The following is a 72089-nucleotide window of genomic DNA, read 5'->3' as shown; positions in this document are numbered from 1 at the left end:
TGGAATCCTGTGTGAGAGACAAACACTCAGAACCCTGTAGCGGGGCTCTGGAATCCTACGTGAGGGACCAACCCTCAGAAACCAGCAGCCATGTTCTGGAAACCCAGGTGAGAGACAAACATTCAGACCCTGGTAGCAGTTTTCTGGAATCCTATGTGAGGGACAAACACTCAGAACGCAGTAGCAGTGTTCTGGAATCCTTTGTGAGGGACAAACACGCAGAATCCAGCAGCACTTTTATGGAATTCTATATGAGGGACAAACACTGAGAACCCAGCAGTAGTGTTCTGGAATCCTATGTGAGAGACAGACCCTCAGAACCCAGCCACTCTGTTCTGGAATCCTGCCTGAAGGGCACATATTCAGACATATGTAGAAGTGCTCTGGAATTCTATGTCAGGGACATACACTTAGGAATCAGCAGCTGTTCACTGGAATCCTTTTTGTGGAACAAACAAGCAGAACCCAGCAACAGTGTTCTGGAAAACTTTGTAAGGGACAAACATTTAGAAGCTCGTAGCAGCGTTCTGGAATCCTATGTGAGAGACAAACACTCTTAACCCAGCAGCAGTGTTCTGGAATGCCATGTGAGGGAGAAACTCTCAGAACTCAGCAGCCATGTTCTGGAATCCTATGTGAGTGTGTAACACTCAGAACCCAGCAACAGTGATCTAGAATACTTTGTGGGGTTACAAACTTTCAGAGACTCGAAGAAGTGTTGTGGAATCCTATGTGAGGGACAAACACTCAGAACCCAGCAGCAGTGTTCTGGAATCATTTGTGATGGATAAATATTCAGACCAGCGTAGCAGTGTTCTGGAATCCTATGTGAGGGACAAACTCTCAGAACCCAGTAGCAGCCTTCTGGCATCCTATGTGAGGGATAAACACCCAGAACCCAGCAACATTTTTCTGGAATCCTATGCGAGGGACAAACACTCAGATCCCAGCAACAGTGAACAGGAATTCTATGTGAGAGACAAACACTCAGAAACCAGCAGCGGTGTTCTGGAATCCTTTAGGAGGGAAAAACAGAACCCAGCAGAACTGTTCTGTAATCCTTTGTGAGGGAAAAACTTTCAGACACTCGTAGCAGTGTTGTGGAATCATATGTGAGAGACAAAGACTCAGAACCCAGCAGAATATTCTGGAATCCCATGTGAGGATCAAAGACTCAGAACACAGCAGCTGTGTTCTGGAATCCTTTGTGCCGGACATACCTTCCGACACTAGAAGCAGTGTTCTGGAATCGTATGTGAGGGACAACCATGGACAAACCAGTAGTTGTATTCTGTAATAATTTGTGAGGGACAAACAAATAGAACCCAGCAGCAATGTTCGTGACAAACACTCAGATTTGAAGGACAAACACTCAGATCCCAGAAGCAGCGTTGTGGAATCTTTTGTTTGGGACAAACATTCAATACCTCATAGCAGTGTTCTGGAAATCTATGTGAGGAACAAACATTCAGACTCTCGTAGCAGTGTTCTCGAATCCTGTGTGAGGGAAAAACACTCAGAACCCAGCAGCAGTGTTTTAGACTCCTTTGTGAGGGACAAAGCTTCAGACTCTCCAAGCTGTGTTCTGGAATCCTATGTGAGGGACAAACACTCAGAACCCAGCAGCAGTGCTCTGTTTTCCTTTATGAGGAACAAACAAACGGAACCCAGCAGCAGTGTTCTGAAATCCTCTGTGAAGGACAAACACTCAGAACCCAACAGTGGTGTTCTGGAGTCCTCTGTGAGGGACAAACATTCAGAACCTCATAGAATTGTTCAGGAATACTATGTGAGGGACAAACACTCTTAACCCAGCAGCAGTCTTCTAGAATCCCTTGTGTAAGACAAACAATCAGAACCCAGCAGCCATTTGCAGAATCCTACGTGAGTGAAAAACACTCAGAACCCAGAATCCTTTGTGAAGTACACATATTCAGACACTCGAAGCAGTGTTCTGGAGTCCTATGTGAGACAAAATTACTCAGAACCCAGAAGCAGTGTTCTAGAAACCTTTGTGAAGGACAAATATTCAGACACTCCTAGCAGTGTTCTAGAATCTTTTGTGAGGTACAAACACCCAGAAGCCAGCAGAAATGTTCTTGAATACCATTTGAGGGACAGACACTCAGAACCCAGCTGCCATGTTCTAGAATCCTTTGGGAGTGACAAACACTCAGAACCCAGCCAGTGTGTTATAGAAACCTTTGTGAGTGACAAATATTCACACACTCGCAGACCTGTTCTGGAATCCTATGTGAGGGACAAACACTCAAAAACCTGTAGCATTGTTCTGGTATCCCATATGAGGGATAAACACTCAGATCCCAGGAGCATTGTTCTGGAATCCTATCAGAGGGACATTCAGACACTCGTATATGTGTTCTGGGATCCTATGTGTGGGACAAACACTCAGAACACAGCAGCAGTGTTCTATAATTTTATGTGAGGGACAAACCTTCAGACACTCGAAGCATTGTTCTAGACTCCTATGTTTGGGACAAATACTCAGAACCCAGCAGCAGTGCTCTGTAATTCTTTGTGAGGGACAAACAGAACCAAGCAGCAGTGTTCTGGAATCCTTTGTGTGGGACAAACTTTCAGAACTTCATAGCAATGTTCTGGAATGCTATGTGAGGGACAAACATCCTTAACCCAGCAGCAGTGTTCTGGAATCCTATGTAAGGCACAAACACTCAGAACCAGTAGGAGTGCTCTGGAATCCTTTGTGCTTGACAAATATGCAGAACTCAGCAGCAGTGTTCTGGAATCCCATGTGAGGGACAAACTCTCAGAACCTAGCAGCCGTGATCTGGAATCCAATGTGTGCAACAAACACTCAGAACCCAGCAGCAGTGTTCTAGAATCCCTTCTAAGGTCAAACATTCAGACACTCGAAGCAATGTTCTGGAATCCTATGTGAGGGACCAGCACTCAGATCCCAGCAGTAGTGTTCTGGAAACCTATGTAAGGAACAAACATTCAGTCCCTCGTAGCAGTGTTCTGGAATCCTATGTGAGGGAAAAACACTCAGAACCCAGTATCAGTGTTCTAGAATCCTTTGTGAGGGACAAACCTTCAGACACTCAAAGCCGTGTTCTGGAATCCTATGTGAGGGACAAACACTCAGAACCCAGCAGCAGTGCTCTGTTTTCCTTTATGAAGGACAAAAATCAGAACCCAGTAGCAGTGTTCTGAAATCATTTGTGAAGGACAATCAGAATCCAGCAGTGGTGTTCTGGAATACTCCATGAGGGACAAACATTCAGAACCTCATAGAATTGTTCTGGAATCCTATGTGAGGGACACTCTTAACCCAGCAGCAGTGTTCTGTAATCCCTTGTATGGGACAAACATTCAGAACCTCATAGCAGTGTGCTGGAATCCTACGTGAGGGACAAACACACTTTACCCTGCAGCAGTGTTCTGGAATCCCATGTGAGGGATCAAACACTCATAACCCAGCAGCCATGTTGCAGAATCCTATGTGAGTGATAAACACTCAGAACCCAGAATCGTTTGTAAGGTACACACATTCAGACACTTGAAGAAGTGTTCTGGAGTCCTATGTAAGGCACAAAAACTCAGATCCCAGCAGCAGTGTTCTAGAAACCTTTGTGAGGGACAAATATTCTGACACTCCCTGCAGTGTTCTGGAATCTTCTGTGAGGGACAAAAACTCAGAAGTCAGCAGCAATGTTCTTTAATACCATTTGAGGGATAGACACTCAGAACCCAGCTGCCATGTTCTAGAATCCTTTGGGAGTGACAAACACTCAGAACCCAGCCACTGTGTTCTAGATACCTTTGTGAGGGACAAACATTCACATACTCGTAGACGTGTTCTGGAATCCTATGTGAGGGACAAACACCCAAAAACCTGTAGCATTGTTCTGGCATCCCATGTGAGGGATAAACACTCAGATCCCAGCAGCATTGTTCTGGAATCCTATAAGAGGGACAAACATTCAGACACTCGTAGATGTGTCCTGGAATCCTATGTGTGGGACAAACACTCAGAATCCAGCAGTAATGTTCTGTAATTTTTTGTGAGGGACAAACCTTCAGACACTCAAAGTATTGTTCTAGACTTCTATTTGTGGGACAAATACTCAGAACCCAGCAGCAGTGTTCTGTAATCCTTTGTGACGGACAAACAAAACCCAGCAGCAGTGTTCTGGAATCCTTTGTGTGGGACAAACTTTCAGAACTTCATAGCAGTGTTCTGGAATGCTATGTGAGGGACAAACACTCTTAACTTAGCAGCAGTGTTCTGGAATCCCACGTGAGGGACAAACACTCAGAAAGCAGCAGCCATGTTCTGGAACCCCATGTGAGTGACAAACCCTCAGAACCCAGCATCTGTGTTCTGGAATTGTTTGTGATGTACAAACACTCAGGCCCTCGTAGCCATGTTCTGGAATCCTATGTGAGGAACAAACACTCAGAACCCATTAGGAGTGTTCTGGAATCCTTTGTGAGTGACAAACACGCAGAACTCAGCAGCAGTGTTCTGGAATCCCGTGTGAAGGACAAACTCTCAGAACCCAGCAGCCATGATCTGGAATCCAATGTGTGTGACAAACACTTAGAACCCAGCAGCAGTGTTCTAGAATCCCTACTGAGGGTCAAACATTCAGACACTCAAAGTAATGTTCTGGAATCCTTTGTGAGGGACAAACACTCAGAATCCCGTAGCAGTGTTCTGGAGTCCTTTGTGAGGGACAAACACGCAGATCCTAGAAGCAGTGTTATGGGATTCTATGTGAGGGAAAAACACTGAGAACCTAGCAGCAGTGTTCTGGAATCCTATGTGAGGGGCAAACCTTCAGAACCCAGCAACTGTCTTCTGAAATCCTTCCTGAAGGACATTCAGACACTTGTAGATGTGTTCTGTAATTATATGTGACGGACTCACACTGAGAAACCAGCAGCTGTGCTCTGGAACTCTTTGTGTGGAACAAACACATAGAAAACAACTGAGCCTTTCTCACTGCCTTTAGTCTCTCTGGGTTGGACTATTCGGCACACCTAGGGAGGTGATCAGGCTCCTCTTCCATCCTTATGAGATGGGTCCTGCCTTATGTCTTAAATCTTTGCTGAAGTTCATGAAGTGCACTGTTTCTGGAATCATCCTATAGCCTTTCTTTAGGTTCTGTTGCACTGCTGGGTAGGGGCGCTGGGTTATGTGAAAGCCGATTTGCTCTCTGGGCTGAAGTTCTCCTGGTGGCACCTGGGGTCACGGGTCTTCTGAGGCCTGGGGCTCCAGCCCATAGAGGAAAAGGAGACAGTAAACTTGCTGTCTTCAGTCCCTTCATGGTTGCCAAAAATGTTGCGGGAAACTGAGGACTAGAGAGACTGATATGGAGAAGAGGAGGATTGTTTATTTAAGGTATACACAAGCTCAGCTTTTTTTTTTTTCGTTTTTGAGATGGAGTCTGGCTCTGTTGCCCAGGTTGGGGCACGGTGGTGCAGTCTCAGCTCACTGCAACCTCTGCTTCCTGGGTTCAAGCAATTCTTGTGCCTCAGCTTCCCAAGCATCTGGGTTTACAGGTGTGCACCATCACACCTGGCGAATTTTTGGGTTTTGGTAGAGATGAGTTCTCACCATGTTGGCCAGGCTGGTTTTGAACTCCTGACCTCAACTGATCCACCCACGTTGGCTTCCCAAAGTACTAGGATTACATTCATGTGCCACCATGCCTGGCCCACTCCTTCTTTTCAAATCTAGATGGCTTGCATTTATTTCTGTTGCCAAATTGTTCTGGTTAACACCTCCAGTACAACGATGAATGGATGTAGTGAGAGTGGATTTATCTATCTTGTTCCTGATCTTAGGATATAAGTATACAGGCTTTCAAAATTAAGTGTGCTATTGGCTGTGGTTTTTCATATGACCTTTATTAGTTTAAAGATGTTCTCTTCTTATGGAGGTTTTCAGAGGCTGCCTGGCTTTGGAGAGTTGCTTATTCCTGCTACAACTCTGATCTGTAAGGCAGTTCTTATTAGCTGTATGCAGATCGCTACCATTCGTAATTGGCCTTACACTTTCTTTCTTTGTGGAATATTTCATCATGAAAGGATGTTGGATTTTGTGTCTGCAACAATTGAGATGACTGTGGTCTTGCTTATTGTATTGGCATGGTGTATTACATTAAATAATTTTTGGCTGCTATCCAACCTTGTATACTTGGGATGAATCCAACTTGGTCATGAGGTATAATTATTTTTAGATGTTGCTGTATTCTGTTTGCTTGTATTTTATTTATTTATTTATTTTTGAGATGGAGTCTAACTCTCACCCAGGCTGGGATGCAGTGGTGCAATCTCGGCTCATGGCAGGCTCTGCCTCCCAGGTTCACACCATTCTCCCTCCTGCCTCAGCCTCCAGAGTAGCTGGGAATACAGACACCTGCCACCATTCCTGGCTAGTTTTTTATATTTTTTAGTAGAGACGGGTTTTCCCCATGTTAGACAGGATGGTCTCCATCTCCTGATCTTGTGATCCACCGACCACAGCCTCCCAAAGTGCTGGGATTACAGGTATGGGCCCCTGCATCCGGCCTCTCTGTTTGCTTGTATTTTATTGAAGAGTTTTGCATTTGTATTCATAAGATATATTGGTCTGAAGTTTTCTTTCCTCACGATGTCTTTGTATGGCTTTGCTATCATGGTAATACTGGCCTCATAGAATGAGTTAGGACATGTCTCTACCACTTCTATTTTTTGGAGAGTTTGGAAAGAATTGATCCTAAATCTTTTTCAAATATTGGACAAAATTCATTAGTGAACTTTCTGGGCTAGGGCATTTCTTGGTGTGGAGGCTTTCTTTATTAATAATTTAATCTATTTATTATGTCTAGTGAGAGCATTTTTTATCGCATCAGTGTCACTGGTTTATGTCTAGGAATTTTTCCATTGTAGCTAAGTTATCTAATATATTGGCATGTAATTGTTCATATTATTTTTCCTTAAGTGTTCTTTTCTTTTTTGCAATGCTGATAGTAATATATCCTCTTTCATTTCTGATTTTAGTTACTTGAATCTTCTCTCTATTTTTCTTAGTCATTCTAGAAAAACGTTAGGAAAACTCCCTGCAGGAACTGAGCTGTCCTACATAATGTGGAGGTAGCACTCAGACCAAAGAAAGAGATAGACCATTCCAGGCTGGTAGTCAAAGATTTTTTCAGGAGGTAATTACTGGGTTAGTCTTAGGCAGCAGGAAGATGACATAGATCCCACATTTGCAGTGCATGCCTGTCTAATCTTTTATATCATGAAAATAAAAAGGGAAAAAAGAAAAAAGCCATCCAAATTGCTTTCTTAATTTATTTACTGTTTACTTAAAAAAATTGTTTGGGTTTCCTACAATCTGGTCAACATTTTTAGGTGAGGGGATGCAAGGGGGTGTTCCTAGCAACAGCAGTTATCTTCGTCCTCCAGGTCCTGTGTCCCACAACTCACTACTTCTTGGTTGTATACCCAAAATATATCTTCATGACAATAAGGTTTGTCAATTATGTTAAGCTTGTTTGAATGTGCTTTTGGTTTCATTGTTTTTCCCTATTGCTTTTCTATTCTCTGTTTCATTGCTTTCTGCTATGATCTTTATTATTTCCTTCCTTCCTTCTGCTTACTTTAGCTTCTATTTGCTCTTCTTTTTCCAGTGTCCTTATGTCAAAAGTTATGTTATTGATTTGAAATTGTTCTTTTTTTTTTTTTTTTGAGATGGAGTCTCGCTCTGTCGCCCAGGCTGGAGTGCAGTGGCCCAATCTCGGCTCGCTGTAAGCTCCATCTCCCAGATTCACACTATTCTCCTGCCTCAGCCTCTCCAAGTAGCTGGGACTACAGGTGCCCACAACCACACCTGGCTAATTTTTTTTATTTTTAGTAGAGACGGGGTTTCACCACGGTCTTGATCTCCTGACCTCGTGATCCGCCTGCCTCAGCCTCCCAAAGTGCTGGGATTACAAGCGTGAGCCACCATGACCAGCCTGAAATAGTTCTTTATTATCTGATTTACAGCAACAAATTTCCCTGTAAGCATGTCTTTGTCTTTAAGTTTTGTATGTTGTGACTTCATTTTCATTCCTCTAAGTATATTTTCAAATTTCTGTTATGATTTCTTCTTTGATTAATGATTTGGATGTGTGTTGTTTAATTTCCACATATTTTAGTTTCCCTACTTTTTTGTTACTAATTTCTAGGTTTAATCTATTGTGATTGGAGTACATGCTGTTCAGTTCCTTTAATGGCCTAGTGTAGAGTCCATGATGGACAATGTTGATGAGCCCTTGAGAGGAATATAGCTTCTCTTGTTGTGTGGAAAGTTTTGCAAGTGTTTTTCAGGTCTAGTTGGACTATGAAGTTGTTTGAGTCTTCTATTTCCTTGTTACTCTTATGCATAGTTTTTCTATCCATTAGTCAAAGTGCAGTATTGAGGTCTCCAGTCATCATCAATTTTGACTGTCATTTTTATCAGTTTTTGTTTCATGTACTTTGGTGATGTTTAATTGGGTGCATATATGTTTATATTTGTACTTTCTTACTGATGGATTGGCCATTTTATTATTGTAAAGTGTCCCACATTATCTCTAAAAACAAATTTTTTTTAGACAGAGTTTCTCTCTTGTCACCTGGCTGGCATGCAATGGTGTGATCTCAGCTCACTGAGGAAATAACATAACTTTCACTCAACCTCCACCTCCTTGGTTCAAGCAATTCTCCTCTCTCAGCCTCTTGAATAGCTGGGTTTATAGGCACATGCCACTATGCCCAACCAATTTTTGTAATTTTAGTAGAGACAGCATTCTACTATCTTGTCCAGGCTGGTCTAGAATTCCTGACCTCAGGTGATCAGCCCACCTTGGCCTCTCAACGTCCTGGGATTACAGGTGTGAGCCACCGCACCTGGTCAATTTTTTTGCGTGTTAAAATTTATTGTGTCTGATATTAGTATAGCTACTTTAGAATAGGTTTCTCAGGGTTTCTTTATGCATAATATATGTATTTCCATCCTTTTACTCTATTTATATCTTTGAATCTAAAATGTTACTCTGGTAGATGGCATAGAGGATCTTATTTTTTATTGTCTGACAAGAATTAGCTTTTGATTACGTTGCTTAATCAAGTTTTATTTAATGCTATTATTGATATATTTTGATTCATATGACACATTTAATTTTTGTTTTTTATTCCTCAAAGGGCCTTTTAATTCTTCAGTTCCTGTTTTCTGCTTCCTTTTGCAAACAGTGAATATTTTCTTTTTCTTTTTGTTTTTTTTGAGGCAGAGTCTCACTCTGTTCCCAGGCTGGAGTGCAGTGGTGCAATCTCAGCTCACTGTAAACTCTGCCTCCCAGGATTGAGTGATTCTCCTGCCTCAGCCTCCTGAGAATCTGGGACTACAGGTGCCCACCACCACACCTGGATAATTTTTGTATTTTTAGTAGAGATGGGGTTTCACCATGTTGGCCAGGATGGTCTGAATCTCTTGACCTCATGATCCACCCATCTCGGCTTCTCAAAGTGCTGGGATTACAGGTGTGAGCCACCATGTCCGTCAACAGTGAATATTTTCTAAAATGAAAACTACAATTTTTAATGATTATAGTACCCTATTTTTGGATTATTATCCCAGTCAGTGTTCTTGGGCTTACATTATACATCTTAACCTATCAGAATCATCTTCAGATTCATGCTAATTGAGAATAGTTTCAGTTAGACACAAAAACATTACCCCTATCTTGCTCCACACCCTTCTGCACATAGGTTTGTACCCTGTGTAGTTCTTTTTTTTTTTGCCCGGCCTTTTATTTATTTATTTTTTTTGAGAGGGAGTCTCGCTCTGTCGCCCAGTGCAGTGGTGCGGTCTCAGCTCTCTGTAACCTCTGCCTCCCAGGTTCAAGTGATTCTCCTGTCTCAGCCTCCTGAGGAGCTAAGGTTAGAGGTGTAGGCCACCAGGCCCAGCTAATTTTTTTATTTTTATTTTTTTCTTTTTTTTTCTTTTTTTTTATTAATTTTTTTGCACACAAAAAACAATAAACATTTTCTAAAAATACATACAAACAAAAAGATGTGTATCAAACATATTAGGAAGGTTGCACATGGGAAGTCAGGGAATAGAAATGGGGGGTGGGAGTTAAAATAAATGAGAGAGGGACTTTATATGGATCAGTGATAATAACTCAATCCTCTATTTGACAAAGAAGAGGGAGAAAGAAGAGGAAGAAAAAGAAAGTGGGATAAAGGATCAGAAAGGGAGAAAAATAGAAAAAATTAGAGTATGACTCCAGGGTAGACCTGTTTTGCTGTCACTGAGTTGGTTGGTTAGTTTGTCTGTTGTATTTTTCATGTTTCGCCAAGTTGGCCAGACTGGTCTCGAACTCCTAGCCCGAAGTGATCAACCCGCCTCGTCCCCCAGAGTGCCAGGACCACAGGCGTGAGCCACCACATCCAGCCCCCACATTGCTTCTGGCCTCCGTGGTAGACCTCCCAGACAGAGCGGCCGGGCAGAGGTGCTCCTCACTTCTTCCCAGACAGGGGGTGGCCGGGCAGAGGCGCTCCTCACTTCCCAGATGGGGCGGCAAGGCAGAGATGCTCCTCACTTCTTCCCAGACGATGGGTGGCTGGGCAGAGGCGCTCCTCACTTCCCAGACGATGGGTGGCCGGGCAGAGGCGCTCCTCACTTCCCAGATGATGGGTGGCCGGGCAGAGGCGCTCCTCACTTCCCAGATGGGGCGGCCGGGCAGAGGCACTCCTCACTTCCCAGACGATGGGTGGCCAGGCAGAGGCGCTCCTCACCTCCCAGACGGGGCAGCCGGGCAGAGGCGCTCCTCACTTCCCAGACGATGGGTGGCCGGGCAGAGGCGCTCCTCACCTCCCAGAGGATGAGTGGCTGGGCAGAGACGCTCCCCACCTCCCAGACGGGGCGGCGGCTGGGCAGGGGCTGCAATCCCAGCACCCTGGTAGGCCAAGGCAGGTGGCTGGGAGGCGGAGGCTGCCGTGAGGCCAGACCATGCCACCGCACTCCAGCCCGGGCAACACCGACCTCCGTCTGCAGTCCCAGTACCTCGGGAGGCTGAGGCGGGCAGAGCACTCGGCGTCAGGAGCTGGCGACCAGCATCGCCAAGATGGCGAACGTGTGCCTGCAGCGAAAGGAGAAAAAGCAGGCAGCAGTGGCGTGCGCCGGTAGTCCCAGGCAGTCTGTGGCGCGGGCAGCAGCGAGCTAAGTAGATTGCCGCCCGGGCCTCAGAGGGAAAGAAAAAGAAAGAAAGAAAGGAAGGAAGGAAGGCTGTACCCTGTGTAGTTCTATACCCTTCTTATTGTACCTTTTTAAGGTATTATTCTTATTTATATTACATCTATAAATATTAAAAACAACAATACATTTTTAAAATTATTATATCATATAACCATGTCTTTTAAGAAGCTGAGAGAAAAAAGTAAATCACATAAATATTTAAAATTTTAAGTTACCATTCTTATTTATCATGTATGATTCTCTTCATTTGTTTTTATAGGCTTGAGTTGTCTGTAGTGTGATATAAGGAGTTGTTATCTTAACCGAATACAACTTTTTACCCAGTGCCCTCGGTTAGACTGTTATTGGCAAACATATTAAATTTTGTATGTCACAGGACAAACAATACATTGAATAGACAATTGTTTTATATACTGCTTTCTAAATCAAGAGAAAAAATAGAAAAATGTGCATTTATACTGCCTTTTATTATTTTCATAATATAAAATATATTCGTTTTAGAGTTTCATATTTACCTCTACTGGTGCATGTGTGTGTGTGTGTAAATTTGGATTATTGTCTTGGGTAATAATTTTCAGCCTGAATAACTTCTTTTAATATTTCTGGTAAGATAGGTCTGGTAGCAATGAATTATCTGAGTTTTGTTAATCTTGGTATGTCTTCGTTTCACCCTCATGTTTTAACCATAGCCATGGTGAATACAGGATATTTTCTTCAGACATTTTATACGTTATTCCTCTTCTTCCTGGCCTCTATTGTTTCTGGTGAGAAATCAGCTGTTAGTCTCCTTGGGATTCCTCTTATTTATAGCAGTTTTAGAGGATCTCTTTTAAGCTCAATTGTTCCTTCCTTTATCTCACTTTCTGCTTTCAACATTTCCTATGTGTCTTTAGCTTTTAGCATCATTACTATGATGTGTCTGTGGATCTCTTTACGTTTGTATAATTTGAAGTTCCTTGAGTTCCTGCATGTGAGTAAAACTTTATTTGCTGTATGCTCCTGGGACCATTTCCAGAGACTGTGAATGGTTATTTTTGTTTTGTATAGTTTTTGAAATTTTTGCTAATTTTCAGAAGAGAACTTATTTCTCACTCACCTTCCTATGCAGGTTGGTGAGGGGCATGTGGTACTCCATAGATGCAGGTCGGTGAGGGGCATGTGGTACTCCACAGACGCAGGTTGGTGAGGGGCATGTGGTACTCCACAGATGAAGGTCGGTGAGGGGTATGTGGTACTCCACTGGCCACCTCAAAGACTAGGCTGTTGCTAGCTCTGACATCTTATGGCTGCTTCATCTGGAGCACATTGCAGGTTTCACACCTGTAAGTGGACCATATACGGGTAAGTTTCCCCCTGCAGCTTGATCAGGAGCTAGGCAGACTTAGGGGTAAACTGATGCAACTGAGCTCAGTTCACATGCCAAGAGGTGATCCCTTTTCCAGCTCCCAGTGTATCTCCTGGGTCCACAGAGAATTTGCTTCTCCCTGCCTTCTTGCTGGTTTGGACATTGTTATTTAGCCTGGCTTAGTCCTGCCTTCCAAATAGCTTTCCTTAAAAGTTCCCATAATATTTCCCACAATCAGAGGCCAAAGCAGTAAATAACTGAAATTACTACCAACCTCGAAATAGATGAAGATGAGTTAGTTTCCACTGAGGCAAGGTTCCAGTGGGGTTCTTGGGGCCTGAGACTTGGTGGTAGTAGGGTGCCAATTTTGTGGAATTTGAAGCTAATCCATAAGTTGGGAAAAATTTTGGATTTGGGGGCCAGTCAGACTTCACCGGGATTTACACAGGCAGAGGCCATGCTTCAGTTGGTTGATGAGAACACTTGTGTCCAACAAAAATACTTGGTGGAACATGACACAGCTTTTGACCATCACTTTGCCCATGCTGGGGGCTTGTGTGTGGTGATGAACAAAACTGAAGGTTCCACGTATCTTTTCCCTCATTTTACTGCTGTGGATAACTTAATTTAAAAGGTGGCCAGTAATAGTTTCTCTAAGCACTTTCATTGAATACCTTAAGGGAATTTATCAGGGGAAACACATGATGTGTTTTTGGGAGCAGTATGTGGCTGATTTGTAGGCTTCCTGAGTGATGGGTGGCATCATTCCAAGGTTTTCTAATTTTTATGTTTCATTTAGTCCAGGTTACTATGACATATGTTACCTGACTGATATGCTTTGGATGTTTTTTCTCCTCCAAATCTCGCATTGAAATGTGACCTCCAATGTTGGAGGTGGGCCCACTGGGAGGTATTTTGGTATTTGGGTCATGGGGACAGGTCCCTCATGAATGCTTGGTGCTATCCTCATGGTCACGAGCAGGTTCTTATGCTGAGTTCACATAAGATCTTTTTTTTTTTTTTTGAGATGGAGTCTCTGTCACCCAGGCTGGAGTGCAGTGGCACAACCTCGGCTCACCACAAGCTCCACCTCCTGGGTTCATGCCATTCTCCTGCCTCAGTTGCCCTAGTAGCTGGGACTAAAGCTGCATGCCATCATGCCTGGCTAATTTTTTGTTTTTTAGTAGAGACGGGGTTTCACCATGTTAGCCAAGATGGTCTTGATCTCCTGACCTAGTGATCCGCCTGCCTCAGCCTCCCAAAGTGCTGGTACTAAAGACATGTGCCACAGCACCTGGCCAAGATCTTGTTATTTAAAGAGGCTGGCATCTCCCTAGTCTCTCTCTTGCTCACTCTCACCATGTCACGGCCAGCTCCCTCTTAGCCTTCTGCCATCATTGTAAGTTTCCTGAGGCTGCCTTAGAAGTAGATGCGAGCACCATGCTGTTTGTATAACCTGCAGAACTGTGAGCCAAATAAATCTCTTTTATTCTAAATTACCCAGCCTCAAGTATTTATTTATAACACTATAAATGGATTAAAACACAGAGCAACTGAAATCATGAGTACCTCTTTGAATCAGGCAGCTTCACTGTGAACTATGGCTCATAATCATCATCATACTCCAACAAAGACTATGACGAATAGGACATGAATACTGTAATACTCTCTTTATTGCCTGAATTTTGAATTGTTTGATTTTAATGTTTTCTTTGCTCAAATTCCTGTTAAGGAGTGCATTTCAGTTTCTTGGTGTTATCCTTCTGATAACCATCATGATGGCATCAGTAAAGTGTTGTACTCACTTAAAAGTCTTACATACTAGTATGCAGCCCATTCTTTGTACATCAACTAGTCCCATTATGACTGGAGTAACAAAAACTTGAAGAAAACATGAGAATCATGTAATTATTTTGGCATTGTGAATTGTGAATACCATACGGAGGTCAAACAAATTCATCGTGATGATGACAGAAGGTGGTGTCATTGGTCATGCCTTTTGTCAGTCTCAGAAAGCTCCCTCTCCAAAGTAGGTAATTGTTAAATCAAGTTGGACAAAAAGCTGCCTCTGTACATGTGAACTGTAACATGACTGAATGTAACACAAACTATAAGCCAAGAGTACACATTCTTGTGTCAAGGAGCCAAGTCTTGGCTAAAGGTTCCTGCAGCCAGTCTCAGGCTGAAAGCCATGAAAACGTGAACCAAATAAGGCAAATGCTGACTGCAGCCAACAAAGGCTCTCTGTATGTCATTTTTTTCTGGCTATAAATATAGCTTGCACCCTGATGTGGGGTGGAGGATTCTGAACCAATTTTGTCCTGAGTGCTACCCAGTTTATGAACATTTTTCTGCCCAACTAAACTCTGCTAAATTGAACTTGTCTAAGGCTTTAGTTTAACACCCAAATCCCTAACCCAGAACCAGACCTTAACCCTAACTTGAAGAGGGCCACTTCACTGTGAACTACCACTCTTAATCATCATCATATTGCAACAAAGAATATGACCAATAGGACTTGAATAATGTAGTATTGAGTGGCCATGGGAGGACAGACCATCTGAGAGAGAGCTGAGTGTGTCTGGATATTACCCAGGGTCTGTGAGGGAGCTGAGGATGGAATCGAACTGCCAAGGGTCTCAGTGAGTTTGGAGGAGCAGCACTGAGCTGTGGGCTTGAGGAGACCGAGAAGGAGCAACCTTGAGGACTGGAAATGACTGGGAGGACCACAGGTGGTGGTAGTGGAGGAGCACAAGCTGGCAGCCAGCAGGACAGGCCAGGGATCTCCTGGCGGCAGCAGGGCACCAGGTGCTATCACAGGAGGCACACCCTTTGTGCAGGTCCACGGGTTCCCAGTACCATTGTCTTTCACCAAGCATGTTAAAAATTCCATGGGGTGTTGGACTGGCTTCATGGTTCACACCTCTAATCCCAGCACTTTGGGAGGCCGAGTAGGGCAGATCACAAGGTCAAGAGACCAAGACCATCCTGGCCAACATGGTGAAACCCCATCTCTACTGAAATTACAAAAATTAGCTGGGAATGGTGGTGTGCACTTGTAGTCCAGCTACTCAAGAGGCTGAGGCAGGAGAATCGCTTGAACCCAGGAGGTGGAGTTTGCAGTGAGCTGAGATCACACCACTGTACTCCACTCTGATGACAGAGCAAGATTCCATCTCAAAAAAAATTCCATGGGGTGTTTTAAGGACCCCCAGGTCAGACCCACCCAGGACCCTTAGTCAGGACTCACACGTGTGCCCAGTCAAGAGGTGCATGGCCTTGGACCCTTGCAAGTGTTGGCACCTTGGTCACCAACAGGTCTGGGAGCACAGCTTTGGCCAGAAGAGATTGGCAATTTCAGCCCTGGGACATTTCAGGTGGCATCTGCAGCTGTGGCCACCCCAGTGAACTGAACCAGGCTTGCTGGGCCCTTCACACAGATACCCAATTACTGAGATGAGGGGCTTTGCAGTAAAGATTTATTCACTAAGATAAAATCCACTGTTTGCATCCAATTGTTTTTGTTATTGTTTTTCAAACCTAAGAGTCTGTATTAATATCTCATGGCTAGAGTTCTGAAGCAAAAACTACAGGATCTTTGTTTGTATGAGTGTGTATGTGTGTATTTATGTGTTTCTACATGTATTTTGTTACATGTTTTTGACCACAAGTCAACAAATTTGGCTTAAACTTAAAAAGTACTCATAAATTAAATAATTCACCCAAATGTTTTTCAAGTTCACATGACTTATTGATCAAGCAATTTCATACTTATCTCTGCCATGTACTATAAGGTGTCAGAATTTGGCATAAAATTTATTACATTGGCCAGGCGCAGTGGCTCATGCCTGTAATTCCAACATTTTGGGAGGCTGAGGCAGATAAATCACAAAGTCAGGTCAAGAACAGCCTGGCCAGTATGGTGAAATACAAAAATTAGCGGTGATGGCGGGCCCCTGTATTCCCAACTACTCAGGTGGTTGAGGCAGAAGAATCTCTTGAACACGGGGGCAGAGGTTGTTGTGAGCTGAGTGGTGCCACTGCACTCCAACCCGGGTGGCTGAGCCAGACTCCTTCTCAAGAAAAAAGAGTTATAAAACTATAAACCCAGCCACCAAACAGAATTATCTCTGCTAGTGTAACTTTTAAACCAATATGATATTAATACCGTGGGTTTAATGAAGACAGCTTAATCTTGAATTATTGGTAAAATAACCACGTATCTTAAGGTTCTTAGGTAATCACCTGAAACTCACAGGCCATAAAAGTAGGGTGGAAGTGAGGCAGGCAGCTATGCCACCCTGGAAACACTACAGGACAAAATAAAAATTGGGTGGCCACTGACTTGGCCAGAAGGAGGGCAGTATTAACCAAAAGTGGAATTCTAAGGCCCACCAAAAGCTATCTGAATGGACTCCCCTTCTTGGCTGAGGCCATTCTGGAGTTAACCTGAAACTCTAATTCAGGCATGATGAAAGGGGGTTGGAGATGCCTTATTGTACCTCTCCAGCATTAACATCAATATAGACCTCAAGTGTAATAAGATATATTTACAATCTATTTTCTCTGAGGCCTGCAACCTGGTGGCTTCATCAACAACAAAGGAATTCATCCAACAAAGGAATTCCTTTCTACTAATAATAACTCTTTCAACCAATGTTTAAATTTACCTATGACCTGGAAGCTCCCCACCCTACCAGATCAAGCCAATGAAAACCTTACATATATTAATTGATTTCTCATTTCTTCCTAAAATGTACAAAAGCGGCTGGGCACGGTGGCTCACACCTGTAATCCCAGCACTTTGGGAGGCCAAAGCAGGTGGATCATGACGTCAGGAGCTTGAGGACACTCTGGCCAACATGGTGAAATCCCATCTCTATTAAAAATATAAAAATTAGCCTCGCATGGTGGCGGGCCCTGTAATCCCAGCTACTCAGGAGGCTGAGGCAGGAAAGTTGTTTGAACCTGGGAGGTGGAGTTTGCAGTAAGCCCAGATTGAGCCACTGCCCTCCAGACTGGGTGACAGAGTGAGACACTGTCTCAAAAATAAAATGTATAAAAACAAGCTGTATCCCAACCACCTTGGGCACATGTCATAAGAATCGCCTGAGACTGTGTCATGGGTATGTTCCTAACCTTGGCAAAATTAAGTTTCTGAACTAAGACGTGTCTCAGATATTTTGGGTTCATATAGGAAACAAAAATATGATCAACATCTACATGTGGTTTCATAACATATTTTACTCATTTAAGGACATGTCATCAATACTGACTAATCGTCATTGAATTCTCGCTATGTCCCAAGTACACTGTGTCCTGGGCACGTTACATTAAAACCCATTTAATCTTCCTAAAAATCGGTTTTACTGATAGGGGATGTGGAGCTCAGAGCCCTTGATAATTTACCCAAGGCCACACAGATAGTAAGTATAGAGCTCAGATGTGAGTCCAGGTGAGCTTTCTCCCCAGCTGGAACTCTTAGCCATCACTCTACACAGCCTCTCTGAGAGAGAAGATCCTTGAAATCCATTTTTATTCTCCTAAAGTTTGTGGAGTTGTCATTTGAATGTATGTGAATGAATTTAAATAATTAATTTCTTACCAATGGGCATCCAGATAATTACAGATGAATAATTGCATGCATCCATATGCATTCCAAATATTTCCTTTTGATAAATTCCTTGCAGTGGGATTGCTGCATGAAAATTTATCTTAAGTGTAACAAGAAGTTAGAGCTTTTGAGAGCTGCATGAAGGAGGAAGATCTGTGTTCCCAGCCTGCTTTAGAGAGTTAGCGCTGATATCGTGGTTTGGTAAGAGTGTGGACTGCAAATGCAGCCTGGTAACCCACACCTCTGTTCAGAGTGCTCCTCTGCTGTGGGTACTGCATCCCATGGGAGGGTGTGAAAGCATTGGTAATGGTGGTGAGAGTGCATCCCAGTTCTTAGAGTGCACCCCAGTTCTTCCTGTGCACCCCAGTTCTTACAGACTCTGGCTGCCACTATTGGCTCAACCTGCATCTGAGGTTGCCCTTCAAGCAGCAGTGAAGGAAGGGGTAAACAAAGAAAAAACTTTAGAAGAAAGGAGCTCCTATGTGGATTATGACATTAGGGCTAATGAAAAGCTTATCCCCAAAGAAGAAATCGGTATCCCAGCCCCTCTTCAATCATGAATAAACTTTTGAATGGTTACCTCATTTCTTGTAATTTCAGGTATATATTTAACATCTATGAAAGGATTTGGAGCCCAATATTCAAACTGATCTGTGTACATACCTCCACATTTCTAATTCTAATTCAGATTTTCTCTAGCTGGTTGTGTTCCTGGGCCAAACCAAGAGTCAGGCTGCTTGTTCTCATGGTCCAGTAATGAGATGCAGACAAACTTGGAAAGAAGAGATTTTATTTCTGTAACCAGGTATAGGGAGAAGGCTGTGGAAAACATCACCAGACCAACTCAAAGTTACCAAGTTTTTCCAGTGCCTATATACCTTCTAAGATGTATGTCTATATGTAAGTGTGCATTTTCCTAAGGACAAAAGTGATTGATTCCACCTAATCTATAACTAAGGTTTGGGTCCTGGAGACCGTCCTCTGGAGCCTCAGTATGTTTACCTTATCTAGATGGGGTCCTGGTGCTGGAGGTGATTACCGTTTTCTTGTTTCCAGCTAAGGTGTGGAGGTCTGGTGGAGTTTCTTCTGACACCAAATAGAATCTTTTTAATCCTAAACGCATCTTGGTGTGAGGAATGTAAGAATTTCTTTGTTATCTTGTCACATTTAAAAGGCCCAGGAAAGGCCTAGGCCAGACTTTTGTTCAGCTTTTGTTACATTCCAGCCTTTGTGTAAGGGCAACTCCTTGTTCAGCCGTTAATATTTAACCTAATCAGTTCAGTCAGTATGGAAGCAGTTGTCACGGAGGACTGCCTGTTCAACTGTTAATGAGACCTGGTCTGCCACAGTTTTGCTTCTCTTTTCCAGTATTTCTGAGATCAGCTGGAACCATCAACCTAAACAAGAAACATGTCTCTCTAAAAGAAAATACACTTGCTTGGGAATAGAGCATTGAATAGAAGTATGTGTGCCATAGTAAAACATGTGCACATGCAGGGAGGTAAAGACTCTGCTAGAACATTTGTATGTTTCTGTAAAGAAATACCTGAGGCTGAATTACATATAAAGGAAAGAGGTTTAATTGGCTCATGGTTCTACAGGCCTTATGGGATGCATAGTTCTGGCATCTGCTTCTAGTGAGAACCTCAGGAAACATTTACTCATGGCAGAATTTGATGTGGGAATATGCACATTACATGGTGAGAGCAGGGACAACAGAGGGGGAGGAGAGGTGCCACGTCTTTTCTTTGTTTTCTCTTTTAGTTTTTTTAGATGGATTCTTCCTCTGTCACTGAGGCTGGAGTGCAGTGGTGCAATCTCTCAGCTCACTGCAACCTCTGCCTTCTGGGATCAAGCTATTCCTATCTCAGCCTCCTGAGTAGCTGGAATTACAGGCATATGCCACCATGACCAGCTATTTTTTGTATTTTAGTAGAGACGGGGTTTCACCATGTTGGCCAGGCTGGTCCCAAACTCCTGATCTCTAGTACTCTGCCCAACTTAGCCTCCCCAAGTGCTGGGATTACAGTCATGAGCTGCTGCACCCAGCCTCCACACACTTTTAAAAAACCAGATCTCACATGAACTCATGGTGAGAACTTATCACCAAAGGGATGGTGCTAAACCATTCATGAAGGATCTGCCTCCATGACCAGGCACGAGGCACCACATCCAACACTGGGGATTACACCTCAACATGGCATTTGGTGAGGGCAATCACCCAAATTACATCAAAGACAAAAGTTTTCAAAGGAAAAAAATGAGGGAGTTTACATAATTGTTTTGAAATAATTATCCTTGGCTACAAAATTCAGTAACAATCGTGATGCCAGTCCATGGCTTGAAGGCAGTAGTTACTGGGCAGATGTTCTTACAGATTTTTTGTTTTTTGTACAACATTGCCATGGACTTTGTGCAAGGTTGTAATTTTTGTAGAATCTTTTTCATCATCAGGCATACACGCATGAGAATGTGCTCTTCATGGCCTTTCCCAACTTGAGCTGTCAGAGTTTTCTTATCACTAGTGACTGCATTTTGATTCAGACAACTTTCACATTTACCTTTTGTGCTCCAGATCTTTTTCCAAAAGCATCACTCATCAATCATCTTTTAGTTTGGTTTTGATGGCCCTTGGTGCTATGATGGACTTATTTTGGTTTTTGGTCTCATCCCACATTGAGGCAGGGGGTAATTGGCACCTAAAGTTCAGCGTCAAAATCCTTTTAGGTGCTGGGCATGGTGGCTCACGCTTGTAATCCCAGCACTTTGGGAGGCCGAGGCTGGCAGATCACGGGGTCAGGAGATCGAAACCACAGTGAAACCCCATCTCTACTAAAAATACAAAAAATTAGCTGGGCATGGTGGTGGGTGCCTGTAGTCCCAGCTACAAGGAGAGGCTGAGTCAGGACAATGGCTTGATCCTGGGAGGTGGAGCTTGCAGTGAGCCCAGACTGTGCCACTGCACTCCAGCCTGGGCAAGAGAGCGAGACTCCGTCTCAAAAAAAAAAAAAAAAAATTCTTTTAGGCACATTTGGAGAAACCAGGGAGATTTGAGGTGTGTAGTTTTCAGGCTAAGTCTGCCTGGAGTTCATTATTAAGTTCAATTTTGTCTGTTATGTAGTCTTTTGTTATCATCTCAAAGTGCTGTGCCAGCATTATTCTGTTAGGAGTTGTACTTTTGAAAAAAGACTTAAGTAATGGATACACAGTTTAAAAAGAGAAATTATGAAGTAAAGTTAATAGTAATAGGAAAATTCTAGTTTGCATAATAGCTTTGAGCCATTAACCTAGGCTTAGAGACAACTAATTGAATAAATCAAATGGCCATAGGGAATCAGGTAAGATGGTGTAACCATGTGACCTGTCTTCTTCTTTTGTGTCTATAAATTTCTAACTTCCTGGAGAAATTTATCCAGATTTAGCATATAGTATTGACAATAACACAGTCATTTTCTCATTTAACCAAAGGGTACTTATGAGCAGAAGCTATTGATTGTGAATTTTCATTCACATCATTGTTTTGCCAAGTAAAAAATCTATCATTAAGGAGAAGGGGTAAAAATCTCATCACATAGAGTCTTGTTCTAATGACCTGGGAAAATCAGCATTGAAACGTTAACTTCTCAGGCTTTGTAGTTTGAATATCTTTGGTCATGACATCACGTGGTTTGGTGAACTCTTTCTGTGATCCATACACCACTACTAACAGATGTATTAGAGTTTTTCTTCAGAAACAGAACTTTCTCTCTACATTAATCTACAGAAAGTTCAGGTTTAAAAACCTCTTGAGGCAAAGCAAGGGAGGTTTTAGATTTTACTTACAATCTTAAAGTTCTTGGGCCTGCCAGGAAGTGACAATTTTTACTCAATCACTGTCAGGCTGGAAACACTGGAAGCCAGGCATTTTATGCACATTCTTAAATGAGATTTCAGTCAAAGCCTTAATAATATAACTAATGTTTTCAATGGTATTCTGTTTATGAAGAGAAACATATTTATCAAGAATAATAAAAGAATACTCACAAATCCTTTCCAAATTTTGGAGGAATCAAGTAGCAAGACAAAATGAATGTTTCCATCTTTGTTCAAAGAAGTATACTTTACTGAATTCTTGTAAACTATAGGTAGCTTACAAGATAAAGTCTTCTTAAATCTGGAAAACAAAATATTTCAGAAACAATAATGTTTCAAATAAGAGTCATAAAAGCATCATCCTCATGAACCACTTAATTTCATGTAATTGTTTTGTTTAATCTTATCAGTTTTATAAACCCATCAGTTTATCTATTTGATCTCTGGAGATTTTAATTTAGTCTACTGATCTTAAATTATCAAAAATTTGGCCAGGCAGAGTGGCTCACATCTGCAATACCAGCACTTTTGGAGGCTGAGGCAGGTAGATCACTTTAACTTGGGAGTTTGAATCCAGCCTGGGCAATATGGAGAAATCCCATCTCTACAAAAAAATACAAAAATTATCCAGCAGGCTGAGATTAGAGGTTTGGGAGGTCGAGGATACTGTGAGCCAAGACAGTACACTGTATGCTAGTTTGGGCAGCAGAGTGAGATCCTGTCTCAAAAAATTTATCAGAATTCTGTGTTCAAGGGCATTTGTTATTTTCTATGGAAACCAGTTTTGGACTATGGCAGATTGCAAATGCTTTTAGAGAAATATTCAAAGCAACTGTGAAAGACAAAAACTTGGAATAGCCATGGTTTAAAATCTGATTAAAGGTCCAAATTGACAATGAAACCTGGTTATTTTTATTGCATGCAACCAGAATCATGACTGACTACATCACATCAAGACAATCAGACTTTTGTTAATTTCAAGTTATATTGGAGTAAAACACTGTTTTTCTAGATTTTTCAGGACATGTATTTCAGTGTCAGGACGTAACAGCAGAGTTGGAATCACAGAAAATGTTAAAGAAAATGTTGAAGGAAAGTTATCACCTCAGCCAAGCAAAATGTTATGCCTTTTTAGGCAAGAAAAAAGGGGAGCTGAATCTCCATCCTCAAACTAGGCAAATTAAATAGATCTCAGAAATATATTTGACAGAAATGGAAATTGTCTGTAGTTTAGAAGATGGCTGTTAAGGTAGCAGATTTCAGAATTAAAACACAAAACCACTTGCAATTTTATGAAAACTAAATCACTACTTTAAGAAAACCTTGTTGCTCTAACAAAGGTGACCACATTGTTTCAGTTTTGTACTAGTATATTTTTAACGCCAAAGCTCAATCTTTAGAAAGACTTATAATTAAATTTTCTTCTGACTGTAACCAACTTGGTCACATGCAAAACATTTTGCATAAATTCTCTTTTCAAAAATTAGTTACTCAGACCATTGGTGACATGCTTGGGCTTTCCACTTTGTTCTGTACTTTCCCTCTTAAAAAACTAGCCATTTTAGTTTAGGATGAAAATTTACAACACAAGATTCTTTGTCATGTGAAATATTTCTTTTCTTTCCAACCTTCTCCTATCTCCATCTCCCTATGAACAACTTTCTTCACATCTCTCTCTTCTATTTACTGGTTCTTCTTTAACATTTCACTGTCCTTTCTGGATCAATATTTTGAAGCAACCTTTAAATAACCTTCATATTATATACAATTATTATTTCTTTCTCAATGAAGAGCATATTTGTATGCATTTCTTATACACTTTTTCTTATTAAAAACTCATCCTACTTTTTAAGGTACACTTTTATATAGAATTATATATATTAGTTAGGCCAGGCATAGTGGCTCACACCTGTAATCCCTTTGGGATTACAGTAATCCCAGCACTTTGGGAGGCTGAGGCAGGAGAATTGCTGGAGCCCAGGAGTTCTAGATTTCAGTGAGCTATGATCATGCCACTGCATTCCAGCCTGTGTGACAGAGTGGGACCCTGTTCTCCTACCCCACAAAAAATTATCTATATTAATTACAATTTTATTATTTTATTTTATTTGAGACAAGGTCTCACTCTGCCACCCATGCTGGTGTGCAGTGGCACAATCACAGTTCACTGCAGCCTCAACCTCCCAGGCTCAAGCAACCCTCACACCTTGGCCTCCCCAGTACCCCGGACTACAGTTGTGTGCCACCATGCCTGTCTAACTTCTGAATTTTTTGTAGAGATGGGGTTTTACCATGTTGCCCAGAATGGTCTCAAGCTCCTGGGCTCAAGTCGTCCACCCTCGTCGGCCTCACAAAATCCTGGGATCACAGGCATGAGCCACTTTACCTGGCCTATATTAATTATAATTTTATACTTGTAGTAAACTTAAATTATGGTGAAAACCTGGGAAGCAAGAAATCTGTCACATGTCAGTATTATCAGTATTTTATAGATGACAACAATTTTATAGCAATATAGGAAGTTGTATGGGTATAAAAATCCATATGACATATCCACATAGATATAACTCTAGGAAAAAGTTAACATAGCAACCAAAATTATAGCTAACAATGTAGGGACCAGCCCCACAGGATCGGTGAGTTTTTCTCCCCATGTGTGGAGATGAGAGATCATAGAAATAAAGATAGAAGACAAAGAGATAGAAGAAAAGACAGCTGGGCTGGGGGACCACTACCACAGAGTACTGGACACAAAGAGCAGTAGTGGCCCCTAACGCCAGGCTGTGCTGTTATTTATTGGATACAAGACAAGGGGACAGGGTAAGGAGTGTGAGCCAACTCCAATGATAGGTAACATCACGTGGGTCACGTGCCCGCTGGATGGGGGCCATTCCCTGTTTGCCAGCCGAGGGAGGGACAGAAAGAGACAGAGAGGAGACAGCTTATGCCATTATTTCCGCATATCAGAGATTTTTAGTATTTTCACTAATTTTGCTACTGCTATCTAGAATGCAGAGCCAGACGTATAGGATGGAACATAAAAGCAGACTAGGAGTGTGAAGCACAGCATCACAGGGAGAAGGTCAGCCCTCCAGATCACTGCAGATGGGCCTGACTGATGTAAGGCCCTCCACAAGACGTGAAGGGTTAGAGTCTTCTCCAAACTCCCCAGGGAAAGGGAGACTCCCTTTCCCGGTCTGCTAAGTAGTGGGTGCTTTACCTTGGCACTGACACTACTGCTAGACCATGGTCTGCTTACATCACGGGTGCCTTCCCAGGTGCTGGCATTACCGCTAGACTAAGGAGACCTCTGGTGGCCCTGTCTGGGCATAACAGAAGGCTCGCTTTCTTGTCTTCTGGTCACTTCTATGTCCCCTCAGCTACTATCTCTGTATGACCTGGTTTTTCCTAGGTTATGATTGTAGAGTGAGGATTATTATAATATTGGAATAAAGAGAAATTGCTGCAAACTAATGATTAATGATATTCATATAGAATCATATCTATGATCTGTATCTAGTATAACTCTTCTTATTTTATATATTTTCTTTATTACACAGGAACATCTCATGCCCTCAGTCTTGACTGGGCACCTGGGTGGCTTGCCACCCACATAATAACAGATTTCTAGAAGAGACAAATATAAAACCATCTGACCAGTAAACCTGGGTAAAATGTACATTGACAATTTTGAAGATATTTCTATTTTTATTTTACTACTAATTTTAGAATAGTTTATTTATCCCAGATTTAATTAAGTCACATGAACTAAAAGGCGTTTAGATTAATTATTATATATTTCATGAGGCCATTTATTCAACTAAATAGACTTTCTAAAGGGATTTCTGGCTCACTACACCAGATTTTACCATGTAGACACAGCATATAACAAAATACATGTGTATATGCATAAATACATCTGACCACATACTCACACACAAATAACAGATCTTATGGGTTTTTTATTTTAGACTTTCAGTCATGAGATGGTAATATTAATCCACCAGTTTATAAAAGACAGTTGGACCTAAATTATATTTTTTAGCAAAATGTAAAACAAGGCTAAAATTTATTTGCCACGATAGGTAATCTAATAAGTGCTGTGAACCACAGGTTTGGTAAAGCAGTTTCCATAGCAGTTTGACTTTTTAAAAAACTTTTTTCACCTTTTATTAAGTTTCAAATGAGTTTAGGATTATATTTTCAATGTTTACATTTAAGCTGGGACTGGAAAAATTGTATAAGAAAAATAAAATCTCTATGTAACTTTGAATTAGTAGCAAATCTATTTTCTGTTTGCCAGTGTTATTTCCTTGACTAGCAAGTGTGGACAGGAAAGACTTTTATCAGTTTTAAATTATTTATAATTTTTATTGTTTGCTTTTGCATGGCAGAAACAGCAAAATTTTTGTGCTGGTCGTGCCTTAGATTATTGCTGTAAGGTCAAGATTTTGACCTGTTTGATCTGAGAGCGTAATTTCATAAGTATTTTTCTAGTTATTTTTCTCTTATATTAACTTTTAATTAAGTATTATGTCATTTTACACCATTGTAAGTCAGGTAAACCTAAAATTATATTTCTTATTTTTTTAACAATCGGTATTTTGTAATTAAATTTATATTTCTAAAGACTATCTTACTTGTTGATATCATGAAACTGTTGTAATTTATAAAGCCATTAATTTGAAAACTCTCTAAGATTTGGGGCACAGGCTAGAATTCCATAAACAGTGAATGGGCAGAAGAAGAACAGAGAGGTATACAGAGAACTTAGAAAACTCTACATGCTAACTCTATAATTGCAGGTTTTCCAAATAGTGACTATTGGAGATATGAATTTTCCTTGATGTAATTTTCCCAGCAAGTTAAAAAATAAGCCATTATATATAACCAGCTGGAATCCTAGAAAACCCAGCATATCTTAATGTTTGAGAATGTGATTCTGTTTTGTTTTCTGTTTTTTATTAGATGGAGTCTTGCTCTGTCACCAGGCTCTCATTCAGTGGCACAATCTCAGATCACTGCAACTACCACCTCCAAGGTTCAAGCGATTCTCCTACCTCAGCCCCCCGAGTAGCTGGGAATAGAGGCACAATCAACCATGCCTGGATAATTTTTTTTTTTTTTTGTATTTTAATAGAGACGAGATTTCACCATGTTGGCCAGGATGGTCTTGATTTCTTGACCTCATGATCTGGCCACCTTGGTCTCCCAAAGTGCTGGGATTACAGGCATGAGGCACTGCACCTGGCAACTATTCTGTTTTTCATTAATCTTGCAAGAGTAGAGAAAATCCCATAAATCCTGTCATGGAATTTCAGAGATTTAGGCCAGTGTTTTAGATGGTGACAGCTGCCCTGGCAGTTTTAGTTAGCCATCGTGACCCACCATTTAGAATGTTTACTTTTGCTTTTGGGAGAATTTCAGAAACAAGGATAAAGAGTCAAACAAAATGAAAAGAAACCAAGATAAGATTGTTCAGAAAAATTTTAACCTAGACATGCAGATCAAAATATTAAACTAGGCATGCAGACCAATTTGAAAGTAAATTCACTAGAATATATGCCTGACAGACAGAATGTAAAATCTGTAGAAACCAAGACTAATCCAGAAAGACATTGATCTTTATTCCAGAAAGGACTCACCAGAAAAGGAAAAAAGTCTTTTATCATCTCTGGAGGGATATGTGCTCATTCATTAAGGTAGCTTATTCAAACCAGTTCCCAAATGGTATAAAAAAGCCTCTACCAAAAGAAGGGAGGCTTAGCATGAAAGAAGACAGGAAAAAATAGGTAGAAAAAAACAAGCTGTGAAAGAAAGCAAAAGAGTTCAAACGGCTCAGAGGTGAGTACTGCACACTGGTTCTGGGAGTAATTCCTCTCAATCTTGGTTTCTGAAGAAGAACTCAGTGAAAAAAAGGTCAGTATGATTCTTGGGGGGTGGTAAATAATTGTACTTTCTGTGATTAGTTAGGGAGAACATCTGTGGGCTTTTGGGTTAAAGGACCACTGACATCATGACAAACAGGGCAGCCCCTCCCAAGAACACTATGTTCCTCCTTGTCTTCTTCATTCACAGACAGGATTCCCTTCATCTGACAAAGCCAGTTCTAATCCAAAGGATCCACCACACACAATTCCAGGGTAATTATAATGTATTGGCAACACCCATTCACTATATTGTACATTTTGTAAAAGCTATTAATTTCACTACATCTGCATTTAACAGTTCGGCATGCAATTGCAGACACTGTGTGCCGAGTCTTTTTCTTGGAATGCTGATTTCCTGGGCTCAGTGCTGTCTCTAGAGGTTTTGCACAATTTGAGGATTTTTTTTCTCTACAGAATGGAGAAGGCTTTTTTTGCTAAATACAAAAGACAACCTCTTGAGAGGAAAAATCATGTTTCTATATAAAAGTAAATGTGATTCCCAAAGGCCTACTTTGAAAGAAAAGGGAAAAAAACTGAGGTGTCATTCCATACAGTGTGATAGGTATGTCAACAAATGATAGGTATGTCCAACGGACACATCCAAATACAGGATTCCTAAAAATTGATCAATTTTTATTTATTCAACAAATCTCTTTGTGAGCTGCTTTCTAAAAAGGCAAAATCAATTATTTTAACGGGTAGAAAATCTTCAAATTTTGAGGGCGAATTGGAAATTGAAAAACAATCAAGTCATTCATAGCAGGGCCTGGTAAGTCAGGAGGATGAATGAATGGAAAGAATGCTGTTGATGTCCAAAGATAAACCTGGCTTGCTTCTGGCAGGTGGCATCTAAGGCACATACAATGTGACAGCTTTGAAGGGCAGACAGTCTTGACATTGGCTCTCCATAATGATATGGAGATCAGTGTGAGTGCCCGCATGTTGACTCCTGGGAGACTACTAAGCATTTGCCACCTCCTCCAAGGTGGAGATTCACAAGAAGGCTCCAGAGTCATTCAGAGGTGTTGGCAACTTCCAGCATCAGTGCAGCTCTCCTTACCTGCTCAGCTAGAGATACAGACAATATTGGCAATACAGTATTCTTGTGGGATTTATTTGTTTCCAGCATAACAGATGAATTTTTTCTCCAACAAACACAATTCATTTTAAACAGGCACCAGTTCCTCCTAGACATGGAAGATTCACCATGACTTAGTGTGGGTTCCCCCAAGGGCAGAACTTAAGACAAAGATTTCAGTGCACGTAGTTTATTTGGGACATGATCCCAAGGAGACTGGAAGCATTGGTCAAGGAGGGACAGAATGGGACAGGGAACAGGAAGAAGACAAAATAAGGATGTTTTGTCAAGTGAGTTACACTGCAGATGACTGGTGCCTACTCCCATGACAGAACTCTGGGAAGCCATGTCAAACATGGACCTCAGAGTTACACAGCCAGGGGACAATGGAACTGAGACATGTATTCTCCAGTCCAGTCAGTAGTAGAAGGCTTTTCTGGGGTGGGGAATGGAACCCAGGCCAAGTGGGCTGTAGCTGCAGAGAAGGGGATACACAACCTTAGGTAAGTGGGTGCACATCCCAGCCATTGGATGTGGGGCTGGAGGAAGACATTCAGCTGGGCTTCTACTGTGTAGACTATTATACTGTTAGGGTTAGTAAGAGACAGGTGGTGATGATGTTGTCAGTTAAGAATAGCCATCATTTGCTTAGTGAAGTGTGGAATTGTCCTGGGAGTCTAACTTGCTAAGCTAATTTCACACCTAACTCCCACAGCTTGTCCATACCTAATTTCAGGATATATGTCAAAAGGTAAGAATAAATGTGATATACTGGTATATAAGTTACATCAGTGGTCCCCAGCCTTTTTTGGCACCAGAAATGGGTTTCATGGAAGACAATTTTCCACAGATGGCAGAGAGGATAGTTTCAGGATGAAATTGTCCCACCTCAGATCACCAGGCATTAGATTATCATAAGTGCATGCAACGTAGATCCCTCACATGTGCAGTTCACATTGGGGTCCATACTTCTATAAGAATCGAATGCTGCAGCTGATCTGATAGGCAGCAGAGGTCAGGTCATAATGCTTTCTCAGCCACCACTCACCACTTGACGTGCAGCCTGGTTCCTCAGAGACCACGGACACATACCTGTCCATGGCCCAGGGGTGGAGACACCTGAGTTACATTATATATACACCCTGGCCAACATGGTGAAACCTCATCTCTACTAAAAATACCAAAAAAAAAAAAAATAGCCGGGCATGGTGGCAGGCACCTGTAGTCCCAGCTACTCAGCAGGCTGAGGCTGGAGAATAGCTTGTACCCAGGAGGTGGAGGTTGCAGTGAGCCAAGATTGCACCACTGCACTCCAACCTGGCGACAAAGCAAGATTCCACTTCAAAAAACATTAGTTATATGCTTAAAAATGATAAATTCAGTTCATGCTATGAAAATAGTATTTTAAAATAAAAAAAGTCCCCAAAGAGTTTGAAGAGTTGTAATGTTTTTATATTTTTGCAAAACGTCTGGCTTAACTGAAGACAGCTTGATACTCACATCTGCTTCTGAATTCAATCTGTTGTTTTGACTAAGTGTCTGAAGAAAATAGAGCTCCACACAGACATGAAGTTGTTAAAAGGAAGAATAATTTAGAAGAATTTTTGGACGAAGTGTGGTGGCACAAGCCTGTAATCCCAGCACTTTCAGAGGCTGAGACAGGTGGATCACTTGAGGTCAGGAGTTCGAGACCAGCCTGTCCAACGTGGAAAAGCCCTATCTCAACTAAAAATACAATTATTAGGCTGGGTGCAGTGGCTCACACCTGTAATCCCAGCCCTTTGGGAGCCGCAGGGGGGGCTGGATCACCTGAAGTCAGGAGTTTGAGACCAACCTGGCCAACATGGCAAAACTCCATCTCTACTAAAAATACAGAAATTATCGAAGTGTGGTGGCATGTGCCAGTAGTACCAGCTACTTGGGAGGCTGAGGTAGAAGAATTGCTTGAACCTGGGAGGTGGAGGTTGCAGTGAGTAAAGATCATGCCACTGCACTACAGCCTGGATGACAGAGTGAGCTCTGCCTCAAAAAATGAAAGATATAATAATACAAAAATTAGCCAGTATTGTGGTGGGTGCCTGTAATCTCAGCTACTCAGGAGGCTGAGGCAGGGAGAATCACTTGAACCCAGGAGCCAGAGGTTGCAGTGAGATGAGATTGCACCGCTGCACTCCAGCTTGGGCAACAAAGTGAGACTACATCTCAAAAAAAGGAAAAAAAAGAATGGAAGTAATCAGTCCATCTTAACAACACTTGAAAAGCTGAACAGGTCAGGTGTCATGGCTCATGCCTATAATCCCAGCACTTTGGGAGGCCAAAGCAGCAGGATCTCTTGAGTCCAGGAGTTTGAGACCAGCCTGGGCAACATAGTGAGACCCCTAACTCTAAAAATAAAATTTTAATAAAACAAATAAAAGCTGAAGAGACTGAAAAATTAACAATTCTTTTTGGATTTGAATGTGAAGAGAGGATATAGGGCAAACCACTGCCTCCAAGATTGGAGAGATAGAGAAGTTAATACAGGAATTTATGGCTTACAGGAACAGAGACTCACTACTGAAACCACCTTCGGAGCCAGTGCTGGAGTAGAAAATCTTGAACTATAACTGATAAATTGCTGAAGGTTCCATATAGACAACTCAAGGAGGTAAAAACGCCAGGAAGATCCAGTTATGAGGGAGCATAATATTGTAAAATTTACCTCCTGGAGCTTCACCAGGCTCCTGTGGCAAACAATTGAGAAAACTTGCTTACTGCTTCCACCTTTGGGAAGGAAAAAGGAAAACCATCTTAAAATATGCCAGAGCACCCTGTTCTTAACAAGGCTTGTCTTCAGGAGAAATTACTGAACCTCAGCCTAACCTGCTGTCATATAATCAGATCTTGAATGACCTGCTGGAAGGAAAATACCCAACTCCAGCCTACTCCAGTCATCCCTAAAGGGGCAGATAAAAACAGAGAAACACTTGTGAAGTTCATAGTCCAAAAGCAGAGACTCACTTAAACAATGAGGCCCAGTCATAAGAGTCCAGAACACTTCTGCTACAGTCTGAATATTTGTTCCCTGCCCGACCCCCTGCAAAATGTACCTGTTGAAACCGAGTCTCCAATGCACTAGAATTAAGGGGTGGGGCCTTTGAAAGTAAATGGCAAAGTCATCCTGATTGGGATTACTGCACTTATGAAAGAGGCCAAAGGAAGCTTCTTTGTCCATTCCAACATGAGAGGACATATAGCAGGCACCATCTATGAGGAATGAGTCTCATCAAACACTGAACCTCCTGGAACCTTGACCTTGGACTTTCTAGCCTCCAAACTGAGCAATAAATTTCTGTTGTTTACAAATTACTTTCTCTAAGTTCTGCTGGTATAGCAGCCTGGAAGGACTAAGACACCTTCCCCTCCCCTCCACAGCTTCCCATCATTACTGGATGCACTGTTAAAGTAGTTCCTTTTATCTGGTATCTCATATCTAGGAATAAAGAAAAAGCACAAGGCATACTAAAAGGCAAAAAATACAATTTGAAGTGACAGATCATCAGAACAAGACACAGTTGTGATATTGGAATTACCAGACAGGGATTTTTAAAAAAATCTCCGAGTAGTATGCTAAGGGCTCTGATGAACAAAGGACACAGCATTCAAGAACTAATAGGCAAGGTAAGCAGAGAGACAGAAGTCCAAGGAGAGAACAAAAAAGAAACAGTAGATATAAAAAAAATACTGCAACAGACCTGAAGAATATATTTCACTGGCTTATTAGTAGACTGAACACAATAAAGGAAAGAGTCTCTGAGCTCTGGAAACATTGAAAGAAACTTTCAAAACTGAAAACAATGGAACATAATATACAAGAACTGTGGGACAGCTAGAAAACGTGTAACATAGAGTGAGGAGGATACCAGAAGGAGAAGAGAGAGAAATAGAAGAAACACCTACAACAATCATATCTGACAACTTCCACTGTTAATATCAGAAAACAAACCAAAGATCCACGAAGCTCAGAGCACACCAGAGTAGCAGGGACTACAGGCACCTGCCACCACGCCTGGCTAATTTTGTTTATGTATTTTTAGTAGAGACAGGGTTTCACCATGTTAGCTAGGATGGTCTCAATCTCCTGAGCTCATGATCTGCCCACCTCAGCCTCCCAAAGTGCTGGGATTACATGCATAAGCCACCGTACCTGGCTGCTTACTTTTTATTCTTAATTGACCTAACATACAACAGTTTGTATATGATAACAAGGTATGTAATTATGTACTTTGTTTTGAGACAGAGTCTTGCTCTGTCGCCCAGGCTGGAGTGCATTGGTGTAATCTTAGCTCACTGCAACCTCCACCTCCTCCCTGGTTCAAGCAATTCTCCTGTCTCAGCCTCCTGAGTAGCTGGGACTAGAGACATGTGCCACCACATCCAGCTAATTTTTTGTATTTTTAGTAGAGATGGGGTTTCATGTTAGCAAGGAAGGTCTCCATCTCCTGACCTCATGATCCACCTGCCTCAGTCTCCCAAAGTGTTGGGATTACAGACATGAGCAATGGCACCCAGCCAACTACGTACTTTAATATATACAAGGTTATGCATGCTTATATATATGTGAAACAAATGGAACAATAACAAAAGAGATGAGAATATGAGAGAAACTGGTATTACATTTCTATTAGAAGGCAGTCAAGGTAACTGAACTGGTATAGTGTTATTTGAAGGTGGACTTTGATTTGTTGCAAGTCTATACTGCAAATTCCAGGGAAACTAGTAAAACCCAAAGTATAAAAATACTAAAAAGAGAAAACAGGCCAGGTATAGTGGCACACACCAAAGTAAAAAAAAAAGATGGCTTGAGTCCAGGACTTAGAGTCTATCCTAAGCAACACAGGCAGACCCTGTCCCTACAGAAAAGAAAAGGCCAGGTATGGTGGTGCATATTTGTATTCCTAGCTAATTGCATACTTGTATTCCTAGCTAATTGCATACTTGTAGTCCTAGCTAATTGCATACTTGTAGTCTTAGCTAATTGCCTACTTGTGTCCTAGCTAATTGGGAGACTGAGGTAGAAGGATCACTTGAACCCACGAGGTTGAGGCTGCAGGGAGCCATGATCACACCACTGCACTCCAGCCTGGGTGACTGTCTCAATAAAAAAAAAGGCAATGAGAGGAAACAAAAATCATATAAAATCATCAACTCCATAAAAAGTAGAAAAAGAGTGGAGGACAAATCAAGAACAAAGAACAATAGGAGTGAATGGAAAATGATATGGCAAAATTAATCCCACTGTATAATCACTTTGAATATCAATGGTCTAAATGCACCAACGAAAATTGTTAGAGCCCATCAAAATAGAGGCACACCTCACTTTATTGAGCTTCACTTTATTTTGCTTGGCAACATCACCTTTTTAACAAATTAAAGATTTGTGGCCACGAAGTGCTGAGCAAGTCTGAGCAGCACCATTTTTCCAACACCGTGTGCTCACTTCACATCTGTGTCACATCTTTTTGCAATCCCCACAATCTTTCAAATATTTTAGTTATCACATCTATTATGATGATCTGTGATCAGTGATTTCTGATGTTACTACTGGAATTGTCTCAGGGTGCTGGAACTCTATGGAAGAGAGTAAACACGATAGAAAAATATTGTGTTTGACTCCTTCATTGACTAGTCATTTCCCTCTCTACTTCTCTCTTCCATCCCCCCATTCCCCAAGATACAATAATGACATTAGGCCACTTAACTCTGCAGTGATCACCATGTGTTCAAGTGAAAAGAAGTGTTCACATCTGTCACTTCAAATCAAAAGGTAGAAATCATTGAGCTTAGTGAAGAAGGCATGTTGGAAACTAAGACAGGGCAAAGCTAAGCTTCTTGCATCAGCTACCCGAGTTGTGAATGCAAACAAAAAGTTCTTGAAGGAAGTTATAGGTGCTACTCCAGTGAATATATGAATGATTTTTAAAAAAACAAAACAGACTTTTTACTGATACAGAGAAAGTCTGAGTGGTCTGCATAGAAGATCAAACCAGCCCCAACCTTCCCTTGAGACAAAGCCTAATCCTGAGAAAGGCCCTAACTCTCTTCAATTCTATGGAGGAGAAGAGAGGTGAGGAAGTTGCAGAAGAAATGTTTGAAGCTGGCAGAAGTTGGCAAATGAGCTTCTAGGAAAACAGCCATATCTGTGACATTAAAGTGTGAAGTGTGCTCTAAAAATGGGAACAAGAAAGCCTGCATGATAGCACATCTGTTACAGCATGGTTAAGACCTTCTTGTTGGTAGGCCAGGAGGCAATGGTCACCATTTGTGTCCATATTCTCCTAGATTGAGCATGGAGAAATCTGTTATAGTAACTGGAGAGATGTAGGTTGTGTGTTCAAGGGAAAAAAGAGTGATTTTGAGCGAACACATAGCCTGCCTCAGCTATGTCAGATTTATCTCCTATACGGGTTTGTTGATGCCTGCTGAGGTGTGACTTCGGGCAAAAGGTTTTTCCCACATTCCTTACATTCATAAGGTTTTTCTCCAGTGTGTGTACACTGATGTATACTGAGGCATGACTTCTGGAAGAAAGTTTTCCTACATTCAATACATCTAAAGGGTTTTTCCTGTGTGTGAGTTCTGTGATGTACAAAGAGTTTTGACTTCTGGGAGAAGGTTTTCCTACTTTTTTTTATATTCAAATGGATTCTCACCTTTGTGAGTTCTCTGATGTATTGTGAGAAATGTATTATGGTAAAATGTTTTCCTACATTCATCACATTCATAGGGTTTCTCTCCTGAGTGAGTTCCCTGATGTGTACAGAGGTTTGACTTGTGACAAAAAGTTTTCCCACACTCATTACATTCGTAAGGTTTTTCTCTTGTATGGGTTCTATGATGTACAGTGAGGACAGACTTCTGACTGAAGGTTTTTCCACATTCGCTACATTCACAGGATTTCTCCCCCCTGTGAATACCTTGATGATTCCAAATATTTGCCTTCTGATGAAAGGATTTTCCACATTCATTACATTCATAGGGCTTTTCCCCAGTGTGAGTTCTCTGATGTATAATAAGGTGTGATTTCTGACAAAAAGTTTTTTTCTCATTCATTACATCCATACAGTTTTCCCCTGTGTGAGTTCTCCAGTGTACAATGAGGAATGACTTTTGATGAAAGATTTTTCCACATTCATTACATATGTAAGGTTTCTACCCTGTGTGAATTCCCTGAGGAGTACTGAGATTTGACTTCTGATGAAAGATTTCTCCACATTCGTTACATTCATAGGGTCTTTCCCCTGTGTGAGTTCTCTTGTGTATACCAAGGTTTAACTTATTGATTAAGGTTTTCTCACATTCATTACTTTTATAGCGTTTTTTTCCAGCATGAGTTCTCTGATGTATAGTTACGAATGACTTACAGTACAAGGATTTTCCACATTCATTACATTCATAGGGTTTTTCCCGTGTGAGTTCTGTGATGTACTGTAAGGTATGACTTGCGGCTATATGTTTTTCCACATTTGTTACATGCATATGGTTTTTCCCCAGTATGAGTTCTCGGATGGACAGTGAGGAATGACTTATGGTGAAAGGTTAGGTTTTCCCACATTCGTTGCACTCGTAGGGTTCTTCCCCTGTGTGAGTCCTTTGATGGACAGTTAGGAACGACTTATGGTGAAATATTTTCCCACATTCATTGCATTCATAGGGTTTTTCCCCTGTGTGAGTTCTCTGATGTATCCTGAGGTTCAATTTACTAATAAAGGGTTTTCCACACTTATTCATAGGGTTTTCCCCCATGTGTGTTCTCTGATGGAGAGTAAGCCTTGACTGATGGCTAGATGGTTTTTCACAATGGTCACATGCACAGGGCTTTTCCTCAGTGTGAATTATATGATGTATTGTGTGGTATGATTTCTGGCTAAAACTCTTTCCACATTCACTACACTGATAGGGCTTTTCCCCTGAGTGAGTTCTGTGATGTAAAGTGAGAAGTGACTTACGGTGAAAAGTTTTTCCACGTTCAATACATTTGTAGGTTTTATCCCGTGTGAATTCTGTAATGTAATGTGAGAAATGACTTATGGCAAAAGGTTTTTCCACATTCATTACATCCATGGGGATTTTCCCCTGTGTGAATTCTCTGGTGGATACTGAGGCTGGATTATAGCTGAACAATTTTTCACACCCGTTACAGGCATAAGGTTTTTCCTCAGTAGGCATCTTGTGCTGTATCATAAGGTCTGATTTGCTAATGGAGGGTTTCTCACATTCAACACATTCATAGGGTTTCTCTCCTGTGTGTGTTTGCTGATGTTTAGTGAAGTCAGACTTTCTACAGAAAGTTGGTTGTCCTACCTGAGTTATCCCTTGGACAATAAAATCTGAGTTATTACAGGCTTTCTCATATTCATTATATTTACCAAAGGTCTGTCCTATATGACCTCTCTTACGTATAAAGAACACTGCCTCTGTGTTGAAGGTTTTCCCTTGTTCATTACATTGAAGAGGTTGCAGCAGAGTTTGAATCTTGTGATGCTGAGTAAGATGTTGATGATGTCTGTGAGATCTCCTGGTTATATCAGGGACATGTGGCTTCTTTTCAGACTGTGTCTCACCAGGCTTAATAGGGAAAAGCACGTTCTAGCAAACATTAAACTGCACAGGCTTCATTCCTGAACTGTTTCCATTATTTATAATCAGATTTAAAACATGATTTGAGTTCAAATTAAATGTTTTTCCTAATTCAACTCTCTTCTGAGTTGATGTGTTGCTGTTGGTGATTGCAATTTGCCAGAAAAATCTGTCATGACTTTCATGGCTCCTTTCAATAAGGTCATCAATGATCTGGACAGCTGAAATGAGAAAAAGGTATCCATGAACCACATATGAGCATGTCTTACAGAATGCTTGTGTAAAGGTAAAAAAAATTACTTCCTATCCCAGTGGAGTAAGATTTGATAAAAATTAATAATGGGTATTTGTTTTATATGCATATGGTTCCTGTTCCTACTGACATAATGTAATAAATCAGTATATTTTCTAATGTTCAATTGAGTTTTTCTTTGAATTTTGAAGTTTTCCTGTACTTTTTTGTTTCACAAAGAATTATTTGGTAATAATATGCATCTACTTCTTACTCAGAGGTTTTAATAAGTGCTCATTATCTGTCATTTGTTTTCTTTTTTTCTATTTATTCATATAACAATAGTGGCTGTTTAAATAGCTGCTAATTTTTTATTATTCTTCTTTGAAGATAGCCAGTTTTTCCTAGGTCAGCAACTGGCAGGTAGAGGGGATAGCCATTTTTCTGTCTCCGAAGCATGGAAGTAGCTTGTGGACAGGATTTTTAATATGTTAACATTTCACTCCTCCCTGAGAATGGGTAAATGTATCTGGAGGTTTTCCAAGCAGAAAATCTTATTCCCCATGTTAAACAAAAACAGATCCTGGCAAACTCCTACTTAAATATGACATCCCCTGCTTCCCAGAACCATAATAGGCACAGAAGGTCTAGTCAAAAAACCACACTGGTGAGCTGAAGGATTGGTTCTGCAACTCAGGCTGTGCCCATCATCTTTGAAAAGTGTATTTCTGGTTCCTTCTGAGATCAACAGCCCTGCCCCTCTCCACTCACACACCTGTTTGATAATTCACCATTTTTGAAGCGTTTTATTTTGTGTTTTGGAGTTTCAGACGTCACACAGTTTTAGATAAAAATGAAGTTTCCTGTACATTTCTCATCTTTGAATGGTAACTATAAACTCCACTCTCAAAGAGAAATCTGAGCCCTACAACAGGAAATAACCAGAATTTTCTGGTTCTCCTCCCAAGTGCAGCACCACCCCTAACCAGGCCCCTATGATGGGTCCTCTTCAGCTTCATAATTTCTTTCTGAGACAGGATATTACTGTTACCCGGGCTGGAGTGCAGTGTTGCTATCATAGCTCATTGAAGCTTCTAACTCCTAAGCTCAAGCATTCCTTCCACCTCAGCCTCTCAAGCATAAAAACTGGGATTACAAATCCATGTCACCATCAGCTATTATTCTTTTTTTGTAGGTGGGGGTCTATAAGAATCACTTAATGCCAGAAGTTTGAGACCAGCCTGGGCAATAGAACAAGACCTCATCTCCACAAACAATAAAAAATTAGCTGGGTGTGGTGGCACACAACTGTAATCCTAACTACTTGGGAGGCTAGGGTGTGAGGAACACTTGAGCCCAGGAGTTCATCATTACAGTGAACTATAATCATGCCACTGCACTTCAGTCTGAGAAACAGAGTGAGTACCAACTGTTTAATAAAAAATAGAAGAAAACAGCTACAGCTTAACAAGAAACACTATTTTCATCATCACTGTTATAATGACTGATTCTCAAAAATTGCTTAAGATACATTCAAAGGATAAATAAATGCATGAATGTCCAAAAAAGTTTTTAAGATAGTACATCAGAATAGAGAAAAAGGGGGAAATAGAGAAAATAAATAGCAAAGAAAAAAGCCTAAGGAGAGGATGGCAGGGATTGGATTTGGGGTAAATAGAAGAAGATACTCAGAAAAATAAGTGACTGGGATATATGCATGAGAGCTATCCCTTGGGACTATATAATGCAAATTAAATGCAGACCAACAGTCTTCAGGTCGAAGACCTAGGGAAAAATTGGTGAAAACAAGATAACACTACCAAAATCTGCTGGACATTACTCCTCCAGGCCTCCCTGCCCAGTATTCACTGACTGACCTGAAAGTCTCAGGTTTGGGGCTTCCTGTAGTATCCATGGCTCTGCTCATTGCTCTAGCTTGAAGATCATCTCAGGTTTGGTAATGCAATGCCCTGGTAACGAGAAACAATGGAAGGCTTTGTCAAACCACTAAGTCAAATCCTTTTCAGAATGAAAACAGCTGGGCTTCAGGGACTGTGCAATGAAGCAGCCAATTCGAGTATTTCATATACAGAGTAGTTACACATTTCTCATCAACCTGAACCTTACAAGTAAACATTATTATACCTTAAAAGGGTTCCTATATTTACCAACAACGAAACACATTCCTGGGAGTTATCTTAAAAGGAAAAAAAAAATGTAGAAACAGGATTTGGTACCAATTTGCTTCTGCATGTAAGAAACTTGGAAGTAACAAATAATTACTTTAAAATAATTAATTTTAATAACAAACAACAACAAATAAATATGACACAATTAATCTTAACAAATAAAAAGAGCCATGGATACTACAAGAAGCCCCAAACCTGAGACTTTCAGGTCAGTCAGTGAATACTGGGCAGGGAGGCCTGGAGGAGTAATGCCCAGCAGATTTTGGTAGTGTTATCTTTTATTCTTTCATTGTCTTAGTTTCATTTGGTCTGATGGATTCAGGTACCATTGAAATTCTGGTAATTTCCAAATCTTTATCTTTAGTTTTGATCTCTCTTCTGAACCACTGGAGCCACAGAATCAACAGAAACACTGACATTTACACAGGAAGAGAAACAGACTGTGAAGACCAAGAAGGAATTTCCTGAGTTTATTCCACGAATAAAGAAAAGTTCAATATTAAGAAATCTACTAATATAATTCATCACAATCATAGCCCTGTGGAAAAAAATCCTTTAACTGTGCATATAGGCATTGAGAAGATAGTTTTAGAAACACATTCCAGGTTCCTATTTCTGCATGTAAGAAGCTTGGAAGTAACAAATAATTACTTTAAAATAATTAATTTTAATAACAAACAACAACAAATATGACACAATTAATCTTAACAAAAAACTGAAGAGACTAAAAAATCAACAATTGTTTCTAGATTTGAAACTCAGGGGAGGACTCAGGGCAAACCACTGCCCCCAGGATTGCAGAGACAAAGAAGTGAATATAGGACTTAATGGCTTATAGGGAAATGGACTCACTACTGAAACCAATTTTGGAACCAGTGCTGGAGTAGAAAAACTCAAACTATAACAGGTGAACGGCCGGAGGATCTGCGTGGACAACTCTAAGTGGTAAAAACTACAAAGAGATAGAGTTATTGTGGAGGAGGGGGCACAATACTATAAAATTGTCTCATGGAGCTTCACCAGGATCCTGTGACAAATACCTGAGAAAACTCCCCTCCTGCTTCAAACTTTCAGAAGGAAAAAGGAAAACCATTTTCAATATGCCAGAGCACCCAGTTCTTAACAAGGCTTGTCCACAGGAGAACGTACTTAACTTCAGCCTAATTTGCTCTAGTATAATTAGAGACTAACCAACCTTAGGAAAGGGAATGATCCCCTTCCATTGCAGCCCATTCTGGTCATGTTCCACCTAAGGTGGAAAATTAATTAAACAGAGGAACACTTCTGAGATTCACAGTATAGATCTAATCATAGCATTCCAGAACATGGCTGCTGGGGTCTGCATCTTTGTCACTCACATATGATATCAAAACACTGCTCCTGAGGTATGAATATTTCTCCCTCACATAGGATTCCAGAACAGGGCTATGAGGGTCTGTTTGTCCATCACATAGGATTCCAGAACACTGCTATGAGGGTCTGAATGTTTGTCCCTCACATAGGATTCCAGAACTCTGCTGCTGGGGTTTGAATATTTGTCCCTCACATAGCATTCCAGAACACTGCTGCTGGGGTCTGAATGTTTGTCCCTCACATAGGATTCCAGAACATGTCTGCTGGGATCTGTCTGTCCCTCACATAGAATTCCCGAACACTGTTACAAGGGTCTGAATGTCTGTCCCTCATAGAATTCCAGAACACTGCTACGAGGGTCTGAATGTTTGTCCCTCACATAGGATTCCAAAACACTGCTGCTGGGGTCTGAAAGTTTCTCCCTCACATAGGATTCCAGAACACTGCTACGAGATTCTGAATATTTGTCCATTACATAGGATTCCAGAACACCGATAGTGTGATCTGAGTGTCTGGCCCTCACATAGGATTCCAGAAACTACTGCAAGAGTCTCAATGTTTGTCCCTCATATAGGATTCCAGAACACTGATGCAATGATTTGAATGTTGTCAATCACATAGAATTCCAGAACACTGCTGCTGTGCTCTGAATATCAATAACATACAATTCCAGAAGACTGCTGCTGGGGTCTGTTTCTTTCTCACGTAGGATTCCAGAACACTGCTGCTGTGGTGTGAATGTCCATATATAGGATTCCATAACACTGCTGCCATGGTCTGAATATTTATCCCTCACATAGGATTCCAGAACACTGCTGCCATGGTCTGAATGTTTGTCCCTCACATAGGATTCCAGAACACTGCTGCTGGGGTCTGAATATTTGTCCCTCACCTACGATTCCGGAACACTGCTGCTGGGGTCTGAATGTCTGTCCCTCACATAGAAGTCCAGAACACTGCAGCAAGGGTCTGAATGTTTCTCCCTCTCATAGGATTCCAGAACACTACTGTGAGAGTCTAAATGTCTGTCCCTCACATAGGATTCCAGAACACTGCTACAAGGTTCTGAATGTTTGTCCGTTACATAGGATTCCAGAACACTGCTAATGTGATCTGTTTGGCCCTCACATAGGATTCCAGAACACTGCTAGGAGGTTCTGAATGTTTGTCCATTACATAGGATTCCAGAACACTGCTGCCATGGTCTGAATGTTTGTCCCTCATATAGGATTCCAGAACACTGCTGCTGCAGTTTCAATGTTTGTCCCACACATAAGATTCCAGAACACTATTCCTGGGGTCTGAATGTTTCTCCCTCACATAGGATTGCAGAACACTAATGCAATGATCTGAATGATTGTCCCTCACATAGGATTCCAGAACACTGATTCTGGAGTCTGAGTGCTTGTCCTTCAAGTAGCATTCCAGAACACTGCTGCTGGGGTATGTTTTTCCCCCACATAGGATTCTAGAACACTCATGCTGTGGTCTGAATGTTTGTCCCTCACATAAGATTCCAGAACACTGCTAGAAGGGTCTGAATGTTTGTCCATCACATAGGATTCCAGAACACTGCTAGAACGGTCTGAATGTTTGCCTGTCACATACGATTCCAGAACATGGCTGCTGTGATCTGAATGTTTTTCCCTCACATGAGATTCCAGAACACTAATGCAATGATCTGAATGTTTTTCCCTCTGTAGGGAAAACAGAGATCAGACTGTTACTGTGTCTATGTAGAAAGGGAAGACATAAGAGACTCCATTTTGAAAAAGACTTGTACTTCAAACAATTGCTTTGCTGAGATGTTAATTTGTAGCTTTGCCCCAGCCAGTTTGACCCAGACACTTTGATCCAACCTGGAGCTCAAAAAAATATGTGTTGTATGAAATCAAGGTTTAAGGGATCTAGGGCTATACAGGACGTGCCTGTTAACAAAATGTTTACAAGCAGTATACTTGGTAAGAGTCATCGCCATTCTCTAGTCTCAATAAACCAGGGGCACAATGCACTGTGGAAAGGCACAGGGGCGTCTGCCCTTGAAAGCAGGTTATTGTCCATGGTTTCTCCCCACGTGATAGTCTGAAATATGGCCTCATGGGATGAGGAAGACCTGATTGTGCCCCAGCCCAACACCCATAAAGGATCTGTGCTGAGGTGGATTAGTAAAAGAGGAAAGCCTCTTTCAGTTGAGATAGAGGAATTCCACTGTCTCCTGCCTGCCCCTGGGAACTGAATGTCTTGGTATAAACCCGATTGTAATTTTGTTCAGTTCTGAGATAGGAGAAAAACCGCCCTATGGTGGGAGGCGAGACATGTTTGCAGTAATGCTGCCTTGGTATTCTTTACTCCGCTGAGATGTTTGGGTGGAGAGAAACATTAATCTAGCCTAGGTGCACTTCCAGACATAGTACCTCCCCTTGAGCTTAATTATGCTGTAGATTCTTTTGCTCACTTGTTTTTTACTGACCTTCTCCTTATCAAAACCCCGCTCTCCTACTACATTCCTCTTTGCTAAAATAATAAAAATAATAATTAATAAAAACTGGGGGAACTCAGAGGCCATTGTCATTGCAGGTCCTTGGTATGTTGAGCACTGGTCCCCTGGACCCACTGTTGTTTCTCTATACTTTGTCTCTGTGTCTTATTTCTTTCTCAGTCTCTCTTCCTATCTGACTAGAAATACTCACAGTTGTGGAAGGGCAGGCCACCCCTTCACCCTCATGTAGGATTCCAGAACACTGATTCTAGGGTCTGAATGTTTGTACCTCACATATGATTCCAGAACACTGCTGCAGGGGTCTGAGTGTTTGCCCCACACATAGGATTCCAGAACACAGCTGCTGTGGTCTGTTTTTTTTCTGTCTTTTTAAAATTACTTTATTTATATTGTTTTTAATCGACATACGACATTGCATGTTTTTGTAAGTAAAATGTGAGGGACAAACATTCGGACCAAGGCAGTAGCGTTCTGGAATCCTATATGATGGACAAACATTGAGACTCTCACAGTAGTGTTCTGGAACCCTATCTGAGGGACAAATATTCAGACCCAGCAGCAGTGTTCTGGAATCCTACATGAGGGACAATTATTCAGATCATTGCATTAGTGTTCTGGAATTCTAAGTGAGGGAAAAACATTCATAACCCAACAGCAGTGTTCTGGAATGCTATGTGAGGGACAAACATTCAGACCCCAGCAGCAGTGTTCTGGAATCCTACTTGAGGGACCATCACTCAGATCACTGCATTAGTGTTCTGCAATCCTATGTGAGGGACAAACATTCAGACCCAGCAGTAGTGTTCTGGAATCCTATGTGAGGGAGGAAGTATGTATACATTCTGAAAAGGTCAAATCTAGCTAATTAACAATACATAAACTCACATAGTTATCAATTTTCTGGTGAAAACACATAACTTTCTGTTTCTCAAGAATAAAATATATCATTATCAATTACAATCACCTTTCTCTACAATACATCTCCTGAAATGGATTCCTTCTAAGTATGTATGCTCTGATTAACATAACCACAACTCCCCTTGAACTCTAGCTCTGATACACACCATTGTACTTTGTTCTTCTATGAGATCAGCGTTTTTACATACCAATAGAAGTCATATCATGATATATTTGTCTTTCTGTGCCTGGCTTATTTCACTTAATTTATTGTCCTCCCGGTTCATCCATGTTGTTCACAAATGACAAGGTTTTCTTTTATTTACTGCCAAATAATATACATTTTCTTTCTTTTTTATATATTTTCTGTTTTGAATTATTTTTACATAAATCTATTTATTATACTTTAAGTTCTAGGATGCATGTGCATAATATGCAGGTTTGTTACATATGTGTACATGTGCCATGTTAGTGTGCTGCACCTATTAAATCATCATTTACATTAGGTATATCTACTAATGCTATCCCTCCCCCCTTCCCCCCCACCCCACAACTGGCCCCTGTGTATGATGCCCTTCCTGTGTCCATGTGTTCTCATTGTTCAGTTCCCATCTATGAGAACATGTTGTGTTTGGTTTTTGTCCTTGCAATAGTTTGCTGAGAATGATGGTTTCCAGCTTCATCCATGTCCCTACAAAGGACATGAACTCATCATTTTTATGGCTGCATAGTATTCCATGGTGTATATGTGACACATTTTCTTAATCAAGTCTATCATTGTTGGACATTTTGACATTTGGGTTGGTTCCAAGTCTTTGCTATTGGTGAGTAGTGCCATAATAAACATGTGTGCATGTGTCTTTATAGTAGCATGATGTATATTCCCTTGGGTATATATCCAGTAATGGGATGGCTGGGTCAAATGGTATTTCTAGCTCTAGGTCCTTCAGGAATCACCACATTGTCTTCCACAATGGTTGAACTACTTTACAATCCCATCAATAGTGTAAAAGTGTTCCTATTTGTCCACATCCTTTCCAGCACCTGTTGTTTCCTGACATTTTAATGATTAACATTCTAACTAGTGTGAGATGATATCTCATTGTGATTTTGATTTGCATTTCTCTGATGGCGAGTGATGATGACCATTTTTTCATGTGTCTATTGGCTGCATAAATATCTTCTTTTCAGAAGTGTCTGTTCATATCCTACACCCACTTTTTGATGAGGTTTTTTCTTGTAAATTTGTTTGAGTTTTTTGTAGATTCTGGATATTAGCCCATTATCAGATGAGTAGACTGCAGAAATTTTCTCCCATTCTGTAGGTTGCATGTTCACTCTGTTGTCTTTTGCTGCAGAGAGGCTCTTTAGTTTAATTAGATCCCATTTGTAAATTTTGGCTTTTTTTTGCTACTGCTTTTGTGGTTTTAGACATGAAGTCCGAGCCAGGCACTGTGGCTCACACTTGTAATCCCAGCACTTTGGGAGGCCGAGGCAGGTGGATCACGAGGTCAGGCGATCGAGACCACGGTGAAACCCCATCTCTACTAAAAAAATACAAAAAATTAGCCTGCCGTGGTGGTGGGTGCCTGTAGTCCCAGCTACTCAGAGACGCTGAGGCAGGAGAATGGCGTGAACCCAGGAGGTGGAGCTTACAGTGAGCCGAGATTGCGCCACTGCACTCCATCCTGGGTGACAGAGCGAGACTCCATCTCAAAAAAAAAAAAAAAAAAAGACTTGAAGTCCTTGCCCATGCCTATGTCCTGAATGGTGTTGCGTAGGTTTTCTTCTAAGGTTTTTATGCTTTTAGGTCTAAAATTTAAGTCTTTAATCCATCTTCAATTAATTTTTCTACAAGGTGTAACGAAGGGATCTAGTTTCAGCTTTCTGCATATGGCGAGCCAGCTTTCTCAGCACCATTTGTTAAATAGGGAATCCTTTTCCCATTTCTTTTGTCAGGTTTCTCAAAGACCAGATAGTTGTAGATGTGTGGTATTATTTCTGAGGGCTATGTTCTGTTCCATTGGCCTATATCTCTTTTTATAACAGTATCATGCTGTTTTGATTACTGTAGCCTTGTAGAATGGTTTGAAGTCAGGTAGCATGGTGTCTCAATTTTTGTTCTTTTGGCTTAGGATTGACTTGGCAATGCAGGCTCTTTTTTGGTTCTATATGAATTTTCAAGTAGTTTTTTCCAATTCTGTGAAGAAAATCATTGGTAACTTGATGGGGATGGCATTGAATCTATAAATTACCTTGGACAATATGGCCATTTTCACAATATTGATTCTTCCTATCCATGAGCATGGAACGTCCTTCCATTGATTTATGTCCTCTTTTATTTTGTAGAGTGGTGGTTTGTAGTTCTCCTTGAAGAGGTCCATCACATCGCTTGTAAGTTGGATTCCTAGGTAATTTATTCTCTATGAAGCAATTGTGAATGAGAGTTCACTCATGATCTGGCTCTCTGCCTGTTATTGGTGTATAAGAATGCTTGTAATTTTTGCACACTGATTTTGTATCCTGAAACTTTGCTGAAGTTGCTTATCAGCTTAAGGAGATTTTGCTCTGAGATGATGGGGTTTTCTAGATATACAAACGTCATCTGCAAACAGGGACAATTTGACTTCCAAGAAATAACTACAATCAGAGCAGAATTGAAGGAGATAGAGACACTAAAAACTCTTCAAAAAAACAATGAATCCAGGAGATGGTTTTTTGAAAAGATCAACAAAATTGATAGACTGCTAGCAAAGCTAATAATGAAGAAATTAGAGAAGATCAAATAGATGCAATAAAAAACGATAAAGGGGATAGTACCACTAATCACATAGAAATGCAAACTACCACCAGGGAATAAACACCTCTAGGAAAATAAACTAGAAAATCTGGAAGAAATGGATAAATTCCTCAACACATAAACTCTCCCAGGAATAAACCAGGAAGAAGTTGAATCTCCTAATAGACCAATATCAGGCTCTGAAATTGAGGCAATAATGGATCACCAATCAAAAAAATTCCAGGACCAGATGGAATCACAGCCGAATTCTACCAGAGGTACAAGGAGAAGCTGGTACCATTGCTTCTGAAACTATTACAATCAATAGAAATAGAGAGAATCATCCCTAACTCAGTTTATGAGGCCAGCATCATCCTGATACCAAAGCCTGGAAGAGACATAACAAAAAAAGATAATTTTAGACCAATATCCCTGATAAACATCAATGCAAAAATCCTCAATAAAATACTTTCAAACCCAATCCAGCAGCACATCGAAAAGGTTATTCACCATGATCAAGATGGCTTCATCCCTGGGATGCAAGGACGGTTCAACATAGGCAAATCAATAAACGTAATCCAGCATATAAACAGAACCAATGACAAAAACCACCTGATTATCTCAATACATGAAGAAAAGGCCTTCAACAAAATTGAACACCCTTTCATGCTAAAAACTCTCAATGAATTAGGTATTGATGGGACATATGTAAAAATAGTAACAGCTATCTATGACAAACCCACAGGCAATATCATACTGAATGGGCAAAAACTGGAAGCATTTCCTTTGAAAACAGGCCCAAGACAGGGATGCCCTCTCTCATCACTCCTATTCAACATAGTGTTGGGAGTTCTGGCCAGGGATGTCAAAAAAGAGAAAGAAATAAAGGGTATTCAGTTAGGAAAAGAGGAAGTCAAATTGTCGATGTTTGCAGGGGTCTGTTTGCCCTCACATAAGATTCTAGAAGACTACCGTTGTGGTCTAATTGTTTGTCCCTCACATTGTATTCCAGAACGCAGCTGCTGTCATCTGCCTGTCCCTCACATAGGATTCCAGAACACTGCTACAAGGGTCTGAATGTCAATCACATAGGATTCCAGAGCACTGCTGCCAGGGTCTGAGTGATTTTCTCACACATAGGATTCCAAAACACTACTACAAAGGTCTGAATGCTTTGTCCCTGGCATAGGATTCCAGAACACTGTGGTGAGGGTCTGAATGTTTGTCCCTGACATAGGATTACAGAACACTCCTGCTGTGGCCTGAATGTATGTCTCTCACATAGGATTCCAGAACACTGCTAAGAGGGTCTGAATGTTTGATCGTCACATAGGATTCCGGAACACTACTGCTGGGTTCTGAGTGTTTGTCCCTCACACAGGAATCCACAACACTGCTGCTGTGGTCTGAATGTTTGTTCTTCACATAGGATTCCAGAACACTGCAATGAGGGTCTGAATATTTGTCCCTCACACAGGATTCCAGAACATTCCTGCTGTGACCTGAAAATTTGTCCCTCACACAGGAATCCAGAATACTCCTGCTGTGGTCTTAATGTTTCTCCCTCACATAGGATTCCAGAACACTGCTGCTGTTTTCTGAGTGTTTCTCCCTCACATAGGATTCCAGAACACTGCCACCAGCGTCTGAATGTTTGTCACTCACTAGGATTCCAGAATACTGCTACTGGAGTCTGAATGTTTGTCCTTCACATAGGATTCCAGAACAATCCTGCTGTAGTCTGAAAGTTTGTCACTCACATAGGATTCCAGAACAGTGCTGTTGGGTTCTGAGTGTTTGTCCCTCACATAAGACTGCAGGACACTGCTATGAGGGTCTCAATATTTGCCCCTCATGTAGGATTCCAGAAAGCTGTGCTTGGGTCTGAAACTTTGTCCCTCACAAAGGATTCCAGAAAATTACTATGAGGGTCGGAATGTTTGTCCCTCAATAGGATTCCAGAACACTCCTGCTGTGGTCTGAATGTTTCTCCCTCACATAGGATTCCAGAACACTGCTGCTGTGGTCTCAATGTTTGTTCCTCACAAAGGATTCCAGAAAACTCCTCCTGTGGTGTGAATGTTTATCTCTCACATAAGATTCCAAAACACTACTGCTGGGTTCTGAGTGTCCCTCACATAGGACTCCACAACAGGGCTGCTAAGGTCTGAATGTTGGTTCCTCACATAGGATTCCAGAACACTGCTATGAGTGTCTGAATATTTTGAATATTTATCCCTCACATAGGATTGCAGAACACTCCTGCAGTGGTCTGAATATTAGGCCATTACACATGATTCCAGAACACCCCTGCTGTGGTCTGAGTGTTTGTCCCTCACATAGGATTCCAGAACACTGCTGCTAGGTTCTGAGTGTCTGTCCCTCACATAGGATTCCAGAACACTTCTACTAGGGTCTGAATGTTTGTCCCTCACATAGGATTCCAGACCACTCCTGCTGTGGTCTGAATGTTTTCCCTTCACAAAGGATTCCATAACACTGCTGGTGTGGTCTGAATATTTGACCCTCAAATAGGATTCCAGAACATTGCTACGAGGGTCTGAATGTTTGTCCCACACCTAGGATTACAGAACAGTCCTGCTGTGGTCTGAATGTCCCTCACATAGGATTCCAGAACGCTCCTGCTGTGGGCTGAAAGTTTGTCTCTCACATGGGATTCCAGAACACTTCTGCTCTGGTCTGAAGGTTTGTCTGTCACATAGGATTCCAGAACACTGCTGCTGGTGTCTGAATGTCCCTGACATAGGATTGCAGAACACTGCTATGAGGGTCTGAATGTCCCTCACATAGGATTCCAGAACACTCCTTCTGTGGTCTGAATGTTTGTCCCTCACATAGGATTCCAGAGCACTCTTGCTGTGGTCTGAATTTGTCCCTCACATAGGATTCAAGAACACTCCTAAGAAGGTCTAAACGTTTCTCCCTCACAAAGGATTCCAGAACACTCCTGCTGTGGTCTGAATGTTTGTCCCTCACATAGGATTCCAGAACACTGCTGCAGTGGTCTGAATGTTTTTCTGTCACATAGCATTCCATGACACTGCTATGAGGGTCTGAATCTTGGTACCTCACATAGGATTCCAGAACATTGCTACGAGGGTCTGAATATTTGTCCCTCACATAGGATTCCAGAACACTGCTACAAGGGTCTGAATGTTTCTCCCTCACATAGGATTCCAGAACACTCCTGCTGTGGTCTGAATGTTTGTCCCTCACATAGGATTCCAGAACACTCCTGCTGGGGTCTGAATGTTTGTCCCTCACATAGGATTCCAGAACACTGCTGCTATGTTCTGAATGTTTGTCCTTCATAAAGGATTCCTGTACACTCCGGCTCTGGTCTGATTGTTTATTCCTCACATAGGATTCCAGAACACTGCTGCCATTCTCTGAATGTTTGTCCCTCACATAGGATTCCAGAACCCTGCTGCTGGGGTCTGAATGTTTGTCCCTCACCTAGGATTCCAGAACATTGCTGTGAGGTTCTGAATGTATGTCCCTCACATAGGATTCCAGAACATTGATGCTGGGGTCTGAATGTTTGCCCTTGACACAGGATTTCAGAACACTGCTCCTGGGGCCTGAATGTTTGTCCCTCACATAGGATTAGAAAACACTGCTGCTGTTGTCTGGATGTTTGTCACTCACATATAATTCCAGAACACTGCTGCAAGAGTCTGAATGCTTGTCCCTCATCTATTACTCTAGAACACTGCTGCGAGGGTCTGAATGTTTGTTGCCCACATAGGATTCCAGAACATTCCAATTGTGGTCTCAATGTTAACCCTTCACCTAGAATTCCAGAACAATGCTGCGAGGGTCTGAATATTTGTTCCTCACATACGATTCCAGAACACTGCTGCTGGTGTCTCAATGTCTGTCCCTCACATAGGATTCCAGAACACTGCTGCTGGGGTCTGAATGTCTGTCCCTCACATAGGATTGCAGAACACTGCTCCGAGGGTGTGAATGTTTGTCCCTTACTTAGGATGCCAGAACACTGCTGCTGGGGTGTTTGTCCCTCACATAAGATTCCAGACCACTGCTACTGGGGTCTTAACGTCTGTCCCTCACAAAGGATTCCAGAACACAGCTGTGAGGGTCTGAAGGTTTATCCCTCACATAGGACTCCAGTACACTGCTGCAAGGGTCTAAATGTCTGTCCCTCACATAGGATTCTAGAACACTGCTACGAGGGTCTGAATGTTTGTGTTTCACATAGCATTCCAGGACACTGCTGCCATGGTCTGAATGTTCGTCCCTCACATAGGATTCCAGAACACTGCTACGAAGGTCTGCATGTTTGTCCCACACCTGGGATTTCAGAACACTTCTGCTGGTGTCTGAATGTTTGTCCATCACATATGATTCCAGGACACTGCTATGAGGGTCTGAATGTTTGTTCTTCACATAGGATTGCAGAACACTGCTGCTGTAGTCTGAATGTTTGTCCCTCACATAGGATTCCAGAACACTGCTACAAGGGTTTGAATATTTGTCCCTCAAATAGGATTCCAGAACACTTCTGCTGGTGTGTGAATGTTTGTTCCTCACATAGAACTTCAGAACACTGCTACAAGGGTCTGAAAGTTTGTCCCTCACATAGGATTCCAGAACACTGCTGCTGGGGCTTGAATGTCTGTCCATCACATAGGATTCCAGAACAGTGATGCAAGGGTCTGAATGTTTGTCCCTCAAATGGGATCCCAGAACACTGCTGCAAGGGTCTAAATGTCTGTCCCTCACATAAGATTCCAGCACACTGCTATGAGGTTCTGGATGTTTGTCCCTCACATAGGATTCCAGAGCACTCCTGTTGTAATCTGAATGTTTATTCCTCACATAGGATTGCAGAACACTGATACGATGGTCTGAAATTTTGTCCCTCATGCAGGATTCCAGAACACTCCTGCTGTGGCCTGAATGTTGGTTCTTCACATAGGATTCCAGAACATGCCTGCTGAGGTCTGAATGTTTGTCCCTCACAAAGGATTCCAGAACACTACTGTGAGCATCTAAATGTCCATCCCTCACATAAGTTTCCTGCATACTGCTATGAGGTTCTGAATGTTTGTCTCTCACATAGGATTCCAGAGCATTCCTGCTGTAGTCTGGATGTTTCTTCCTCACATAGGATTCCAGAACACTCCTGCTGAGGTCTGAAATTTTGTCCCTCACACAGGATTCCAGAACACTCCTGCTGTGGTCTGATTGTTTATTCCTCACATAGGATTCCAGAACACTGCTACAAGGGTCAGAATGTTAGTCCCTCACATAGGATTCCACAACACTACTGCTGGGGTCTGAATGTGTGTCCCTCATATAGGATTGTAGGACAATCCTGCTGGTGTCTGTTTGTCCCCCACATAGGATTCCTGCTGCTGCTGCTAGAGTCATTGCAACTGTCTGAATGTTTGACCTTCAACAAACGCCAAATGTCCTATCACTTTAGTCTTGTACTCCAGAAATGTGAGCAATAATCTGTGTTGTTTATGAATTACTCTGTCTAAAGTATTTTGTTTTAGCAGCCTAAAGAGACTAAGAAAGCATCACCTGCCCTGGCACCTCATCACCATATTACTGAAGCTATATTAACAGCAGTCACTTTCAGTGGGTACTTCATGCCTGGGAATAAAGGGGAAAAGTTAGAAGGCATAACAAAAGGAAAAAAAAAAAAAAGAAAAAAATACAATTTGTATCAACAGAGCAAGCTTCAGAAGGAGACAAACTTATAATTTTGGATTTTTTCTTAAAACTCTGGAGAATATGCTAGGGGCTCTAATGAATGAAGTAGACAGCATTCAAGTGTAGATAGATGGGTAATGTAATCAGACAGATATCATAAGTAACATCAACATAATGTAGTGATAAAAAAGTGTGGTAAATAACTGAAGAATACCTGTGATGGCTTATTAGTAGACTAGACTCAGCTGTGTAAGGAATCTCTGAACTTGAGGATTTATCAACAGAAACTTCAAAAACTAAAAAAGAAAAGAAACACTGAAAAGAGCAGAAGATGATATCCAAGACTGTGGGACAACAATAAAAGGTGAAACAGAGTAATGAGAATACCAGGAGCAGAAGAAATAGAAGAAACATCTGCAACAGACATGTCTGAGAACTTCCAGTATTAATGTCAGACACCAAACCAAAGATCCAGGAAGCTCCGAGAACACCAGGCAGGATAAATGCCAACAACCTACACTTAGACATATACTTTTCAAACTATATGAAATAAAAGATAAAGGAAAACTCTGAAAGAAACTAGAGGTGGGGCAGAAAACACCTTACCTACAGAGAAACAAAGATAAGAACTGCATTCAACATTGCAGAAAGTGTGAAAGCAAGAAGACAGTGGAATGAAAAATTCAAAATGTTGACAGAAAAAAACCCACCAACCTAAGTTTCTGTACCCACTGAAATCACCCTTCAAAAGTGAAGGAGAAATAAGGCCTTCCTTGGAAAAATAAAAATACAAGAAACTTGTTGCCAGGAGACTTGTCTTGCAAGAAATGTTAAATGAAATTCTTTGGAGGGAAACAAAATATATATAACTGAAACCTGGATCAAAATTTTTTAAAAAGAGCATTAAATAAATAATTGTGGTACAATAAAAACGTATGTATTTATTCTTAATTGATGTGACCAAGAAGTTTATAGATAATAATAAATACACACAGATAGATTATGTATGCTTATACACAAGTGAAATGAGTAACACTAATACAAGGAATGGAATGGAAGGATGGGAGGGAGGAATTGTGGTACAATAAAAACATGTATTTATTCATAATTGATCTGACCAATAAGTTTGTAGATAATAATAAATACACACAGATAGGTTATGTATGCTCATACACAAGTGAAATAGGGAAAAATAATACAAAGAATGGAATGGAAGGATGGGAGGCAGGAATTAGTTGTTTTCTTTGTTAAGCATGTAGTCACCCGTGAAGTGGGATAGTGTTATCTGAAAGTGGACTTGAATTGGTTGTAAATCTATATTGAGGAATTAGGTGTTTTCTTTGTTAAGCAGGTAGTCTTATTTATGGGATAGTAGGATAGTGTTAATTGAAAGTGGATTTGAATTGATTGTAAATGTATATTGCAAATTATATGGCAACTAGTTAAAAAAAGTTTTAGAAAAAGAAGTACATGCTAAGAAAGACAGGGAAAATGTAGTCATCTAAAATCATCAATGAAAACTGCAAAGGGCAGAAAAAGAGTGGTAGACAAAAGAATGAAGACTAAGAATGAATAGAAAACAGTAACAAATATAGTAGATATTAATCCAATGTATCAATAATCACTTTGAATGTTAATGGTATGAATGTACCAATTCAAAGACAGAGATTGTCAGAGTCTATCAAAAGACAGACACACCTTGTTTCACTGCACTTTGCTTTATTGTGTTTTGTGACCATGTTTTTTGAAAGTTTGTGGCCACCCTGCAATAAGCAGGTCTCATTGGCACCATTTTTCCTACAGCATATGCTCACTTCACATCTCTGTGTCACATTTTGGTCATTCTCACAGTATTTTAAGCTTTTTATTATTGTATCTGTTATGGTGATCTGTAATCAGTGATCTTTAATGCTACTATTGTCATTGTTTTGGGAAACATAAATCATACCAGGATAAGACAGCAAACAATTGACAAATGCCTGTGTTCTGACTGCCCCATCAATGGGCCATTTCTCTTTCTCTGTGTCCTTTTCTCAGGCTTCTTTTTATTAATATTAAAATTGGCCAATTAATAACCCTACAATAGACTCTATATGTTCAAGTGAAAGAAGAGTTGCATGTCTGTCACTTTGAACCAAAAGGAAGAAATAATTAAGCTTAGTGAGGAAGGCATGTTGTAAACAAGACAGGCCAGTAGTTAGACCTCATGCAACAAACACTTACCCAAGTTGTGAATGCAAAGGAAGTGTTCTTGAAATAAATTTAAAGTACTACTCCACTGAACACATGAATGATAAAAAGCTAAACAATCTTGCTGCTGTTATGAAGAAAGTTTAATTGTTCTAGATAGAAGATAAAAAAATTCCATTAAGCCTAAGCCTAACTCTCTTTTTTTTTTTCTATTTTCTTGAGATGGAGTTTCTTTCTTCTTGTCCAATCTGGAGTGCAATGGCATGATCTCAGCTCATTGCAATTTCTGCCTCCCAAGTTCAAGCCATCCTCCTGCCTCAGCCTCCCGAGTAGCTGGGATTACAGGCATGTGCCACCATGCCCAGCTATTTTTTTGTATTTTTGGTAGAGACGGGGTTTATCCACATTGGTCAGACTTGTGTCAAACTCCGGACCTCAGCTGATCTGCCCGCCTCGGCCTCCCAAAGTACTGAGATTACAGGCATGACAGCCACCGCACCTGGCCTAACTCTTTTCAATTCTATGAAGGCTCAGAGAGGTGAGGCAGCTGCAGAAGAAAAGTCTGAAGCCAGAAGAGCTTGTTTCATGAGGTTTAAGGAAAAAGTCATCTCCATAACATAAAAGTGCAAGATAAAGCAGCAAGTACTGATGGAAAAGCTGCAGAAAGCTATCTAGAAAATAACTGATTAAGATGGCTACATTAGGCAGATTTGCAATGGAGACAAAAACAGCCTTCTATTAGAAGGAGATGCCATCTAGGACGTTCCCAGCTAGAGAGGAGTTGATGACTGGTTTTAAGGTTTCAAAGGACTTGCTGACTCTTTTGTTAAGGGCTAATGCAGCTGGTGATATTAACTTGAAACCAATGATGATTTACTCTTCTGAAAATCCAAGGGCCCTGAAGAATTATAATAAAACAGCTCTGCCTGTACTCTATGAATGGGAACAAAGCCTGGATGACAGACTGTTTAAAAATATGGTTTACTGAGTATCTTAAGCCCAATGTTGACACCTACTGCTCAAAAAATAAGATTCCTTTCAAAGTATTACCACTACTGACAATGTTCCTGGTACTCAAGGGCTTTTACAGAGATGTATAAAGAGCTGACTATTGTTTTCATGCCTACTAACCCAACATTCATTCTGCTGCCCTTGATCAAAGAATAATTTCAACTTTCAAGTCTTATCACTTAAAAATATATTCCAGAAAGTCATAGCTTCTCTATAAAGTGATTCCTTGATTGATCTGGGCAAAATAATTGAAAACCTACTGGAAACGATTCACCATTCTAGATGCTATTGAGAACATTCATGATTTAAAAAAGATTAAAATAGCAACATTAGAAGTTGGGGCCAGGTGTGGTGGCTCACGCCTGTAATCCCAGCACTTTGGGAGGCCAAAGTGGGTGGATCACAAGGTCAGAAATTTGAGACCAGCCTGGCCAACACAGAGAAACTGTGTCTCTACTAAAAACAAACAAACAAAAATAGCTGTGCCTGGTGGGTGGTGCCGGTAATCCCAAATACTTGGGAGGCTGAGGCAGGAGAATTGCTTGAACCCGGGAGGTGGAGGTTGCAATGAGCTGATATTGCGTCACTGCACTCCATCCCAGGCAAGACTCCATCTCAAAAAAAAAATAAGAGAGAGAGAATTTGGGAAGGTTATTCCAACCCTCACAGATGAAACTGAGGGGTTCACAACTTCTGTGGAGGAAGTAACTGCAGATATAGAGGAAATAACAAGAGCACTAGAATCAGAGACAGAGCCTGAAGATGTGGTGAGACTGCAGCAGCCTCCAGAGAAAACGTGAGTGGATGAGTTGCTCCCATGGATGAGCAAAGAAAATGGTTTCTTGAGATGAAATCTACTCATGGTGAAGACAGTGTACACATTGTTGCGATGACAACAGATTTAGAATAAACTTAGTTTGTACAACAGAAGGAGGGCTTGACAGGATTGAACCCAGTGATTTACAATAATACATAAACTTAGTTAGTACAGCAGTATGAATGTTTGACAGGATTGAATCCAATTTTGAAAGTTCTACTGTGGATAAAAAGCTATCAAACAACATCACATGCTACAGATAATTCTTTCGTGAAAGGGAGAGTCAATTGGCACAGCAAACTTCAATGTTGTCTTATTTTAAGAAATTGCCACAGACACCCCAACCCTCAGCAACCACCACCTTACATTAAAGCAAGACCCTCCATCAGCAAGAAGACTGCAGCTTGGCCAGGTGCAGTGGCTCACACCTGTCATCCCAACAATTTGGGAGGCAAAGGTGGGTGGATTGCTTGAGCCCAGGACATCGAGGAAACATGGCAAAACCCCAGCTCTACAAAAAAAGAAAATACAAAAATTAGCTGGACATGGTGAGATGCACCTACAGTCCCAGCTAGTCAGAAGTCTGAGGTGGGGGTTTGATTGAGCAAGAGGTTGAGGCTGCAATTACTTACTCCAGCCTGGGCCACATAGTAAAACCCTGTCACACACACACACACAAAGATTGCAGCTTGCTGAAGGTCAGATGACTGTTAGCACTTGTTAACAATAAAGTATTTGTAAATTAAGGTACGTACACTTTGTAGACATATGCTATTGCACACTTTATACAGCACAGTATAAACATACCTTTACATGCACTGGGAAACCAAAAGAAATTGTATAACTCACTTTATTGCAGTGGTCTGGAACCAAACCCACATATATCTCTGATGCATGGCCGTCCTGTATTGCACACTTAAAAAAAAATTAAGAGGGTATATTTTAGGTGAAATGGTCATCTCATTTTTTTTTTTTTTTGAGATGGAGTCTCGCTGTGTCACCCAGGCTGGAGTACAGTGGCGTGATCTTGTCTCACTGCAAGCTCTGCCTCCCTGGTTCACACCATCCGCCAGCCTCCCGAGTTGCTGGGACTACAGGCCATTGCTCCCTGTCTCATTTTTTAAAAAGGGTGAGAATGAGAAATATTTGGGGAGTGATGGTCATGTTTACGGCATTATTTGTTGTGATGAGTCCTTGGGTGAATACTTATCTCTAAACTCATTAAGATGTATATATTCGGTGGCACACATCTGTAATCCCAAGACTTTTGGAGGCCGAGGCAGGGGGATCATCTTAGGTCAGGAGTTCGAGACCAGCCTGGCCAACATGGTGAAACCCTGTCTCTACTAAAAAAATTAAAAAAAATTAGCCAGGTGGGGGGGCACACTCCAGTGATCCCAGCTGTTGAAGAGGCTGAGGCATGAGCATTGCTTGAATCCGGGAGGCAGAGGTTGCAGTGAGCTGAGATAGTGTCACTGCACAGCAGCCTGGGCAACAACAGAAAAACCTCCATCACACACACACACACACACACACAGAGCATATATTAAGTATGTGTAATTTTTGTATGTCAATCACACCTTAATTTAATTTTATTTATTTTTTTGAGATGGAGTCTCCCTCTGTCACTCAGGCTGGAGTGCAGTGGGGCAATCTCAGCTCACTGCAAGCTCCGCCTCCCAAGTTCACACAATTCTCCTGCCTCAACCTCTGGAGTAGGTGGAACTACAGGCACCCACCACCATATCCAGCTAATTTTTTGTATTTTTAGTAGATACGGCACTTCACCGTGTTAGCCTGGATGGTCTCGATCTCCTGACGTGATCTGCCTGCCTCAGCCTCCCAAAGTGCGGTGATTACAAGTGTGAATCACTGCACCCAAGCAATTCTTACTTTTTTGAGACAGAGTCTCACTCTGTCACCCAGGCTGTAATGCAGTGGCAGTATCTTGGCTCGCTGCAACCTCTGCCTCCCAGGTTCAAGCAATTCTCCTGCCTCAGGCTCCCAAGTAGCTGGGACTACAGATGCATGCTATCACACCTGGCTAATTTTTTTGATTTTTAATAGAGATGGGGTTTCACCACGTTGGCCAGACTGGTCTCAAACTCCTGACATCATGTGATCTGCCGACCTCAGCCTCCCAAAGTGCTAGGATTACAGGCATAAGCCACTGCACCTAGCAATTTTTAAATATACATAATTAAAAATTAATGAAAAACAGGTATTTGAAAGTTTCTGTTTTGGTATATGTTTATTATTCTTTATGTCAGGTTTCTGTGTCAATACACTTAGGAGATCATAGTTTCTAAATTGAAATACATATAAATATGTCTGAATTTCTTTCTTTTTTCCTTTTCTTGATATGGATTCTTATTCTGCCACCCAGGCTGGAGTGCAGTGGGACAATCTCAGCTCACTGCAACCTCTGCCTCCCAGATTCAAGTGATTCTCCTGCCTCACCCTCCAAAGTAGCTGATATTACAGGCACCCATCACCACACCCAGCTAACTGTTATATTTTTTTTCTATTTTTAGTAAAGACAGTGTTTCACCATGTTGGCCAGGCTGAACTCTAACTCCTGATCTCAGATGATCTGCCCACTTTGGCAGCCTGAAGTGCTGGAATTACAGCTGTGAGCCACTGTTCCTGGCCTGGAATTTTTTTCTAAAGTATACATTTCTGAATTAAGAATGCTTAAAATATTATAAAAACAGAAGCACTATTCATTATGTGTTTCAGTAATCACCTTTATTAAAAACAACACAATTATATTACAATAGGACAAAAATGTTTAAGCAAATGAAAACAAAACCATGACATACCCAAACACAGGAGGAGGCAATAAAGGCAGTGCTAAAAGGAATCTTACAGCTGCAGATGCTTAAGTTAAAAAGAAGAAAGATATCAAACCCATGCTAAAGGGAAGCTTACAGCTGCACATGCTTAAAAAGAAGAAAGATCTCAAACACATGCAAAGGGAAGCTTACAGCTGCAGATGCTTATATGAAAAAGAAGAAAGATCTCAAACCCATGCTAAAGGGAAGCTTATAGATGTAGGTGTTTAAATTAAAAAGAAGAAAGATCTCAAATCAATAACCTAACGTTACACCTGAAGGGAAAAAAAAATGACAAACCAAACAAAAGGAAGAAAATAACAGATTAGAGCAGAGACAAGCAGAATAAGACCAGAAAAAAAGGAAAAAAAATAACACTGAGTTTGTTTTTTTAAAGATCAATAAAAATTTTAAAACTCATAGGTATATTAAGAAAAAAAGAGAAATCTCAAATACTAAAATCATAAATAAAACAAGTGACAGTACAACAGATGCTACAGAAATGAAAAAGATTACAAGAGACTAATGTGAGCAACCATATGCCACAAAACTAGGCAACCTAGAATACATTTATAAATTCCTAGAAACACAAACCGCCATACTGCATCACGGAGAAATAAAAAATCCAAAGAGACCTGTAACTAGTAAGAAGATTCAACCAGTAATCAAAACCCCCCCAAAAAAAGAAAACTCCAGGTCCAGATAACTTCATTGGAGAATTTTACCAAATATTTCAAGAAGAATTAATGCCAATCCTCTGCAAAATATTCCAAAAATGTTCAAAAAATAGGAGGAGACATTCCAATCCATTCTATCAGGTCAACATTTATCTGGTTCCAGAGCCAGATGAACATCTTTCCTAATAAAAACACTCAAAGAATTAGTAATATATTGAAACTCCTCAGTAAATAATAATCATACATGAAAAGCTCACAGCTAACATCATACTCAATGGTGAAAACCTAAAAACTTTCCCTCTAGGATCAGGAATAAGATAGCAACATCTACTCCTGCCACTTCTATTCATAAAAGTACTGGAATTTCTACTCAGAATAGTTAGGCAAGAGAAAGAAATAAAAAGCATGCAAATTGGAAAGGAACAAGTACAAAATTTTGTTCACAGACAACAGGATGTAATGTGTAAAAATCCTGAAATTCCACAAAATACTGGTAGAATAATGAAATTCAACAAAGTTTCAGGATACAGTAACACACAGAAGTCAGTTGCATTTCTATAAATTAACAATGAACAATCTGCAAATAAAATTTTAAAAAGAGAGGACAGGTGTGGTGGCTCATGCTTGTAATCCCAGCACTTTGGGAGGCCAAGGCAGGTGGGTCACCTGAGGTCAGGAGTTCGTGACCAGCTGGGCCAAGCCCATCTTGAATATAAATAGTAAAACTCTGTCTCTATTAAAAATACAAAAATTAGCTGGGGGTAGTGGCAGACACCTGCAGTCCCAGCTACTTGGGAGGCTGAGGCAGGAGAATTGATTGAACTTGGAAGGTGGAGGTTGCAGTCAGCTGAGATTGTGCCACTGTGCTCCAGCCTAGGAAACAGAGTGAGACGCCATCTCAAAAAAAGGAAAGAATGGAAATAAAGAGAAAGAAAAGAAAGAAAAAGAAAACAAAAGAAAAGAAATTTTTAAAAAGAATGACATTTGGCCAGGCACAGTGGCTCATGCCTGCAATCCCAGCACTTTGGGAGGCCAAAGCAGGCAGATCACCTGAGGTCACAAGTTCAAGACTAGCCTGGTCAACATGGAGAAACCCTGTCTCTACTAAAAATACCAAAAAATTAGCTGGGCGTGGTCATGTGCACCTGTGATCCCAGCTACTTGAGAGGCTGAGGTTGGAGAATCTCTTGAATAAGGAAAGTAGAGGTTGCGGTGAGCTGAAATAGCGCCACTGCACTCCAGTCTGGGAAACAGAGCAAGACTCCATCTCAAAAAAATAAGAATTACATTTACAACAGCATTTTATACATTAGAAATTAGCTTAACCAAGAGGGCCAAAGATTTGAACACAGGAAATTACAAAACACTGTTGAAAGAGATTAAACACAAATAAATGAAATGAAAAGCTGGGTTTGCAGATTAGATGATTTCATCTTGGAATGATGTCAACACTACTTGACGTGACCTAGATTCAATACAATCCTTATAAAGATTCTAATGACGTTTTTGATAAACAGAAAAACCTATTCTAAAATTCATATGGAATCTCCAGCTCCCATGAATAGGCAAATCAATCTTGAAACAGAACAAAATTAAAGGTCTTTTAAACAGAACAAAATTAAATTAAAACAATTACAAAACTGCAATAAGCCAAAAAAATGTGGTCATGGCATAGACACACTTGACACAGTTGTGGACCAACACAACAGAGACTGCAGAAACCAACCCTGGCATATATGGTCCGATGATCTTCCACAAGGAAGTCAAGATCACTCAATGGTGAAGGACAGTTTCTTCAACAGATGGTGTTGGGAAAATTGTATATCCACATGCAAAACAATGAAGTTGGACTTTTACCTTACACCACGTTATAATTAATTCGAAGTGAATTATAAACCTAAATGTAAAACTAGAACTATCAAACTCCTAGGGAAAACAAATTTGGAAAATGCTTTATTTTATTATTATTATTATTATTTTTTGAGACGGAGTCTTGTTGTCTCCCAGGCTGAAGTGCAGTGGTGCAATCTTGGCTCACTGCAAGCTCTGCCTCCTGGGTTCTCACCATTCTCCTGCCTCAGCCTCCCCAGGAGCTGGGACTACAGGTGCCTGCCACCACACCCAGCTAATTTTTTGTATTTTTAGTGGAGATGGGGTTTCACCATGTTAGCCAGAATGGTCTCGATCTCCTGACCTCGTGATCCTCCCGCCTTGGCCTCCCAAAGTGCTGGGATTACAGGCGTGAGCCACTGTGCCTGGCTGGAAAATGCTTTATGAAAGTGAATTTGTTGGCCGGGCGCGGTGGCTCAAGCCTGTAATCCCAGCACTTTGGGAGGCCGAGGTGGGCGGATCACGAGGTCAGGAGATCGAGACCATCCTGGCTAACACGGTGAAACCCCATCTCTACTGAAAAATACAAAAAAATTAGCCGGGCGAGGTGGCGGGTGCCTGTAGTCCCAGCTACGCGGGAGGCTGAGGCAGGAGAATGGCGTGAACCCCAGGGGACGGAGACTGCAGTGAGCCGAGATCGCGCCACTGCACTCCAGCCTGGGTGAAAGAGCGAGACTCCTTCTCAAAAAAAAAAAAAAAAAAAAAAAAAAAAAGAAAGTGAATTTGTCAATAATTTTTAGGATATGACATTAAAATTTCAGGCAGTAAAAGCAAAAATAGATCAAACCTAAAAGCTGTACCACAAAGGTCACAACAAATGGAGTAAAAGGCAAACTGTAGAATAAAAGAAAATACCAGTTGAGTGTCCCTTATTTGTAATGCTTGGGATGCGTTTCAGATTTTGTAATGTTTGCATTATTCTTACTGGTTGAGCATCTCGAATTCAAACACCTGAGTCTGAGATGCTCTAATAAGCATTTCCTTTGAGCATCACGTTGGCACTCAAAAAGTTTCAGACTTTGGAGCATTTGGGATTTCAGATTTTTGGATCAGAGACATTCAACCTATAGTTGCAAATCATGTAGCTCATAAGAAGTGAACATCAAGAATATGTAAAGAACTCCTACAGAGAGACTACCAGAAGCAGAGAGGAGCAAACACGTTTTCACACTAGGGCACCTGCTATCTCTCCTGGATTCCAATTAGGGCCCAGTAAGTGCTAGTTCTCTGCCAACCCAGGATTAGGCCCTGCAGCTGCAGTGAAAATAATCACAGAAGAACACTAAGAAATAAAAAATGGAGAAAATGAGATATCAAACTAAAATTACTAGAAACCCCTAAGAAGAAGGAAAAAGAAACCAAGAAACGAGAAAAACAATCAAACCAGTTAATTAAACCTTGGAGTGACCAGAAGATCAGAGTTTCCTAAAGAAGTGGAAATTTATTGATTTGAAGAGGAAGAAAAACCATGAATGGTCTAAAGCAACAGCCTAGTGTCAGAAGAAGTCAGTAGGGTGAAAACAAGAGCAGGCCAGAATGTCCACACATGGTGACAAGTTTGCAAAACCTTTGCTAGATTACTCGTGAGGCTAACTAGAGGCCAAGGAACCAACACTGCCCCTGTCCTTACAGAGAGACCCTACACAGGATTCCCAGATATAGATGGAAGGACATCTTCTCAGGTCCTATCTGTGCATATGTGGTTATCATTCCAAATAACAAGCTCCACCTCCAAGCCTGTTCCATCCTCGATTGCTTTGAGTGGCCAATGTGGGCTCTGCAAACATGAGCTACATATAGGTTCCTTGGGTACCCAGATGGGAGCCATGAAACACAAACCCTCTATGTTCAGGTCTGTATTTGTTTCCTGCCTTTTTCCCAGCAGCCCCCAGGCCTCAGCAGCAGTGGTCTACCTCTGCTGATTCTCATTCAGAACCTAAACTTAGAGACGATTAGAATCTGGACCCCAATTCTACCTAAAAGTATCAGAATAACATAATCTATACCCTGCAGCATGACTGTTTGCCCAATGTAATGAGGATGAACTGTGAGATAAATGAATGATCATGACCAAAAAACCCTGCTACAACCCAAAAACAAAATAAAGTGATTAAAAAATAGACAAAGAACATTTATCCAAAGATGCAAAGATGATATACAAATAGCCAACAGATACATGAGATACATGAGAAGATGTGTAACATCATTAATCATTAGAGAAATGCAAATAGAAACCAGAATGGGACATCACTTCAAACCCAACAGAAAGTAACAAGCACAGGTGAAACTAAAACTCTTGTACACTGTTGGTGGAAATATGAACTTGCTCCTCAAAAAAAAAAATAAAATAAAATGACCATATGATCCAGCCTTCCAACTTCTACAGAGAGATAGAATAACTAGTAGCAGGACCTCAAACAGATATGTGCACCATGGCAGCATTACACAGCCACAAGGCGGAAGAAACCAAAACGTCTATCCAGGAATGGATGGATAAACAAAAGGATATATATATATATATATATATATATATATACACACACACACACACATACATATACATATATACATAATATATGTGTATATACACAAATATATTATATATGTATGTATATACATATATACATATGTGTGTATATTATATATAATGTATGTATATAGTACATGTATATATACATATACATATATGTGTATATATACATATATAATATATACATATACAAGTGTATGTGTGTATATATATACTAAGAAATATTATTCAGCCATAGAAAGAAAGAAAATCCTGACACATCTGACACATAACCTGGAACCTACTTACAAATCAACAAATATTATATAACCCCAGGTATGTAAGTGAAATTTTTAGGAACACAAAGTAGAACAGAACTTGCCAGGAGGTGGAAGGAGTGGGAAATTAATAGTTGTTGAATGGGTATAGAGTCTTCCAAGATAGAAAATAATCTAGAAATCTGCTACACAACACTGTAAATATTCTTAACTCGACAAAACTGTATACTTACAACTGGTTATGATGGCAAATTTTAAGGTATGTGTTTGTCACCAAAATTCGAAATAATAAATTATTTATAAAAAATGATCTTTTTGACACAGGATCTTACTTTGTTGTCCTGGCAGGAGTGCAATGGCATGATCACAGCTCACTGCAGCCTCAACCTCCCCGGCTCAAGCAACCCTCCCACCTCAGCCTCCCGAATAGTTGGGACTACAGGTGCACACCATGATGTCAGGCTAATTTTTGGTTTGGATTTTTTGTAGACAGAGTTTTGCCATGTTGCCCAGGCTGGTCTCAACATTCTGGGCTCAAGCAATCCACCTCCCTTGGCCTCCCACAGAGCTAAATTATGAGCATGGGCCACTATGCCCAGCCTATAAAAATTATTTCAAAAAGCCAAAAGATTAGTCAAACTGGAATATTTAGAAATATTTAATTAACCCAAAATAAGTTAGGAAAGAATATATAGATCAAAAGATAGACGAAGGCCAGGCATGGTGGTTCATGCCTGTAATCCCAACACTTTGGAAGGCCAAGGTGGGTAGATTGATTGAGCTCCAGAGTTCAAGACCAGCCTGTCCAATATGGCAAAACCCTATCTCTACAAAAAATATAAAAATTACCCGTGTGTGGTGCCATGTACCTGTAGTCCCAGCTACTCAGGGGGCTGAAGTGAAGATTGGTTGGGCCTGGGGGGCAGAGGTTGCAGTGAGCCAAGACTGCACCATTCCACTACAGTCTGGGTGACAGTTCAAGACTCTGTCTTATAAATATATAATAAACACATAGAAAATAAGTAGAAAAATGGCAGACCTAAATCCAACCTTAGTAATGATTAGTTACAATTTAACTGGACAAATACTCTACTTAAGACAGACACTGCCAGACCTGAGAGGAAAGCAAGACCCAAAAATATGGCATCCACAGAGACATAATTTAAACACAAAGACAAAAACAAAGTATGAGAAAAAATATGCTATGCAGACACTAATCATAAAAATATGCTATCCAGACACTAATCACAAAAAGCTTCAACAGAGATATTAAGACTAGATGAAAGAGGCTTCAGAACAAAATATATCACCAGAAATAAACAGGGTACTTTCACAAAAATAAAAGAATCAGAGAGGATGATATTACAATTATAAATTGTGCCTCAAACTGCACACAAAGTACACACACACACAGAGCATCAAAGTATGGGAGTCAAAAACAACAGAAGAAAAGGAGGAAATTGACAATCCACAGTTATAGCCAGTGAATTAATACTGCTCTCTCAGTAACTGATGGAACAATCAAATTAAAATATAGGAAAAATACTGATTTAAATGACAAAATCCTGACCCAAATTATATTTATGAAGCACGCAGTTCAGCACTACCAAGACAGACTGTATGTTGATCTACTGTGAAAAGGTTCAAGCCTGAAATAGTATACAAAGTATACTGTCTGAACACTTGAAATTAAATTAGAAACCAACAACAAATAAATATCCAGAAAAGCCTCAAATGTCTGAAAACCAAGTAATAAACTTTGAAATACCCTGTGAGTCAAAAAAAGTATTCACAAGGGAAACTGGAATGTATTTAGAACAGACTTCTTATAACAATCACATTTCTGGTAGACTAAAGGTGACAATTTCTTTCCTCCTCCTCTCTCTGTGAGAACCAATTCCCCTTGAACCTTGCCCAGAATACTGACTTATTTGGCCAATAGAAGGTGACAAAGATGATATTTGGGGACTTCAGAAGCCAGGCTGAGAGAACCGAACACTTATCCAGGAGAAAGCCAGTCAACAGGCAGGAAATCCCACTCCCCTGAGATACCCATGATGGAAACCACATGGCCAGTCCACGACTAGCTACACGCATTGACAGCCCCCACTGAGCCTCCAGCAATACCCACTCCCAACCACTAGTGAGCCACCCTGCACACCACCCTGCTGTGCTTTCACATAATCCAGCTCAGCTGCTCCCTGCTGCAACTGTGTGTCAGATGAGCTGGTCACCAAGATGCTCTAAGCCAAAAACAAGTAATAATGAGTTGTTTTAAGCTGCCGATTTTGGGGGATGGTCTCTTCAGAATAGATAACTGGAACAGAATACGGCAGCTGGAAATGAGCCACTGTGGTAATCAGAAGCTACAACATGTGCCACGACTGTGAGGGTGAGCTGTAACTGGGCCTCAAGGAGATCATTCATGCAAGCTGGAAGGGCATCAAGACTCTTGGTGAGGGCCTGAAGGACGGTGAGAAAATGTCATTGGAAACTGGAGAAAAGTCCTGGGAGTTACATGCTGACGGACTGTGGGAAAACTACGGCCACAACGTGGAAACTGAAAGGGCACTGCACCATCTCAGGGATTTGCCTAAGGACACATCTGGGAAGAACATGGAAAGTGCTACCAGCCTCCTGTCTGAATAAATGAGACAGGAGAGAGACATGACCTAAAGAAGGAGGTTCAATTTTCAAATAGAATTTAGAGAAAATATAAAGAAATAATTTCTTGTCTTAAAAGGCCAAAGTAAAAAAAAAAAAGAAAAGAAGAGGACAGAAAAAAATGAAAAAGAAGCCACTGAATACCCTATTGACCATAAGAAAAAGGCAGAGAAAGTTGGCCAACGGCAACCCAGGCACTGAAGGAAAAAGAACATGGACAATGACAAAAGCCCAGAGGGAGGAGTAAAAAGACACAAATGCCATTCTCAGGGACAAAGACTGAGCACCATTCTCAGGGACCAGGACTGGGCACTAAACAGAGAACTGCAACAGGCACCCCATGGGAATGACCAATTGTTAAACGGGGTCTGCAGGGCAGCACCTACCTCCTGCCTCCCACCAACCCCACCTAAAGGGCAATGCTGACTGTTTTCACACCCATCCCCTACTGCGGCTGAGTGTGGGGGAGCAGAAGACAGGCCACCACAACCTGATTCATTTCTCACTGCAGCTGAGTGTGTGGGCACAGATGATGGGCCACCACAACCTGATTCAGTCCTCACTGCAGCTGAGTGTGAGGGCACAGATGACAGGCCACCACAACCTGATTCAGTTCTCATGGTGGCTGAGTGTGTGGGCACAGATGACAGGCCACCACAACCTGATTCAGTCCTCACTGTGGCTGAGTGTGGTGGGGACAGATGAGAGACCACCGCAACCACAACCTGATTCAGGATTCAGTTGGGGTTCCAGCCAGTGCCATAAGCAAAAAAATTCTGGGGCTCTTGAGGGGGATAAAGCATATTTTGCATGTGAGAGAAATGTTAATAGTTTGTGGCCAGAGGACAAGCTGGGGTTTATTAAAGCCTGCTGCAGATTCCTACTATGCTTCTCATCAAGAGGTGGAATCTAATCACCTTCCCCACTTGAATCATGGCTGGTCTCAGGGATGACTATGACTAGTGATGAGTACGACTGGACAGTATGGCAGGAGAGATGTTCTGGGATTTCTGAGGGGTGATCATGAAAGGCCTTACAGCTTCTGCCTGGGCCTCTTGGACACACACCCTGGGAGAAGCCAGACAAACCTGACTACCTGACGCTGCCAGACTGGGAGGAAGTCCATGCTGGCAACAGAGGGCTGGGTGCCTGCTCCATGTCCCCAGCCACTAGAGTCCTTCTGAGTGCCTGCTCCACATCCCCAGCCACTAGAGTCCTTCCAGATGAGACCAGAGACATCATGAAGCAGTCAACCCAAACTGGCCCGTCCAGTGTCTTGACCCAGAAAATTGTGACATGTAAAAAGAATAAATTCCTGGTTTAAGCCAGTAAGGTTACTGGTATGTTGTTACATCACAGATAATTAAAATGTTGAAAAACTCATGAGAGATCACAAGTAGAACCTTGATCTGAAACATGGCATGTGGAGATTTATATTGAGTATTAGGTTAAAAATGCAAGAATGGAGCATACTTAATATTTTACATTAAAGCTTAAACTATAATTGCCTACTTACAATTTTCAGTTAATTAGGTTGTCACTTTTTGTTCTTAACCAAGAAATCAACTAGTTTCAGTCCATAAACAGTTAGAACTGATGTACACATCCATTTCTCCTTACTTATTTTAAGCGGCTATCTGAAATAGGAAGTGTAATATAATCTTTAAAGAATCTGAAAACATGACAGAAATGTTTAAACTACAAACATACATTGTATATGTTGGCATATTGTATACATTGCATATTAACATAAGCTAGAATCATTGACATAAATTTATATAAACAAAAGGTAGAAAATATGACAATACGCTTATTGTTTTTTATCTTTGCATATTTCTTTATTGGCCCTTGTCAAACATGTCCCACTAACTCTCTGACTCCTTTCTCTCTCCGCATGGATTCCTAAAGATGTCACCACAGTGCTGTCCAGATGCACAGGTCACAGGGGACTGAACCTCATCACCTCACAAACACAACCTTCAGGTTTTGCCAAGAATGACACTGTAAATGTAACAAAGCTTCTGTGCTTGTTAGTGAGCAACAACTCAGCTCCTCTCCTGTATTTGGACATCAGGATGAGCAACAACTCAGCTCCTCTCCTGTATTTGGACATCAGGATGAGATGAAAACAACAAGCAGGCCAGGCACGGTGGCTCATACCTCTAATCCCAGCACTTTGGGAGGCCGAAGAGGGTGGATCACCTGAGGTTGGGAGTTCAAGACCACCCTGATCAACACGGAGAAACTCCATCTCTACTAAAAATACAAAATTAGCCAGGTGTGGTGGCACGTGCCTGTAATACCAGCTACTCAGGAGGCTGAGGCAGAAGAATTGCTTGAACCCAGGAGGTGGAGGCTGTGGTGAGCTATCACACCACTGAGCTCCAGCCTGGGCAGCAAGAGTGAAACTGTATCAAAAGAAAAAAATTAAAAATAAAAGAACAGGCAAAGAAAACTAACAGGGCTGGACACCAGATGAGCCTGGATCTAAGCAAGAAAAGCCCAGAAGAAATCCCACTTTGGGTAACTGGCTGCATGGTAGTAATACCATACACCAAAGGGAACAGAAGATAATGTGGCTTTCACTTTGAATTTTTAGAGCTTAAGGTAATTTTGGATAGCTATAAACAAGCATTCAGCAGAGAGTTAAGCCTATGATGGAAAGACTGAAGAGGTCCAAGCTGTAGAGAAACAGGACTGCAAACCACAAAAGGGCTGAATCAGTCAAGGAGAACTGCAGGGAGGGATGAACAGGGACTGACAGAACATATGGATAAGCTGTTGAGAAGAAAGGAGAATTCAGAGAAAAAGAGCTGCCAGTGAGGTCATAATAGGAACTGTTACACTGAACTAAATATGGCCTAGGAAGGACTCTGTACTTCTAGATTTGAGTCCCTGTGGACAAACTGCAACCCAACTTAATAGGTAGAAAGACTGAAAACCTAATTTAGGAGTATGTGCCTATAACAATAGCTGAGTCCTGGCCAATCCCAACAGCCAAACTTCTGCCACTCACACACAGCTGTGTTCAACTGTGTTCAAATAAGGCAAATGCTGAGCACTGTAACCAATCCAGTTGTTTCTGGACCTCACTGCTGAGAACTGTAACGGACCCAGTTGCTTCTAGACCTCACTCCTCATTTCAGATTTCTGTACATCATGTTCCCTTTATTGGTCTATAAATCTTCCACCATGTGGCTGTGCTGGCATATCACCAAATCTGCTGTGATTGTGGGGGGCTACCTGAATCGTGAATCATTCATTGCTCAATTAAGCTCTTTTAAATTTAATTCAGCTGAAGATTTTATTTTAATAGATGGTGTCAGAAGTGGGATCTGTGGGAACAGGACTGCTATGGCCCCTGGAGCTATAGTGTGGCGAGCAGGGTTGCTAGTGCTTCTAATGACCCCCAAGATTGCTCATGTACAAGCAAGACACCTGCAAGGACCCCTTTGTGATGGCAGCAGTGGACCACGTGGAGCGGTCTCTACGGAGTCACTGGCTGCAGTGGGGAGGAGTGGCTGGGGCTGTGTGCTCCTTGAAGCTGGTGGGAGCCAGGAAAGGGTGGGAGCCCTGCCCCTTCTAAATTGGCAGGCAGGAGCCCTGCCCTCCCAGGCACAGCTGCAGCCACACAACCATGACTGCAGACCAGGCATCTCTGCACTCTCAGATATCCAGAAAGCCCTCTGCCCCCACAGGCTCAGTCGTACTTGGTCCTGCTGCCTGGCATCTTTCTTCTCCCAGAGCTCACTCCAACTTTGGATCCAAGTTGAGACTGAACCAAGGCACTGTTGCAACCTAGCCCAGTGTGTGCAAGCTCATGGCAGTGCTGACATATGAGCCACCTGCCACCTCGGCCCCCTCCAGA

General features: G+C 41.3%; 1 pseudogene; it reads right to left on the bottom strand.

Moving 5' to 3' along the window:
* Positions 1–35449: 35449 nt before the first annotated feature.
* On the bottom strand, positions 35450–42243 carry LOC129476707 (zinc finger protein 717-like; annotated as a pseudogene).
* Positions 42244–72089: the final 29846 nt, after the last annotated feature.

Source organism: Symphalangus syndactylus, chromosome Y, assembly GCF_028878055.3.
Source record: "Symphalangus syndactylus isolate Jambi chromosome Y, NHGRI_mSymSyn1-v2.1_pri, whole genome shotgun sequence".
Taxonomy (NCBI): Eukaryota; Metazoa; Chordata; class Mammalia; order Primates; family Hylobatidae; genus Symphalangus; species Symphalangus syndactylus.
This window is presented reverse-complemented; position numbering and strand designations above follow the sequence as displayed.